Raw genomic sequence first — 72089 nt, 5'->3', positions numbered from 1 at the left:
CGACAATTTGTCTGGACCGGTCGCTGGGGTGACTTTTCCCTTTAGTTCAACGTATACAGTGTGTTAGCTTTTATAGAATAGAGACTTCTTTGAAAATAAGTAATTCTTTGGATGAGTCATTGGTATAAAAACTGTCTTTCCGGTGTTAGTAAGTAGTTTAGATTTTAAATATTTATGAGGACAGTTAACAGGTTTGCGTTTCCGCAAGATGAGAGCGTTGTCGATACAGCACTCGTTTGAAAACTTCCGTATTTTTTTTTATTTTATCGTTCAATGTTGGTTAAAATAAGGTACATTTGTACATAAAATGTTTAATATATGATTATCGTCGTGTTTATTAGTGTTATAGTGTTTCAAAATTCATAGTAAATATTTTATTATATAAACAAATTACGAATTTTTGAGTTTGTGTAATTTTGTAACTTCATAACTTTAAAACAAATTGACAAACTACCGTCCTAGATATTAGTTTTTAGATCGTATCTACGAAGTTTCATTGATTTTGATCGATTAGTAGTCCAAACAAGACCAAACTACGTTTCTCTAAATTGCCGTCTTATGGAACATTTAATGTCTATACATATTAATCAGATCAAATCACTTTATTCATCATCATGGGTACATAATAAAGATGTCAGCTTACATTGTGTTATAAAGACATAAAAAATACCATTGCGCACGTTTTATGTCACACACACACACACACACATTGTCTCATACTTAAAAAAATAGCATAATAATAATAAATCGTGAATAATTTTAATAATTAGTGTATTAATTAGGTCATTAGTTAGGATTCCCACCTGTACAGGAAAAAAACCACGTAAGTCTATAAAAGTCAGGACATTAAAACAAAAGTCATTTAATCATAATAATCAATTTAAATAATGAATGTCATGCAGTTATATCTCAATATTTAATTAATTATCAAATTTCGATCACTGGGTAGAATGATTTTTCAATTAAATAGATAAATAATTTTCGTTTAAATTCTGCGCAATGCCAACTCTGTCTTAACTGTAATGGCAATTTGTTTTTACTGTTCTAAGATGCTTAATGTAGTTTTTACAAAAGAAAAAGTTCAGTGAGTCGTCGTATAAACAACAACAACATGTTTAGCTTTTGAAAATAGTTTCCGCAACTGTCGATCTCTTTTTGGACCACAGATTACCCTTACGCAGCTCTTTTAAGCTCGAAAACCTTGTATTATTATGCTAGTGTTACACCAAAACAAGATTCCATTTTGTTGCAGCTGCGTAACTGTAGTAAAAAAACGAGTAAAGCTTTCACATATTCCATTTTAAATAATTTTCTGAGAAGTTGTTCCTCCCATTTCATTTTTCTGTTAATGTGAAGTCCAAGGAATTTACTTTCCGGCGTTTCACCGATAATATGAGAGTTACAAAATACTTTGTTTGTCAGCACCGTGATTTAACTCAAAAGGTTCAGGAATGCTAAATTTTACAGCAATACCTGGTTTAAAATTGAAGCACCCTGTATACAATTGTCCTGTAGCACATGCATTGCGTAGATAATGTAATTATGAGGCCGTAACATAAACGGGCCTGACTTGTTGCGATTAAGGATTGTCTCGAGTCAGATACTGCCAACCTTTTGAAATTATTTTTCTGAGTATTTGTTTATTAAAGCCTTGTGTACTCTATCTACGTTGCATTCAAGCTTACAGTTAATTCTAGGGAATGCGTATAATTTTAAATTAATTATCATGCGTATTATATTATTATATTATATTATGAATACCATGACGTACCATCAAAGCATACAAAACGGCACTGTACACGTGTTTTATACTTAATCAAAAAATTGTTAATAATAAGTCATAAATAATTATCACCACCACCACCATTAAACTAACTGCGCAATGGTTGGACGAAATTGAAAATACGGCAGGACCGCAAACCGAGGACTACAGACATCATACCAAGAGGCATATGTCCAACAGTGGAATCAGTAATACGCAGAGAACAAGAAGAAGAAGAATTATCACTAATTATATAGGCTTCCCAATTTAACAAAAAAAAACTACTTAAGTATATGAAAGTCAGGACATTAAAAGAAAATAATTCACTTATAACAATTGGTGCAAATAATGAATATTGTTCACAGTCAAGTCTCAATATAAATTAATTAACAAACTTCCATTAATGGGTAGAATGATTTTTTTTTTTTTTGTAAAAAGTTTCATTTCATATTACATTGCGCAGTACAATAAAGTATTTATTGGAATAAAAAGATTCAAACGAATTTTTAACATCGCCTAATGTAGTAGTTGGTACAGTAGAAGTACTCAAAACATGCAATATAGGCTTTAATAATAAACCACTAAGATTTCTAAATAAACTATATGTGAGCTAGAACATACAACGGAAATATTTTGCAGTACTATAAACTAAATGTATTATAGTTGTTGCAAAGAACTCAAGATCCTGCGCATAAAAGAAGCGTTTTCATGTTCTTTTCTCAGAAGCTTTTCTTACTTTTATTATAACAATTTCACGACAGCGCAAAATAAAAAAATACATACTATTTTCTTTTAAAACAAAACAGATATTTTCCTCGTCTCATCAAACGTGTTTACGATCTCTGCAGAATATTGTAGGCAAATGCCTGTATTCATTGGAAAAGTTAATGAAACTCTCCGTAAGTCGATTAATTCCCCCTAATCTCTCTTTATCTAGAATACCTAACAATAGAGGGGCTAACAATTTTATGTATTTGCGTTTTAACTAACAGTCTTCATAATAGGTTTAGACACCGCGTTTCTAGTCTGGTTTCACAATTGGAATTTGTTAATACGTAAACACAAACATGTGTATATTATAGTAACCCATAAATCAAGAATACTAAATCTGCTATACAATAATTAATCATCACGCGTCATATGAAATGTAATGAAAATTATTAGCTGGAATAGAATGTCAGTATAAATTATACCTCTAACACATTGAAAAGATGTACAATGCTTTTTGTATTCTTTCACCTTTAACAGAAGACAGACCAGAATAAGGACTGTTATAGCTATAACTTCCTAAGGTCAACGAACTTCAAATGAGAAAAGTATTAAACACCCGACGAACATTAAATATAGTAAATATACATAAATTTTTCATAGTCAGTTTTGTATGAAAAAAATATCCGGGATTTTTGAAAATATTTTTCTATATACTTTTGGTCATGTGCAATATGTAGGGCTAAATTGAAATGCAATATTTTTATTATAATGTACACTAGGCGTTTACATGATCATAGAAATAATGTTACCTAGATCTGAATCACTTCATATATTATGTACATTGTAATGTACGCGGGGGATAGGAGGATAATCAAAGAACCACGGTAAACGTGCCAAGAGGTATATCGCAATAGATGGATGAGCAACGCCCCGGTGGCGTGGTCATTCCATGGAGCACAGCTAGGATACTAATGTGGGACGCCACATTGTGTTGATATACTAGCCCTGACCAACCTCCAAAATATCAACAAGAACCCGGATCTACCGGTGAGCTGGCAGAAATATTAAAAAGCCTAAAGAAGAACCGCAAGTACTTATTTGCAGTCTTTGGAGTTGAAACTGTAGTAGCAGTAGAGGTCCTTGTGAAAGAGTTCATCCAGAGAAATATTGCCACCTTACTTATTTCTGCCGCCAAGCAGGAATGTGAGCATTACTACATTCAGGTTTCGAAAGGTAAGGGTGCAGGTGAAAAAACAGGCACGTGAGACTTGTCAACTTATGTGTCAGGGTGATGGGCGCAGTGACAGTGCCCCTCAGATCTTTGCGATTTAAAGCTCTGAGTGGCACTGCAAATGCTAGGGACAGGCGTGTCGTTTAACACCAAGCGCACGACTTGTTCGTTCCATCACATGATGTTATGGAAAAGCCCCATGTCCGTAAGGTTTCAGCACCCTTTCTATAAAATTACACTGCTAATAATTTGGACTCCCTTCCGCAAGGACTCGAGATCCATTTCATTTGGCTCTAGTATTCAAGATTTTAATGTGTTTGTCGTTTTTCCTTTAATTTAATGGTATGTTTAAATACAGTAAGACCACTGTAAATTTCCAAAAGGCTATTGCGAATAAATTTCTAAGATTTCTTTGAACAAAACACTGCCATATTGTGTAAAAAATTGGCTCAATTGCATTAATTGCTTCCAATTCTTTTTCGATGCAAATTTCCGAACTACACTCCAACAATTAATGAGCTACACAACAGCGGGTGCATTTAGGATCTGCAGTACACCATAATGGTCCCAGTTTACTCTGCAGTGGGCAATTACTTAAACCAATAGACCAATTAATAACGTAGGCTTGTAGTAAGTGCTCCATAACGAACGTGATACTGAAGATCAAGTTACTCGTATAGTGTTACGAGGAACGGAAGGTTTGGTATTAGTACAATTGGCGGATAAAGGAATTACCCTACTTATTGACTTGGAATTGGCATGAGCTGATCATATTTCATCACACTTGTCGCATCTCGACAAACTCGATCGGATATTTGCAGGAACCTTCGTTGCAGGTATGTGTCGACACGCGCTGAAGCGAAACGGATGATCTTTTTAGCTCTTTTTGGATGTAGTATATAAAACAATTTCTGACCAGCCTAATGCTATTCCGCGTTCGATACGTTTGGAGAAAAGTGGGCGCGGCGCATTGCCGCGATTTTATCTAGTGTGAGTTTGTACGAACTCGAAAATTGCGTCCCACACGGACACTCTCATAACCTCACTCTCATCTGTATAATATTTGGTATCACTTATTAACAACTAAATAGGCCCGAGCGGTACAGTCATTATTAAAAACAATGTTACCGAAATGTTGGTTAACAAAATCTTCTAGAAAAATATCATTCTCATAAATGAGCCACACAATGTAACACACTACTAATTACCAGGTCTCAAGCAAACAATTCTCGGTACTGTGACAACTCGAACGAGAGTATCGAAATATATATCCACAATGTATCAAATTGGACATATAAAATAATAACATTTTTCTTACGTGTTCTGTGTGCCCAGGTAAACTGCCAGAATACCTACGCCAAAATCGATACGAAACATCTTAACACTGGTATTACTATCATGAAAATAAACAGCTATTGTTCTACGACAAATTTGATTTCCGACGAATTATTTTATGGAACAGTTGATGGAGTCATTTTCTGGGAAATCTCGAGGATTGTATGCGAAAATATTGGTGAAATTATTAATACAAAAGGTCGAACACTAAGAAAAAATTTATTCGATCCCGCTGGATTCGCTAGTTTGCTGACAGTTTGCTGGATGACGCTGGTTCCAATCCGCTGGCCGGAACGATGCATTTTTTTCTTAGTGTTCAATCTTTGCATTAATAATATTATAACAAACTATTGGAGTAATTTCACAAAAATAATTGAAAATATCGTGGTGAAACATCGTGACTTTCAAAACACGAAAAAATTAAAATATTTGTGTACTAAATTAATTCTAATTACTTTAAATAGTATTTTTTTTATTTTAGTGGCAATTTCCCTGTCGATAGAAGTACTTAGACGGCATACACGTCACCATATTTACATACACCTCCAAACTTTGACCAACTGTCGTAGTTGTATAATTAATTCAACAACGCTCTGCGTCTTAATTCTTGAACACAGTTTAATGCATCTTGTCATGAACACGCGATATTTTGCAAAAGCCTCGGGATACGCCGTCCAAAACATTCGGAACTGAATTTAATTGATAATTCAAACCTAGCTATACATTAATAGTGTTAACAATATATTGAATATAATCAGTAACTTACCAGCTTCTCAAAAGATTTTGTTTTGAAGTTTCATTTTTTAAAACTCTCAAAAAGCTGGTTGATATATTTGTAGACATGACATATTATGGCTACAAATATATCAAAAGCTGGGTAAATACTTGCCTCCTGTGCACTATAGAATCTTAACTAAAATAATCTGCAGTTAATAAATTGCTGACTTATCACTTGCTCTCCTCCTCCAGTGCATCGAAAATACCAAACTTATCTACTAGAAAGAGCGAATAATCTTTAAGAAGATTTTGGGACCAATTAGGGAAGAAGATGGAGCCTGGCGGATAAGGAAAAATCTAGAGATCGAGGATCTGGTAAAGTACACATCTAAAACTAACATCCCGTGAAGTGACGAAATCAGCCCTACGAGAGGAAGGGTGAAGATTGTGCTGTCAAGAGAGCGTATCTGGGGCAACCGACTGGTAGAAGACCGGTTGGACGTCCTAAATATCGCTGGATCGATCAAGTCCACAAAGACCTGTGTGATCTTCAAATAGCCGATTGGCAACAAGCTTCACAGAAGAAAGAAGAGTGGCGCATCGTAGTGTCGGAGGCCAAGATCCACTTTGGATCGCTGAGCCAACGAAGTAAGTAAGTATCACTTGCTCTAATGGGTAAGAAGCATCGTGATGAAAGATGCTTGTCAGCCAGCGTAGTAAACTAGAGCCCAAACATTCTAAGCTTATTCTAGTCCACAGCTGGACATTGACGTTTTCCAAAGACTTCAAAAAGTTGCCTACATCGCTCGTATTCAACGACTCCTTGCGAAGTGTAGTTCATCAGTCCACCTAGTATCAAGTCGACTCAATACTACCTTATACAATTCGGAACCTCCGTTCAAGAAATTTACAAACGCGTTGTTCTTTAGTTTTACATGTTAACGTGACAATTCATATCATCTTTGTTGTTAAAACTTCATAATGTCGACTATTTTTCAAAACTCACTTCACCTTTAAACGTACTAAAAAAAGACATTGGTTACCCGTTAAAACCCCCATATATCCACTGTGATTACATAGACGTCTGAAACATCTATAGATTTCATAATTTGACGTTTCGTGTGCCAAATAGAATTTTATGGAAGAGTATTTTCAAGCTCTTGTAAAATTTAAAAAAGTGTACAAGGTTTTCATCGTGAGGCGGCGATAAGTGACACTATTAAACGTGATTTGGGACGTAATGATGATTTGTCAAGGCACGAAGTACTAGATAGTTGAATATACCGTACACAAAAGTAGTGTCGCCAAAGTTGCCTCAGGGATACAGCACGTGTCGTTTTGAATGTGACGTCCCTTTCGAACACCCTCTATGTTTTGTCGCACACTCAAATGTATGTTTAAGTGTAAGCTTTTGAATCGAGCTACGCAGATCCACAATTTTGTGTTCATTTTGTTTCCATTACACGACATTTCTACTTTTCTTGTATAATAAGAGAGGTTTTATCAGCAGCATAATATAATATGTAAATATATTTGCAAGGAAAAACAAATTAATAATGAAGTAAATTATTGGATAACAAAAAAATATTTTTGTTTTGGTGAAAATATTACCAAATTATCTAAAGTATAAACCATTTTATGTGAGTACGTACACTGATATGACACAGATTGAAAACGTAAACATAAAACAGACTAGACATAATACGATCGTTGCGGAATGAGATGCGTAGACTCGCACCCCGGCGACTGTCACATTCTAGAGACTAATGAGAATTTTATGCAATCCCGATCTTAGATAAAGCTCGGAGAAGGGTGTCGAGTCCTAGATAACCGCTTTATTTTAATGCAAACCGACAACAAATAAGAAATAAATATTCCCTTTTTATTGTAGAATTGTGACGCTTTGATTTAGGGCGAGAAGATTTAGGGGGGCTGTGGACGAATTGTGGCCGAGATTTGAGATGGCAAAGGATTTATATTACAATTGATGTCACGAATGTATCGGGTTACTATTTGGGGACGCAACAAAATTGTTTGGCTTTAGGTTCGGGAATTGGTTTGGGTATATTTACTCTTCATAGTTAAACCGTGAAAAAAATGTTCACTTTGTTATTAATGTTTCTTAGGGTTTTTATCTCAAGACTGTTTTACAGTTACCACAATTTCAATATTTAGTAGCAGGAAAGCTCCTTGTGGCAAAGATCGTCCAGAGATGGGCTGCCACCTTACCTTTTCTGTCGCCAAACAATAATGTGCGTTCCGGTTTGGAAGGGTAAGGATGCTGTTGAAATCACAGGCATATGGGACTTGTCAACTTATGTCTCAAGGTGACGGGCGCAGTGGCAGTGCTCTTAAGATCTTTGCAATTTAAAGCTCTGAGTGGCACTGGAACTGTTATGGATAGGCATGTCGCTTACCACCAGGCGGACGACTAGTTCGTTCCGTCACTTAGTACACGTATATGTATGGTCACGGTTGATTGATGGGATGGGAATGAGACCTGTAAAAGGCCCGAAACGTTGGTTTGTTTAAAAAAACAAAATTACGCGATTTAAATCCAGAAAATTTGTTAAATTTTATAATTTTCTCATTAGAAGGGAGTGATTACAAATATTTATAGTACAAATAGTAATTCAAATTCAAAATCAGAAAGTGATGCTGGATTAGATGTAGTTAATTACTACAATATAAAATTTTATGTTTTTTTTTCTTTTACCATTACCTACCTATTTTAGCAGTAAGCTTTAATAAGTATCAAAAACTTTATTGTTTTGCTTATAAATAATAATTATCATTTGATATAACTTTACAAACTATATAACAATTGTCAGGTAAGAATTACTTCTACATAACCCAATCACCTAAGTACTTACTTATTTGAATTCTAACTACACGAGCGTGGGCAGAGTTAGCCTAAATAATGAGCATTGACAAAAAATGCTCGTTTCCTATGTCATCATTGCTTGCCTAGCAACGTTTTCATAAATATTCTATGTCGAATTTGTGATTTTACTTATTGAAAATTCAAATGTAATATAATTTCATTCCCAGAGTTCTTTTTACAGTTTTTGCAAAGGGAAAACTTTCACCTCTAGGAAAATATCGAGCACATGTTACAGAATAGATTCAAACTTAAACTACGCTCCCTCGAATCGGGTAGCTATAAAAAACAATCAGTTCCAATCCAGCTAGTTCGGTGGGGAAATAAGAAACAGACGCCCGCTGCACTTAGAAAGGGATCTAGCAAAGTTCACTTTTTATAGGGGACCCAGAAATTATGTTCCATTGATATATGGCGACACTTCTCGTTCTGGAATTTAAACGTCCCGTTTTCGTAACAGTTACTTACAGGGTGGAGGTAGGACGTGAGTGTGACCCTTAATAAATTTAGCATGAAGGAGAGGATTGTCGGAAAATTATTTCTTTCGCCCGTCGTTTGAATTTTCTTTGCGCGTATACCGTTAACAATCAATTGGAATTTTATGGTGTAATATTTTTTCTTTTTTTTATTTAAACCTTGCGTTCTTCGGGAATAGTAATTCTCCTTTTATTTTAGAACCTACTGGTATCAGAAGAATACATTCCTGAAGCCTCTGTTCATCATCGACCCTTTTTGTACATCTCACTGCCGGGCACGGTTCTCCTCTCTGGCGAGGGTTTAGGCCACAGTCCGTCACGTTAATGACTTCACACGTTTTCCGAGAGTCGTGAAACTTCTTCGACGTGCAGGTCCATGGTAAACTTAAATCAAATTTCGCACATACGTTCCGAAAAACTCAGAGGTGCAAGCCCGGATTCGAACCCAAAGCCTCTTTATGTTATGACATGTCAAAAATAAGAACAAAATCTTGGTACGGGTTATCAAATTAAGCTAAAAACAATTGCTTAAAAATTTCAATATTTTGTAATGGTGGCACTCACAAGGATATTTGTATTTGCGTATTTGGCAAACAGTTTGCCTTGACATGTGACAAAGTATTTGCCTTGACATGTGACAAAGTATTTGCCTTGTTTGCTTATTCCACAAATAAAGGAAACATCAAACTCGACGCACATCAAAGGAGCCAAATATACAAATACGCAAGTAAGCCGTTCACACTATGATGAGCATAGTTCATTATTTTAAGGCCTTATCTGTCTCCATGTGTAGATGATCGTATTTGTCAGTATCTGCATGTTTGTCTGTGCGCCAAATATTTTTCCAAGTAAACCAAACACCCAATAGCCAATACAAGTAGCCATGTGTAATACCACCATTACAGTAATAAGGTTCACATTTCACTGACAACAATAAAAGCAAATTTTATCAAGATAAGTTGAATATAGTACTCCTAGTCGGTAGCAGAATAGCAGATATTGTTAGGATGATAAGACGTGCACGATCGATATGAACTTATTTGTTAACCGTAGCCTTATTGTTATAGATGCAAACAGAGTCTACAATTTATGTATAAGTAGAAAACTCGATGTAATTTGTTTTTATTTTTATTTATGGCACAATATCAGATACAAACAATAGAGAAAAAGAAAACAATAAAAAATTAATACGATAGGCATATCTGTGTCCAATTATAACCGCGCACAACATTCAAAAGTAGACATGTTTAAACCTATGTTAAATTAATTATCAAAACAGAAAAAAAAGATGAAGAAAGCATTATTCACCCTATAACCCCGCAAAAAGAAACCCTAAAAACTTCCCTGCCATCACCATCACACCACAATTCAAAACATTGCAATTACTAAATATTTCGATGTAATAACAACACATCATATACAGAGGATTATTTTGAACCGACATCAAAAACGGTAGGAGGTTCTCAATTCTACAGTATTTTTTTTTGTGTGTATGTTACGTAATTACTCCGATATTTTGTAAACCGATTTCAGTGATTCTGTTTTTGTTTGAAAGGGGGTGGTATCTCAGTAGTGGTCCTATTTAAATTTGAAGAAAATATTCCACCCCTAAAGGTGCAAAATTAGGGAATGAATCCGGTTTATTGGGTTTCACTTCGACCGATTAACCGATTTCAATAAAACTTAGCAAATAAATATAAGAAATGAAACTATTTTTCCGAATTGAAATCGCTTATATTTGTTTTTTCAAACAAACCAACGTTTGTTTGAAAAAACAAATACCCTTGGGCCCTTTACAGATCCCATGGTCACGGTTGACTGTTTGTCAGGCATGCATTGGTTTGTTTGAAAAAAAAAACAAATATACCTACGCGATTTAAATCTGAAAAAATAGTTTCGTTTCCTATGTGTAACAATAGCGAAAACCTAAGAACTCGATAAATAAATGCATTTATGTGGTATATTGTTTTTTCAGGGTATACAGAAAGTTGATTACGCACAGACCGAGTCGGCACTTTGAACATTAGCATCTCTAGTAAGCCACTATCAGGGCGTTTTCAGTAGAAAGTATACCGTAGCAAAAACGTGAGTGTTTTTCTAAAAGTGCGTTTTTAATATGTTGAAAGTATCTAAACTGTAATATACTTTTTAAAGAACAATAAAATGTTATTTATTTCAGGATAACAAATTGATTTTTGTAAAAAAACTGCAAATTAGTGGACATCGTTGCAAAATAGTAGTAGTTGCAAAGTAGTAATAGTAGTCAGTTTGATGACGAACTAAAAATAGCTTTTTTAAAGATTTTTCTTATAAAATTACTTCTTTCTTCTATGTTACTTATTTCAATGAACACAATTCACTAGAAAATTCAGACAATAACCGCGAATCAGTATCAAATTTTCTTAAAATGACGCTTCAATTTCAGTTTGGTGGCAAGTGATCCCATGGCGATCCTTATTTTTATTTTAAGTATTAATACAAATATATATATTAAAGGTATTTTGCAGATTTTGAATATTAAACCCACCTCAAATAATACTCAAACTTTTTTGAATAAAAAGGCCAAAATTATTGATATATTTAATAATTTCATTGATACCAAAGTTGGGACAGTCACCAAACTGACACCCCAAGAAACATTAGGTTCCATGATCTACAAATAAATCATACGAATCTTACTTTAACTTAGATTTATTTTTAAGCTTTGTTGATACACAACACAATCCTTAATAAAATTTATACTTATAAATAAATCTGAGTTCAAGAACAAATTATTTTATTAATTTATTTGTTATATGTTAATAGCTCAAATTTTGAATTTAAGTAAGGAGTTAATTATTACAAATTTTTGTCTCTTTTTTGTTTCTGCCTACTAGTCCCCTTATCTTTTCTCCAGCTTTCTCTTCTTAATTCTTCTTCTTCTTGTATGACTTCCGATATTTTCTTCTTTTTTATTTAATTTTTTCTAAGTTTCTCTTTCTTTGATTTTCCAATTCTTGAGGGCGTTCTAATTTTAATTTTTCTCTGCATTTTTTAGTGCGTTCTGTCCCCACTCAGTGGCATGATGATGTCTGTTAAAAAGTATATGTGAAATTAAATAAGTGTTTAAAGTACTAATTGTAAAAACCCAGCCTAACGTGTCAGTTTGGCGACTTTTTGTGGTCAGCCCTGTAGGTGACGGAATAAAATGTCACCAAATTGACGTCACACACACGGGTAGTATTTAAAGAAAAAAGTTTTCTTATTACATTTTTAAGTCTTTGCACAAATAAACAATAAGAGTATAATTATAAATTATGTTCGATCTATTTAAAATAAGTATAATAAACTAAAACTTTCATCATAAGAACACATAATATCACTTACCTGACTCAAAATACTGAACACTTGCCGAAACCAACAAAAGATCCTTCTCACACAAAAACTTTGACAGAACTGGCCGAATTTTTAACGGCGGCCGTTATGTTCGTGGGATAGGATTACTATTTTTAATAAAATTTACTAGTTTGGTAAAAATATAAAACAACTAGTGACGTCACCAAAGTGACACGTCAGACGGGTTAAATTTTATAATATTTATTTAAAATTTGATTTTAAACTACTATTAAAATCTATATAATTAAAATCTTATAATTGAATTAATGTGACGAGAAAAATAGCATGTGTTTCATAGAAAAAAATTGAGTAACACCAAGTTTTTGTACCCATTACTCAATTGGGACACGTCAAAAACGTCCGGCCTAAGCACTAAAAATATTTATAACGTAAACAAAACTATATTTTTACTGGAAATATTAAAGAATTCGTCAATTAAAACATTGTTTTCACCATTTGATTAAAAAAATAATGCAACCGTTCCTTAATTACGTTGCAAAATAATTGTGAAAAAGTGGGACAGGCGCAAGACCCGGGGTACACTAAAAAGTGAAAATGCCCATCAGACAGCCCATTAGCAATATTGAGTAGTGTGCGTAAATCATTCATCCAACTACGTTTTTCCGAAGAAACCATATCAAAGTACCTTAAACGATCATTGTATTCGCGTATCCTTTTATACAGACAAAGCTCACAGGAATCTGTGTCGATTTTATGCACAGGAGACCAAACCGACGTGCATTACTCTAAGTTACTTTGAACGACAACTGCCTCCATGGCCAAACGGTCGCTATATCGAACTGCCACGATTTCCTTCGATTCTTAGCCTGGAAGAAATATTTGTATGGCCTATATTTATTTCTCTTTCGATAGTGTGTCCGTGGCACCCGCGACACAGGGGTTTCAGAGTGCGAGGCTCTTTTTTCTAAAAAATATGAGGGCTTAATGTGAGATGATCTACACTTTCATATTTTTAAATGGTCAACCTGTCAAATGTTGAAGTAGAACAGAGAAAAGAAAGAAGTAGAACAGCATTTTATTGGCTTTAGTGCAGACATGGTCGTAATATGGGTTGAAATAAATGTCAGAAGTATCAAAATATACTCGAGTAAGTCATGAACAGTTTGAACTCGGGAAAGAGCAGAATTTATACATTGTACCTACTTTTTAACTGTATACCAAACTTTGAGTGTGATAAAAACAGATTTTTTGTCATATGCATAGTGGACAATAAAACATGTACGGACTATAAATAAATAACCTCCAAAATCCATCTGAACCCAAGCCTTGCCAGTTTTTTTTTGTTTTCTAATCGATAAAAAGCAAAACCATCCCAAATTGTTCTGCCAGGCAGCTCGCGACGTCGCCGTAGGCTATCTGAAAGTCCACTAATGCAAAACTCCGTCTGTTCATTTGTCGAACGTCCCTACTAATACAAACTCCATTTTGAAACTTAGTTTTGCACTAGGGGCAGGCGTGTATTTGCTGACTTTTTAATGGAGCTCATTATTTTGTGAGCAAGAATTTATTGCTGTAGTTAAAAAAGTTATTTAGTAGACTTCGGTAGTAGTTACGACTCTGTATTAGAGTAAGTATGTTTTTATACTATTCTCCCTATAGTCTGCTAATGTCATTTCAAAATATACATATACACAATTACATATACACAATTAGATATACTTTTTTTTATAATATCAAGGGACGGGACGAATAAGTCATGCACCTGGTCAGGTTGTAAGCTACACGCCTATCCATGACAGTTGCAGTGTCAGAGCTTTATATCGCAAAGATCTGAGGGGCACTGCCACTGCGCCCATCACGCTGAGACATATAAGCCTTCAAACCCAGGACGCAGTTATAGATGTGTGTACACGTTACTCCATAATGTTTTACATAATTATAAAGTATGTAAAACATTTTAAAGTAGTAGAACAGTTATTTAACATTAATCCATATTAATGTTGGAACTACTAATTATTACTAGAAGAATTTACTAGTTTTATCACTTCTTGTTTACTTTTTCAGGCTATTTATACTATTCACAATTCTTCAACAGACATTTCTTGTTAATGTTCTACATTTACGCCATTATCTTTTCTATTTTTGTCTTACAAAATTACAAATTTACTTATGCGCCTACAAGTGTCTCTACCATTTTATGATACTTAAAAAGTTGGAAAACGATTTCTTGACTTCTAATTTTACGAACTACAAATCTAAGTTGGTACTTCTGCACCCTCTGCTGCTTAAACACCGAACGTGTCCTTAGAAATGTATGTAAATTAGTAAATGTAATAAAATTGCATATTTTTATCTAGTAATGGCGATGTAACTTGAGGGGTGGAGACGTGGGGATTGCATAAATGTATGGTTGGTTTTATTTAGGAAAAAGTGGATCCGGCGTATAAAAAGAAGTAGTAAAATTAAAGTCATAGAAATCTTATAATTAATTAAATTTTTATTGAATTGCGATTCAATTATTTTTTTTGAAATTACTCCACTAGTTTGTTATAATTATTAATAAAAAATCCGACCGGATCGAAGGAATTTTTTCTGAGTGTTCGATCTTTGTATTAATAATTATAACAATCTTATAATTACTACACTGTGTTTTAAAAAATCTGGTCATTGCAATCAATACATTCGTAATAATAATCACAGCGAAGAAGTTTATATAGAATATATTGAACATAGGGCCTGTATGGCACAGGTTAAACAATACACGAGAAAGAATTTTACAATTTGACATTTTGTTATCTCATACTTAGATACAAAACAAATTCAACTTAACAAAAGTTCACTGATACTGTCCAAACAGAGATAAGCCAAAATTTAATTTAGAGCAAAACCAATATTGTTGCAATAGGGAAGTAATCATAACATTTATCTTCAGCGTTATAATACCAAAATTAACCAGCTTTATGTACGTGATGCGGGTGCATTCCAGGGCCCTTATTGGACTGTAGAAGCGCCCGACATAATGAAATAATAAGAGCGCGGCTATTCAGTTATTTGCGCCCCCTTTGTCCAAGACAGGGCTCAGAATCATCATCATATCAAGCTTTTCTGACTTAAAATAAAAGATAAGATTATAAGCAACAAGACTATCAATAAAGATTGAAGCTATTCTTTTTTTTATGTAGATGAAATGGTATTTCTCAATTTCTCAGAAGATGCTCTACCGAAAGATCAATATGGAAGTAAAAATTCCGTTATGCAAATAATTACTCTTGCAAGTCAAAACTACTTTCATGAACATAAATGTACCTTGTAAAAAATAGTGAGCCTTAGTACAACCCTGTTGTACTTGGGTTATCTGCAGTCATTATCAAACATTGAGTGGGGGAGATGACGATTTCTGGAATGTAAATAGCAGTTTGAAGTTTAATTTTATCTTTGCGCATTAGTGACGGCTTTTCTCTATTTTATGAAATGGTCGTCAAATGCAATCTTGTAGAATTTTTACAAGAATTTGAGACATTTATCGCCCTTTTCATTACTTGGTGTTATCTGTAAAAAAGTTTCTTTTATTAATGAATTATATTATGCCAGCGTTCTATTATGCTACAATTTAGATTCTAATGTGCAAACAGCGCTTTTTTAATTTATTTACTTTGTGCTAAAGCATTTTTCTTCTCTACATTTCCATCTACATTCAGACCATTATCTCATCAGAGACGACAATACATCACCCTGGCTAGCACTATAATTATAGATGTTATCTCGACCCATACATTTTGCATCATCAGCTATTAAGGAGTTGACAAAGTCCGAGGGGAACTATAAGGGCATTGATTGTAATAATGGCCGATTTCAGATGTGCCAAAGAGTGATCGGATGCTCGTAAATGAGAAGTGGAAGTGGAGGTGTTCACTACTCATTGTTTTCTCCAATATCGTATATTACAGTGCCATACATTGTAAAGTAAGAAAAGAGAAGAAAATATTTCCACTGAACTCTAGTTTGTTGTGTGTATGTATTTAAAGCTGTCATATTTTTATCTTTCTGACGTTTGTATGAAAAATATAGGCGATATAGGATAATATAGTGTACGAACCAATCAGAACGATAGTTTAATATAAGTGAATAATATTTGGTAAACATTCTTTTTGCAACATACTATATTAAGTGTGTGAAGTGAATTTTGATTCCAAAGGGGGAGTTTGTAGCAAACCACCTGTCTCCAGTATATTAGATCGAAACGTGCCGAATGAAATATACGTAATGCGTCAAATAAAACAGGATTTTTCCCCTCTATAACGGCACCAATTTAGTTTGCGACACGTCAACAATATAAAAAGGGGGTCGATCAACGTCTCTCTTTTTGAGGTGTTGCATTTGATTCAATAATAGAGTAGAGAAACGATATTTGCTTTTGAAATACTCTAAGTTTATTTTAGAGAATGCAAGTTCCATAATGCAAGTTCGATAAAATTATTTGGATTTGTTATTTGCGAAACAGATGGAAATATAGATAAAGTATCACTAGAAATTATTAAAATAACATTCAATATATTCTTTAATAAAATTATCTAAAATGAGGAATGAAATTCAATTTTTCGTTTCGATGTAGAAGGTAGGCCTTAGAATTCTATGTTGGATAATAAAAATTACTCATTTCCAATGATCACAATCGACCACGATAATTCATGTCGACGAAACAAACGAAAGAGGGGGTGTAACTATGTGACACATCGACGTCCAAATGACTGCTTTTATAAAGCCGTCAATGCCACAAAAAAGGAAACGCAGTGGTCACGCGCCTATTCATGGTACGGACAGTAATAATAATCTGTCTTCCTGTCGATGCGACTGCTATCGGAAGCATTGAAAGGGAAACTAAAACCATTGCTTTTTTCCGTAAAAAATATAGCATTTTTCGATTTTTGTAATATCCCTATTAAGCTTCACGAGAATAGAATATATTAACGTAGGTAAGGTTTATAGGATAAGACAAAAAACTTAGATTACACGCAACCATTTTTTCCTTTAATGCGAAATGAGCAGTTATTTTTATATCGTATAAAGGTACTAAACGGGCGAAAACTTTGATAATAGACATGTTTGGAATGATTCCATACAAATGTACTCTAGCCAAATATTACAATCATATCCTTGCTTTTAATATTGCTTTTACACACCAACGTTATATCTCACTACTAAATTCTCTTCTCCATGCGTCTCGAATTTCGTACTGCCTTTGTTTCTGGCACCCTATTCGCCTCGAGATCCGAATGTCACATGGTTTTGAGTGCATTAGATTCGCTCAAATACGCTGTCGGTTTCCTGGACGGTGGTCGACACGTGACTTCAAATATAAAAGACTTCACGCCTGATCAACTCAGCGATATAGATGTGAATGGAATTGCCCGTATTGTATAATATTACACTAGGGTGACCCAATATAGATTCACTCATGTAGGTAAAGATAGAACAGAGGACAATGTTGTCTCTTATTAGTTTAGATCGTTTGATATAGACATGCTTTATTATGGTATCAGTGACACACATATCATAAGTTGATGAATATAAATAATTATTCGTTATATAAGTATCACGAAATGGCGTCATAATACGATTTTATTCCTTCTTCTTCGTTGTTAACATAGAACGTAGTATCATTTCTGAGTATTACGAAATTTACGTTTATGTCCATTTGTAATATTAAGTTTATAGAATATTACGATGTTTTACTACCATGATATTCAATTATTTTTGTGAAATTACTCCACTACTTTGCTATAATTATAAATACAAAGGTAATACGAATACGAACATAAAGGGAAATTCCTTCGATCCGGTTGGACTCGAACCAGCGACCTAGCCATACATAACCTCCTTATCGATTTCGATAACAGCGACTCTCTGAGATTATTTCCTAGCGTGTGCCCTAATATGACTCGCCATACCGAATTTTGTCTTAAATGCCCGATCACAAACAAGAAAGTTGACCGGTAGAGTTGAAAGTATATATATATATAAGAGGACTTAGGTCCCTCTTTACTCATTTGGCGTTTTTCGTTTAATGTTTCGATTCGTTTTTGTTCGAATGTTTTTACATTTTTATGGATAGTACACCGCCAAGACAACCTATGTGAAGCGAGCCCCTCCCAACCTGATGGATGAAAAGCGCGAGCGTGTAGATGTCTCTTGAGCACATCCTTATAGCGAAGATGTTGACCACCATGCTTCCGTTTGCCTTCCGCCATCTCCGAGTAGAATACAACTTTTGGCAAACGGTGGTCCTCCATGCGAAGGACGCGCCCGCACCATCTGAGTTGACACTGCATTATTAAAGCCTCGCCATATCGCTGCATACTCCAAACTGAGCCACGGAACGAACCAGCGGACCTTAAGAATTTTTCTTTGAGCTTGTTAAAGATCTTTGTTTTTGGTATTAATTACTTCTTTACCGTAGTGCCATCTGTGAGAAACGTGTGAAAGCTTTTCTTCACTTTTTTATGTTTAATAATATGTCAAGATTTAATTTAGATACTTTAATGGCTTTTTTAAGGTTGTCTTTCCATTGACAAGTGTCGATAATGATTTATTAGAATCTACATATTTAAAACTCCTCCACAAGTAAACGTAATCAACTTTGACGTTTCATGCAAATCTGTTTCGGTCCTTTTTTATCTTGAGCTCTTTTATTGTACGTAATGTGATTAGGTAAGGCTCTGATCGGGCACCCTCTTCTCGAGGGCGCTAAATAAGATGCGACGTTTTCCGCCTCGGGCACCTTTGATAGTACTTTTTAAAGCTGTGTCACGAATTCGGAACCTCCCTTTTATTGGTCGCCATTATGATAATTACATTAAGGGCCGTCCGCTGTCGATACTCCGTCTTTCGAATTCGTTCTGTTGTTACGGTAAGGCGTTTGCCTCTTGAATATTGAATAGCTCATTTGCGAAAATCGCAACTATTGTCTACGTGACACTTTTATTTTGGATAGAATTTCCCCCTTAAGTTTATTTAAATGGAAAAAGCGTTCCTAATTAATTGAAATACTGTGCTGTCTTAATTTCTGATAACTCACAGAGATTCCGAAAATCTAAATATTAAATTCCGTTTTTTTTAAATCAGTAATTCAATAAATCTCCAATTTCCTACACTGCATAAGTTTACTTAGTCAAACAGAATTGCAAAGCCACATCTGCTATGCAAATTAGAAAGTACTGGAATTTGAAAGCTAAGCGTAAAGAAGATGGAATTTTTTAAATAATGAAAGAAAAGACCAGTATAGATAAGTGACGGAATTACACTATCAGATTTAACAAAAAATCATCAATTGTTTAAAATGAAGACAAAATCAAGATCAACGAATACTAATGTAGACATGATTGAAGACTAAAAGCAATCAAATGCCAAATTAAATTCCATTTGCTCGTTCGAAACGGTCGAAACTTTTTCGTTTGTAAAATAAACCGATTGTATTTATTTTAAACGCCAAAAACTCTGTCATGCCAAATGTTTTTATTCATTGATTACTGGAAGCGTCGAGCGTATTTTGTTGGGTCGTGTTGTTGTAATGTTTTTGTTTTGCCATTCTGTTGTTAAAATAAAAATTTCTGACCTAAACATTCTGGTTGGTTATCCACAAAATATACAGTGTGCTGTTAAAAACAAAATTCAAGAGGTAGAGACGGCAAAACAATACCCTGCACCAGTAACCCTTTCGCCCCCAAGGGTTAGTAAAAGACTGGTTGACAGATTTATATACAATATTTGAATAAGTAATATATTATGAAAAGGCTTAGTTTGACATTGCATAACGCAAATGTTAATTATTTGTAAGAATGTTTATATTATATAATGTAACGTGTATTATATATGGACACATCAATAATATTTACACGTTTTTATTAGATATTTTTATGTGGTCTGTGGGTATTACCTATATAGCACACTGCATGTCATAAATGGCTAAATATGTGAAACAGCATTCTGTAAAAAAACAAACTGCTGTGTCATATGCTGAGTTGGCTCCGTTTCAGCTTATAGATATATGTAATCATTAATTTTGTTTTGTTGTTTGAGTCTTCATGAGCTGAGTAAACGTTTATTTCCTTCTTTCTTACAATAACAACCAAAACATTTACATGCTAATTATTTATACAACCAACATTATTTGATACGCTGTATTTGCTTTACACATTAAATGGCTAATGCTGTCGTAATAGTTCTCAGCATCCTGGACTTCACAAGCCAGACAATTTAGCAGCATGAGACTCGTTTCGTGGACTTGTTGTCGACACAGCCAGGGTGCCGCATGTCGGCGTCGTCGGCCTAAGCGGTCATAACCGCTTATTACACTACCCAAATTCAAGGAACCCTAACTGTAACTTAGGAAAGGTGCAATAAGTGTTAGTGTGGGGTCCCTATTTCGTGCGACTTAAATATAATGTAATAAGAGAGGCGCGCAAAGTAGAGCCCACCCTTGACGCAGGGCCCTTGAATTCGGGTAGTGTAATAAGCGGTGTATTTTTGTAATAAATTAATACAGGTAATAAGTAATGTATTGCTTATATGTATATTGTTACGGTTTGCCCAAAAAGTCCTAATGGTCTGGCCACTAGCTAAAAATAAACTTTTTCTTATAAAATGATTATATTGTCTATCGTCGTATGATATTATTGTGTTTTGCTTTTAAAAAATTTAAAGTTAAAAGTTTAAAGGTCTGGGAAAAACGCCCAGAACTGGTAAATCGTAAAGGTGTCGTATTTAATCATGATAATGATAAACTACGCACGTCTACACAAATTCAAAACATTGCAGTTGGGATGGGACGTGTTACCTTATCCACCCCGTTCGACCGTCATAGCTCGTTCAGATTTTCACTTATTTTGATTTGTACAAAATCGATACGACTTTGATAACGAAGACTCTCAAACGACACTTACGCTGTAGAATAATTAAGAAATTCTAAGGATTCTAAAAGTTACGCGAAAGATGACAAATGGTTTTAAGATCAACAAAGTTTAATATATTTTTTTATTTACTATGTGACTGGACAAACAAGTTGTGTACCTGGTGGTAAGCGACACGCCTGTCTATGGCAGTAGAAGTGCCAGTAAATCGCAAAGATCTGAGGGACACTGCCACTGCACCTGTCACCCTGAGACATAAGTTAGCAAGTCCTAGGGGACAATCTCCAAAACCGGAACGCAGTAATATGCACATTACTGCTGGCGGTAGAAATAAGAAGAAAAAGCTTTACCTCTACTAGCAGTACTATTTTGTTTATCGTTTTTCATTTATACATTGATACCACACAAATTTAGCCAATTTGGATTGGCCTCTTACCAAATTTCTTCTTCTGCTTTCACGGTACACAGCGCGAAATATATTTTCGGTTCCTGTATCTCGTACTAGCGTGGGCCATATTTCTCCACTTTACCGTAGCATAAAAACTTTCAATAACGTTAATATGGACGACATCTTCCACGACTCATTATATAAGCTCAAACGTAATGTCACAACTGCTTTAAGGGTAAAGTCTAAGGGCACGGCTCATGCCACGTGGCCGTCTCGCGGCGACCGCGTGCTTCTAACTGTCATGGCAACATACGCTCTTTTTATTTATCTTTTACGTTTTAACGCGAGTCTGGCCCGTCTTTGGTCTACGCGGCGGCCGCGCGGCTTCCGCACGATTGTATTATTCCGAGGAATTGAAATGTTGTTGCCTAGTAAATAGAATTCAGATTCGCCATTAATGTGCGTGAAAGTGTGGTAACTGGACGAGGAGGAAAAAAAATTTTCGCGTCGTGTAACTGGGTGCTTAGGGGTTTTGTTTTGTCTTGTTTAATAATTTCTTAGATTAGCAGTAGTTTTTGTTTTCTTTTTTTTCTATACAGCTTTTTGTTTCCATTTTCTTTTTAAATAAAGGTTGCTTTTTTCGTAAATGCTATATGCGCCTGTAATAGTACAACATACTGTATAAAATTTTTTATGTTAAAACAGTGTAAGTTTTTCTATGTATGTGCAACAGACCACATAAAAGTGGTATGTGCCAAATGGTGTATCTAAATAAATAAATTTAACACAATGAATGAACGACTCTTAACAAGTGTATAAAAATATGTTGAAATGCTTCCTACTTTGAAATTAGTAATTCCATACGTTAAAAGACAATATACCACAACAGCATAATATGTAGAGCGTTTCACATGAACGATTAATGAAAATGTCTGTATAAATTTTGCAAACAAACGCATTTCTTTTTATCATTTCTGCATCGTCATTCGTATATATTATACATCAGTGTATTAGAAATGACTTAACATTTTTACCTGCGTGGCTGTGCAAAGTTGATAACAACAGTCCGCGTTAAACGTGTTAAGCCGAGCCCAAGCTTTCATATCGTCACTGACCTGTATTAATGACTTAACAAAACGTCCAATCACTTTTTTTACAAATTCATCTACCATTTAGTATCGTTTGTTTTCGTGTTATCCAATCATAATTTCCTATGTGCCTGAAATTGCTTCAGCACCCTTCAGTAATGCTCACATTATTGTTTGGCGGCAGAAATAGGTAAGTCCTCTAAGGAGTGTGTTTTGAACAGAATTAGAGACAATAGTCTGCCAAGCCCTATGCGGGAGGTCACCTGACTTCATAAGCTTTTCTAAGGGCTGTAAACTTTCTTCGATGTGCAAGTTTTACCACGGTGTTTTCCTTCGCCGTTAGTGAGAGGTACTGCTACCAAATTTTCACAAATATACGTTACTTAAAAATAAAGTTATAGGGTACAAGCTGCCACAGGAATTCACACCATTGATCTCTTAATTGAGAAGTAAGGGCTCTCTAGCTATGCTACCACCTCTTTCCTTGCCTGTACGTAGTACTTACTTGGATGAACTCTTTCACAAGGAGTTCTATTCCTACTAAAACTACGTACGTAACTACGTATGCAAATACTTAGGTTCAGAATTTTATGTTCTAAATTGTGTCCTATATGATTCACTTTCGTCAACATTTTAAATTACGTCCTTTAGCGCTTTAAGAGACGATTCATCTTTATTCACTGTAATTATCACATACAGTCGAGACCAAAAATATTTGCTACACAAAATAATTTCCTACCTTGAACAAAAAAGTTGTTTCGTAATAAATAAAGTCGAGCCAAATGTTTAAAACGATTGATTTTTTCGTAGTGATTGGTGGAATCACCCTTTTAATGCCTCTCAGACCTTTCAACAAAGAGCTTTGATGTGATATGACAGGCATATTATGTGATAAAGGAGACTCGTGTCTAGATATGGGTTGATCAAGATAGGATTTTGAGACATAATGTAAGAATTTTGATACATATTTTGGCCCAATAGTTTATACTGCTGGTGCTAATGAGGAGTTACCGCGTTCGATTTTCTGTAGGATCAAATTGGGAAATGAACGTTTCTGAATTGATTCTGGTCTGGGTGTTCTGAGCCTCAAAGTGAATTCCGTTCCTCTGTTAGTCCAGTACGACAGCGCGCGACTTGCGCGAGAGCGACACAATTCTCGCATAGAGAATAACATATATCGCATTTCTATATCGCTCTCGCACAAGTCGCGCCCTGTCATGCTAGCCCTTCTGATATATTATATCATCCTAGCCGGTTTCAGCTACAGTAACTGCTATTGTTAAAAGCTACGGTTGTTCGTTCATTCATGTGCCCTTAGATGGCTGCGGTAGCTAATCTTATTGGTAAATGTTTACAAACTCTATTACTAGTACTATGATGCTCATAGTACAGCGAACTCCCTAGTTTGAGACCAGGCGATCGGTGTGATTGTTTGGCAAATTATTTTATTATTATTTGCATATTTCTGTCGGTGACTGTACAAACCACTAGAGCAAACAGCCATATACTTAAATTCAATCTACCCCGCTTTACGAATCGTTAAACCACTGTGTTTGTTGATACATAGGGACCAACACCGCCTGGAAATTGGACAAAAACGTTGAAAGGGCTTTAATGACTAATGTAATATTTATAGACATGCTATTTAATCCGATTTGTGTCTACGTGGCATATTATAGCACTCATGCCATGTGTGTTGTACTTATATGGGATGATTCAGTAATTTACATACTACTTCAATTTCACTAGCTATATATTTTGTTTATATTAGGGTGAGTAGTAGGAGGGAGTGTAGAGGGTGGTAGAGGTTTGCTCGGCTAGGTGGTGCCACCTTATTACGTCCAGGAATCAAACGACGAAATTTGGTGAGGACTAGGAGTCCGTGACAAGTCCTGGTGGGTGCGAAGACAACTCTTACAAAAAGACACTCACTCAGAGCTGTTTTCGTAACTTGTCCCGCGATGAAAGATGGGCGCGAGTTTGAAACGCTTCCTTAGTAATGAGGATAACTGTAGCAATGCAATCGATCAATCATAGCTATAGACAAGTCGAAGAATAGATCAATTTCATACAAAATACTAATGACAGTTCATTACATTAGGGAAAATCTTAACTAAACTGCGTTTTCTATGCCAATGCTCGTATCTAGTAATCGTAATCTAGTGGTAAACATTGGAACTATTTTTACAAACACTAGTAAGAGAAGAGGTGATTAGCTTAGGGAAAATTTTCACACCGCGATTAAGAAATTGCGTTTTCTATGCCTGTTCTAACTAGTCAGTAGTAGTCTGTAAAACAATAACTTTAGCAACATTACGCTAAAGTTATTGTTTTACAGATATGCTTTTTCTTTTTCGTTCTTATCTACATAGATATGTATCTTTACCACGAGTTTACAGTGCTAGAGATCGCTTTAAGCATTTATTATTTTTTATTACAATTTTTTACGGGGTAGTTAGTGTACAGGAAAAAAATATTCAGACTCAATGCGCTCTCAAAAATACCGGAACAACGAGACTTTCGTGACTTTCAAACGTAGGTTTTCATACTTATAGGCTAGACCAGTCAAAGCATTACATTTTAATTACAAAAAAAAACAAAAGATCTGTAATCACCGATATCGATCTGTTGTCGATGTCTGTAATAAACACAGAAAAATGTTATCGACCTGCTAACTTGACCAGCTGATAGAGCAACTCAGTGTTGCCACTAGTGTGAGTGCAGTACACCTTATTTTTGAGGATTTTTTTGGGTAGATCACAACTAGGCCTAAGAGTTTCCCTCTTGAAGCGTTTCCATGCTGAAGCGAGCTGGGTATTTTTTTCCCCAATATAAGTATACATGGAATGTAATTCTATAGGATTGTTCGATTATTAGACTGTTATAGGTTAGGAAAAGTAGTTTTTTTATTATTAAATATAACAAAATCCGCCGTTTTAAATGAATATTGAGAAATAGATTAGGATTCTAGATTTGCTTTAAAATGTGCTATGCGCTGTGGACATACCAATTTAAGGTTAGGGCATGCCTCCATTAGTGCATCGGTCATTATCCTTTATAAAAAAAATATTGAGCAAATGTGGATGGAAGCGTGGAGAGTGGTAGACCTCGGCGTCCTCGAGGTTCAATGTCTCTATAGTCTGTCTTTTTTTGTAAATGGAGTAAAATTACAGTTGCGCAAAAGTGTTGCCCGCTTCCAAGCAGCTAGTGATCGATAAATATTCCATCGACTATCGACTGAATATTAATCATACTCTGCTATAAATAACTGAACATACCTCATTTGAATCATTATAGGCCCATTATTCGTCCAACTGCTGGATACAGGTTATTTGAATTGTCAATTTTTGTAAGTTTATAGACATATATAGACAATACCCTGCATTTAGAACACAAACATAAAGATAAAACATATTTTAAAGTTTTTCATTTCAATTCAATATAGTTAATCCAATCCACCAGTCATTATTAAAATGTGCATGACTAAATTGATTTCGATTCCAGTAGACAAAAGTAAGAATAAAAAAGGCAGTAATGCAATTAAGTAGTAATCACTAGAACGTCGTAACATTCACAAATCGGACATTTTTGGCAAATTTTGCCTACTTTCATAATCCATCGATAAAACTGTTGACAATAACTACATGACTATTTAAAAATTTAATAGTAGCAGAAGAGCTCCTTGTGAAAGAGTTCGTTCAGGGAAGTACTGCCACGTTACCTATTTCTGCCGCCAAGGTTACCAAGGTCGCCAAGGTACCATGTGCCTGTGCACATGGTACTTGTCAACTTATGTCTCAGGGTAACGGGCACAGTCGCAGTGCCCCTCAATCGATTTAAAGCTCTGAGTGGCACTGTAACTATCATGGACAGGTGTGTAGCTTACCATAAGGTGCACGACTTGTTCATCCCGTCACTTGATATTATAAAAAAAAAAGAAAACTAATATATTACACTCCGTCTTCAAAAAAGACAGACTATACCTACCGCGGTGGAAAACAGGTGGGAAACGTCATATATATGTATGTAGTTAATGTAAATATCATTTTTTAATTCAAGAGGTGTGTTGTCTATATACTTTTCTTACCATTGGCCTCCACCATCCCTTTTAAAACGCTATTTTCTTTTTATATCCAATGAACTGTGAAAATGTGGGCGAGTATAGGCCCGGATTGAGTTAGCACCGCATTTTAGAAAATTCCACAATATTTTTCGTGCAAAAAACAAAAGGAAGTGCGACATAAAGAAAAATTGTAATCGGATTTATGGAAAGAACAGTTCAGAACTTATCGTGTTAAAAGCTTTCATTATGAATTTCGTATCGGCACTTTCAGGGTTACCTACTATGTTTATAATAGCTATAAATTATATATTTCCTCAATACCCATACCGTTATTACAACTAACATGACTATCCTAGAAGTCGGGTGCCTGGAGACCCACATCACAAGCTTTACTTAGTTTGAGCTCCAGTCTCCCACAATACATTACTCCAAGCATATGTAATAATATGTATCTCTACTATAATGTTCCTTTCATCGCTCTTGCACGTAAATAGTATGATTGCATGCAGGCTAACTTGACTATAATGCCCACGACCATGGCTGTAATGAGAAGAAAAACGGCCCGAGGTTTTTTTTTGGGGCATTATAGTCAAGTTAACCTGCAATAATACTATTTACGTGCAAATGTGATGAAAAACATTCTGTTTCACTGCTGCTGCACACACTCAACATAGCTCCATACTAGGGAAACCCTGTGTCGTGTGTGCTATAGACACACACATAAACAACCACAAATTACACTCACGAGAGAAATAAAAGTAAGTCATACAAATATTTCTCCCGGCCCGGGAATCGAACCTGGGACTTCTACGTGCCAATCCGGCGTGGTAACCGTTCGGCTACGGAGCCAGTTAAAATGGGAGTAAATTAATTGATTAGATGCGAACCCACTTTTACTTTCATTTTTATTAATGATGATCAATTATTATATTTTTTCTTTACTATATATTCTTTTTCTTTACCTATAGCTATCTGACAACAATTTTGTACTAATTTCGAAATAAATGTTAAAATTATTTTATGGAAAAAACAGATTGAATTTTCTGATACAAATTGTAGATAAAAGGATTCCTAATCTGTAATTAACAATAAACTCGACTGCGCTTTAACGTTTCAAATAACTAGTATAATTTAAAACTTTTGTATAAATTATTAAAATTGTTGCAAAATGACGTACTTCTGTGTTTATATTTGTACTTCATGGCTTTTATTAATTATGATTCTGTACACTCAGTTTACAAAAAAAAAAACACGGAGATAAAATGTTTATACGTCATGCATTGTGTGCAATTAAAAAAAAACACCAAACACAAGTTGACAAATCCTATGTGCCTGTAATTTCATCTGCACCCTTACCCTTCAAAACTGGCACGCCGTAATGCTCACACTGCTGCTTCACGGCAGAAATAGGTAAGGTGGTAGTACTTTGTTGGACGAACTCTTTCACGAGGAACTCAACTGCTCCTAAAATTTTTCCTTCACCGAAAATCTCATGGTGAATTTAAAATAAATTTGGCATATAAATTTCGAGAAACTCAAAGGTAAACCCCCGGACACTATATGATAAGCGACCCAAGGAGCAGACTTTATACGCCTTAAAACTGTTATATCTATAAACAGTCTTAATATGATATTGATTTATATAATAGTTCCCTATAAATGGTTTTAGAAAAACGAAATTGTTCTTGTAGACTTATTTCACTCAAGTCAAAATTTTAACACCTTCTTAATACCAAACAACTTAATTAAGTGTAATCTCTCATAAGATTTACTCTTATAGTCCTTATTTTAAGTTCATCTGTAGAACAACTGATTATTTTTAGTAAAATTGTTCTATACAAATCCAGTAAAGTCTATTAATACTCTAAAAACTAGTATTCTTAAGTTTATTCTAGATATATTTAATTTATAGACATTCTGTAGTGTTTGTACTTATTAACAAACACGTTATAGCGCATCTTCAGTAGATTTTATTTAAAAAAATACTACAATTAGGGTTTTTACTCTATTGGACGTTGTAAGAGTTCATGCAAAATGGATAAAGTAAAGAATATTAAAAGATCTAGTGGAGGTGGTGAACCTTGGATATTAAGTCATTACATCACATCATTCGTACAATCAGCGTTGCCAATGCCAATTGTTCAAAATCTCCATAAATCAGGGTTAAAATCCTCAAATTTGGGGAGAGCAAAGTTCATGTTCCCCACAAATTCCTCGCATCTATAATTTATTATTAATTATGAGAAATACATTGCTTAAAAATATTATAAAGAATTAAGAAACTCAAAATGTAGTAATCTATTTATTACGTTTGCTGTGAATGTAAACAGAATGTAAAAAGTAAACTAATTATAAAATCGGATGACCTTAAATCGTTTATTTATTTTAATAATAATAATAATAACGTACACACTCAACATAACCCCGCACTAGGGAAACCCTGTGTCGCGGGTGCCATGGACACACACGTAGACAACCACAAATTACACCCAAACTCACGAGAGAAACAAATGTAGGGCATACAAATATTTCTCCCGAGCCGGGAATCTAACCTGGGACCTCTGCATGGCAGTCCGGCATGGTAACCGTTCGGCCACGGAGGCAGTTGTATTAATTAGATTCGACATTAATCTGTAATCGGTCTGATCAAAAAATAATTTTACTTTGCCTTACTAAATTAAGTAAATTGATTATTTGTTTTGCATTTGGTGACACTGTTTTAACGTTAGAAATAATCAATGAGTGTCGACCTATATTTAATATTTAAAGTTGACGAGTGGTAAGTTGTGGTGTGGAAGTACCAACTGCTCAGCTTTGTTTATCAATAGCTGATTTCGTTTTGCTTCATACAGGGGACCGGCCTAAGCGGGAAAAAGAATCGCGAACTCAACACGTACGCACTGGTAATTTCACAACCATGATACAATTCAGAACCAAGTGCTCTAATAATAATTCTATTTAAGCTGCTTGTTAATAATACGGGCGCTGTGCGATGTTGAAAAACACGTCGATATAGTCCATCACAGTGTTTCTAACAGTGACGATCAAACTAGCGACGCATCAGCAATTGATAGATTAAACAAAATGATGAAATGTTAGAATCCCCACATTTTCCTCACATAGCGCCAATCCCCACAAAATCCCCAATCTAGTTGAAACTCCCCAAAATTTGGGGAATTCTCCACAAATTGGCAACACTGGATACAATAGTCGTAATTCGCGCTCGGGCCGGTCATGGCCGGCATTTGTTTGTTGACAAATAAATAAACATTGTGAAGTAATTCCCTGTTGTGAAATTATAAAAACAATTGAAATGAGCGCGTAAACTACTTACTGTACTTCAATGTTGTGTATGTATATTGTGCCGTCTATCAATAGAATACAGTGAAATCATTGTGTGAAATGTGGTTGGCGTGAAGAAATAACCTCAAATTTATGACGAAAATTTTATTTCTTCCAACGTAAGTTAGGTATGTCATTAAAATATTCCTTATATTTATATGATAGGGAATTTATCCACCTTTCTAGTCATATATAACACATTCCATATAATTATACAGAATAACGTTTTTTGCGACAAATTGGATTTTTTCAATTGTTTTTTTTGACCCAGTGTTTCAAAACACTAGGGCAAAAAAACAAAAAAGGCAGAGTCTTATTGCATAATACACTCAATATTTATAAAGGTTTTGTAATACTGTCAAAAGAAAAAATCGCTTAGAAACATCGCGTTTTGTAGACAATCATAAAAACTTCATAGGAGTGTAAGTTCTTCTATGAGGTCAAGTAAACTAAAGCAAGTAAAAATAATCTTTTTGTATTCTAAAGTTTTTCTATAGATAAAGCTATAGACTGTGTTTTGAAAAAAGCTTTAAATTCTTATCGCCATTTTTATTTTTAAAGAATGACTATGAAGTAGACGAGAAAAATTTATTTTCCTTTTAAAAAGTAAATCTAAGTTGAAATTAGCTTGAAAAAGCCTAGAACTTCTAGGAAATGGTTTGTTTTGTGAGTTATTTTGTATATTTAAGCTTTCTATAAATATTTAAAACCGAAAATCGATAACTGTATTTTTATTAAGTTTATATTTAATACATAAATATTTGAAATTTAGCGAGCGCATTACTTTTATGGCAGGTTTTACTTCACTTTTCACAATGTATTTAAAGTCGCACGTCAATTTGCGCTTTCTAACCGATTAAACATTGCGCGAAAAAGTCAGAAATATTATATCTAATTTCGCCATGTTGCAATTTTGATAGTTTATATTCTGTAAGCCATTAAACTTGAAATCTATTAGTATTAAGAGAATTGCGTCTTATGTTTGTAACGCTTTAGTATTTTGGTTTTAAAATAGCATTACTAAGAAAACTATCACAATAAATTATCTAAAAACTGTCTACAAGACTAAATAACAACTGTCTTGTAGCATTCTAGAAGGGTTAATTGAGAAAAAAGATAAGTATCACTCTTAACACTACCTACAGATAGTTTCTCAAAGCACTCTTGTGATCTACTAATAAAGTTGTACCCACTTTTACTTTAAATTATCTAGATACCTTCTTCGAGATATCTTGAGGGAATTTGAACTCTTAAAATATTCAATCGAATTAAATTCTATTAGATATCTTTTAGTAAATATTTAGATATGGGTGTGTTGCTTGGGGATAAACCGGCAAAACTAATAAAACACAGAAATTAATTAGTACTGTTTTAAATAATAGGTGGATTTTGTTAACTTTGTTTTCAACAACGGAAACTTTATATCTGCGTAAAAACAAAATCATCCTCTGGAACCAGACAGTAGAAACCATTTGTATAAATTGGCTCTTGCAAAATGTAAATATGTACGAAGATAGCCGACTGCTCACGGAAATTTTGCTGACTCCATCCATTGCAGCAGCATCGAATTAAGAGGTCCAATTATAAACAGACTGAATATTTAAAAACTTTCAGCCTGTTTTGTTAGAGATTGTAGTAATTACTGGAAATGCTTTATGAAATGAAACAATTTTTTTTTAATCTAAATCGTGTTTTTTTTAACAAAGCAACATTAAGTACCGGCCCGTTATAGGTTCCATTGCGGTCATCCGTGACAATTGTTTCAATTCCTATATAACAATCACGAAAACCTAACAACTCGATGTGGAAACGCTATATCAAGTAAAATCGCTAAGAAGCAGCAGAGTTCCTTGTGAAAGAGTTCTTTCAGGGAAGTCCTGCCACCTTACTTATGCCTGCCGCCGCAATAATGTGATTAGTAACTACCACCGAATCCCCGCGTAAGCATAGGACACACAGCAATCTTGGTATTGTGATAAAACTATTGTCTAGTTTATATTGAAATTCAGATTATTAGTACTGTCATTTAATTTATTATACGTGAATAAAGCGTAATATTCACGTATGTAATATGCACAGTTTCAATTTTGAGGAAAATGATATTTTATGATTATCACTAGTATCAGGTTTCTTACCACGGTATGACTTCTTTTTATTTTCCCGATATTTCGGAACGGTTGCACGCTCCATAGTCACGGGTTGACTGGACGGCGGCAGATGACAGCTTTATGAGCAGACATATCTATCTACCCTCTTGCGCTGTCGAACAATAAAATTATGGAAGAGGTATGTTGATGACGTATTTTGCATAATGGAAGGAAAGGAGCAACATATACAAAATTATTTAGCACGTCTTAATAACACCCATAACAAAATGAAGTTCACTTGTGAAATTGAGAAAAATCGCGCGCTTGCATTTTTGGATGTATTGGTCAAAGTCCGACAAGACGGTTCACTCGGTCATTCTGTGTACAGAAAACCAACTCACACGGACAAATATTTACATGCCACTTCACATCATCACCCAAAACACCTACATTCGGTCGTCAGGTCATTAACCAATAGAGCTTATGATCTTTGTGATTCACACCACCTACCACAGGAACAGGAGCACGTTAAGACGGTTTTGCGACAGAATGGATACAAAATAAAAACATTTAAACCAATACACAAAAGGAAGAAGCAAATTGACGTACAGAGACTACCAATTTTTCTACCCTATGTACAAGGGGTGACAGATAAAATAGCCAGGTCGCTAAGGAAGTTTTCCATAAAAACTGTTTTCACCCCCTTAACCAAAATAGGAAAAATGTTACGTTCACCAAATTACCACCTTCCTTTACAAACACCGGGTGTCTATAAAGTAAACTGCAGTTGTGGGAGCTCGTATATCGGTCAGACTAAACGAACAATTGTCGATCGTATGAAGGAACACATCCGAGCAGTAAAAAACAATGATGCACAGAAGTCGGCTATAGCACAACATCTCACACAGACTGACACTAACCACTGGATCGAGTTGCATAGCCCCCAGGTACTCTCGACAAAACGTCACTACATACCACGGTTGGTACGAGAAGCCATCGAGATCACGAAGTACACAAACAAATCGCGATGAAGGTAGTCGTCGACAGCGCAAGAGGGTAGACAGATATGTCTGCTCATAAAGCTGTCATCTGCCGCCGTCCAGTCAACCCGTGACTATGGAGCGTGCAACCGATCCGAAATATCCGGAAAATAAAAAGAAGTCATACCGTGGTAAGAAACCTGATACTAGTGATAATCATTTAGTGAATAACCACGAAAGTCTTAAAATCTATATGATATTTTATGTTAGATTCTGCCTTAGAGGATGGAAAAAAATTAAAAAAAAGAGCTGCCCTAACTACTGAATGAACGTGCATACCTAAATAAAAATAGAACGAATAAATGGCGGATTTCTTTAGTGTGTACCATAATCTATCGATAAGTCATTATGGAACATGCAAACATTTAATTAAAGTAAATCAATATTCCATTTGGGAATATTTTAGGATATTCTGAGAATATCCGGGAATGTCACTTGAAATTTTGAAGTTATTGTTTTGCGTTTACAAATACTCAAATATTACGAAAAATGAATATGCACAGAAAAAAATAATATTTGTAATTTGAGAGTATATAAAAAAGAGAAAACTTTAAAATATAAATCCTATACACTTACAACCTCAAGATTCTTATTTTCATAGAGAAATTTTTAAACAGAATCCAATTAGTACAAGTTTTTTGTATTTATGCATTGGTATAGAATTAATATCAGTGACTGATTTAAGTGAATCTTTAATACTTCCATTTAACTTTGAAAATAAATGAAAGTAGTAATATTATGAATAATAATATTATTATCCTACGTTTATTTTCTTAAAACATGGTATAACAGGAGATGTAACAAGAGACAGTGTTAGCATAAACATGTTTCGCATATATTAAATAGAATGCAAATGTCTGATTATACAATGTCAATTGATTACTATTAGCCGAGCGCCTTTGATTTGTGCAGAAAAGTCGACACTTCTCCGAAGTGACACAAGCAGTCACGACACGAGCGACTGCGAGTAGTGACAAGCCATGCCAAATGAGCTCTATACACGTTAGCGCTCGCCTTTACTCAGTCAGCTAGGCGAGTTACACCGAATGATGGCAAGGCAAGGCAAGGTAAATCGGCTGTCTATACGTTGGTATTGGCCTTCACCCGGCAACGTTAGACCAACATGGTCTTCGAATTGCTGGTTTTATATAATAAGAATATTTAGTAGTTAGAGTTGTCAGTGGAAAAAAATCGGAAACGAGTGGATAATTTTGTTTTCAGGAACTGAGTTTAATTTAAATTAAATATAAAATTATTTACCAATAAACCTAATGATGGAATTGCATTATCACTACAAAGTTATATTAAAATTTAACTCTTCAAAACAAAGCGAATAGACGAAGATGGTCTTTGATTCAATGTATGACTTCCAACCATTCTATTTTCTTTTTTTATTTGTAGGTAAACTTGAAATAGTAAAAATAATAATAATAAAATAATAAAAACGTCGTAGTGAATTATTTTAATAACAGAATATCGAGAATATGTACACTTCCAAGAACAACACTATCTCAAAATAATCGTTAACAACAATCATCAAATATACAAACAAACAGTCAATCTGATGAAACCAAACCAAAATTTGGCAAGATCTATGAATAAAATACTTAAAGATGTATCGAGTTCTTAGGCTTTCGCGATTGTTACACATAGGAAATGAAACTATTTTTCCGGATTTAAATCGCGTATATTTGTTTTTTCAAACAGTTAACCGTGACCATGGGACCTGTAAAAGGCCCGAAACGTCGGTTTGTTTGAAAAAAACAAATATACGCGATTTAAATCCGGAAAAATAGTTTCATTTCCTATACTTAAATATGTCTAAGTACATGAGATATTGGGATTTTGGTGTGATTTATAGACAGAAAAATAACATGTGCCTGTACAATGTTACATTCGGTCGATCTTCGCTTTTTCAAATGCCACATTCCGTAATTCTGCAGCGACAAATTTTTATCAATACTTAATTGTTCTCACTGTCAAAATTTTTGTCCATTTTATTACAATACATGCGAATAGTTCAATAGAACACTTGGAAAAAACATTTGTTTTGACATTTGATGTACTTCCCTTTGGCAATCGTATCATGTTCGCGGCACATTCGCCAGATCTGTACGCACCCTTTAACGATGGAGCCGCTAGAATTTTTACTAAAAACTCTGTCAAATCGATGAAATAAACCGAAGTATGCATTTATTATGGTTTAGGGTCGAAAAATATGCAAAAAGTCGTTTTAATATTTGTGTAAATAGCAACGAAAATCTTCAGTTCAGTGACTTTTGGTAATAACTACAACATACGTAAATTATTTTCTAATAGCATTTGATTTTAATGCGTAAATATCATTATTAAATTAATTGAAAAAAAAAATACATTTTTAGTAGCAATCTCGTTTTCTCAAAGTAGGCAAACCAAACAAAAATTGTTCTAACAGAAGAAGCATCCAATTTAAGAGGCGCTGTGAACTTATTCTTACTCCTTCCTATTTTTCTCAACAAGAGAAACTAATCTAAAGAAAATTTTCGAGTCCCTGTGAAGAAAATAAGCTTATAAGAAAGTGCAGTTTGCTCACGAATACCGCCTAGGAATACCGGCCGGCAACAAACTTTAAATTAAAGTTTTTCGAGAAATATAAGAATTTTCGCGTTACCATTCGGCCCTCGGCTAAATAATTAAGTTTCAGATACTGGAAGTTGTTTTGCCGCTTGTTATAAACGTTAATGTAAATAGGGAAAAGTTAAACCGTAAAAATGTTTCTTATCTCGTTAGGGATATGAAAGAAAATTTTCACGTTATCAACAAAAATATTGGTTCATTCTTTGTTTACAATACGTCCTAAATTTATACGAAGATTTCGTCCAAGGGAAGTACCTACTGCCACCTCACTTTGTGCGGTCAAGCAGTAATTTGAGCATTACAGCGTTTTAGTTGTGAAGGGTAATGGTGAAATTGCAGGCACACGGGACTTTTCAACTTATATGCCTCAGGGTGACGAAGCTAGTCGTAATGCCCACGGCAATTGTTATGGACAGGCGTGTCGCTTACCACCAGGCGCACGACTTATTCACCCTGTCACTTATAATAAATGAAAAAGAAAAATTGAATTTAGCACATAAAAATGAAATGCTTTTCTTTATTACATTGCCAGTTTTATTGGATTCAAATTATGCGATTTCTATATATACTTCTGCCATTAACAATAGTGTTGTAGCCCAAAATATGTGAAATTTAAAATTATACTATTGATAAACGTAAAATTTGAATCTCTACACGTCAATACAACCGTCGTTAGAATGTTATAAGAAACTAAAACTAAAAAAGAAAATAAACATACTTTTTAAAAGCTAGTTCTGGATAAAACAGTCGTTACACAAAAGTGAGAAATTATTTCTTCCCTTTTATTTTTAAATATACTTAGCAAGTAGGAAATTGTTTACATGTCTGTAATAAATTTCAACCTATATATAAATTTTAATACTCTTTTATGAGAAGCGAGTAACTCGATATTCAACGATTCTGAAAAAATATAATTTTTGAGTTAATACACTATTGTATTAACAGTGCGATTAATAATAGTTAATAACATTGATTTCTCAATTGAAGCATCACGAAACATTAAGTTTCATCGAAAATAGTCATATAGAAAGTGCAATAATACAGGAATAGGCCAATCCATTAAAGTTAATGCATGATATTAAATGCGAGGGAGAAGCATTCGGTCTACTATCCAACGGTGCGTAAATCTGTGAGTCTACATTTGCAATATTAGTTTTATAACAGATTTTTTGTATTATTTTCATAGTATTCTGTTATTTTAGTTCTAAAGTAGTAAAAACATCTTTTTTATCTTTTAGTTGAGCGTGCATTCGTCATTTCAACGCCACACGAAATCTAAATAATAAACGTCCGAAAATCGATACGAGAACTACCACTTATTACCTTCAGCTATGATAAATAATTTTGTACAATTAAGCAGAAAAGGTACTTTGATTTTTAAGTTTATAATGTGAGTTTGTAATGAGGTAAGTATTTTTTTTTTATTTCACTTCAGTTTGATTAACTTTCTCTAAAAAAATAATAAGTACTTCGTTAGCGGTTACTTAGTCCAGAGTAAAGTATGTAATAAGTAGGTAATTTTCATTTGATGTTTCCTTTTTCATTTCTTAGAAAAATAACATAATTATGTTACATTTCCTTTGATCTCTTAGATAAAGAAACGAAAAATTGCGCTTTCGCGAACTAGCGCGCATTAATAAACTTTACTGTGTGTTTTCGTATTTTTTCCTCCTGTTTTTAAGGTTTCGGTGTTCGGCCGAATGGCAAAAAACTGGCCGAACAATACGGAATACCGAGCAGTAACCAAATATTCTTTGCAACCGTAACATTTATCTATATATATGCCTAACAGGATTATCTGTACGCGCAGAACCCACCTGGGCCGTGTCACTGCCCTACCTACTCTACCACAAAGCGCTTCTGCTGTGCTCCAGATTATAGGGACGAGCATCACAGGGCATCCACAAATACAAGAGACTTAAGATATTATATACCACGTCAGCTATTTCGGTCTGAATGCTATAAAACATAATTTTTTTAATATTAATTTTTATTGAATATTTCATTGTGTTACTGATTGTCTGTATGATAATTTTTTTTTTGTGAAATTACTCTACTAGTTTGTTATTAATAAAAAGGTCGAATACAAAGAAAAAACAAGAAAAACTTTCATTAGTTTCTCACAGGTGGAGTTACGGCAAAAAAGCCGTTAAAACCAAAGAAAACACTAACTCGAATGAAAAACTCGACTGATCTACAATTGGTAAAGCGGTTGCCCTAGATTGGCATAAAGACGCAGGTCCGAGTTCTATTATCGAATGAATTTTTCTTTGTGGTCGATCTTTGAATTGATAACTATGACATTTAATATAACTTTGTCACTTCTAAAGAAGAAACCCTCATCTACCAGTGCTAAAAAGCAACATGATGATAGATCCGACTTTAAACCAAATAATGTCGTAACTCAAAAATTGTGAAATCGAGGAAACTTGATTTATATTTCAACAAATTACTGAATGGACCAAAAAAATCATATTCTCCTTTATAAGTGGATAATTAATTATTATGTATCAATAAAAATAATATAAGCCATAAGATTCGTTTTTTTTTCAAATAGTATTTTCTCAATTCCATCATTTTTGAGTTACGGCAGTATTTGGATTCATGTGTGAAATATTGAATCCAAACAGCAGCTTATGTTTTTACAAGACACTGTCGTTTAAAAAACTAGTTGTTAGATTAGAAAAAGAAATGCTTTGCACAATATTTCTCAATAAATATTATTATACTTTCCAAGTAAAACTGTACACAGTATCAAAGAAACCAATTATTGGCAGCAAAGTTTACATGCTCGTTACCTGTAGTTCATTAGGAAAGTCAAAGGAAAGTTTAATACGATATGAACTCAGAGCAGAACTGGGGCAAAGTTAGAGGTAAATTAATACAATATTAAGTGAGTATAAGGAACCGCCTTTTAACATGTAATGGTTCTTTTTCAAACCCTGCGGTATAAAGTAGGAGAAGAAAGGTAAGAGAAACAAAATATGAACAAAATTCACCAGAAATTTTTATTTTATTTATTTACATTACCCGTATAATTACGGACACATAGATTTTAGGAACTAAAGTTTTTTTTTCAACACACTAATTTCCTAACGGTTTCTCAAGCTGAAGCGAATCGAATCCAGACTCGCACGTTTTTCGAAATTTACATGTAAATTTAATTTCAAATTTATCATGAGCTTCTTCATTTTTAATTTATTCGTTTTCAAGAACAAGTTTTACAAAAAGCGACTCTTCGTTATCGCTACGCAAAAACTTGGTGGTTTGACCATCTAACGGTGAGCTTAACAAGCTCGATACTTAAATTAACTTATAACTCACTGCAATATTAACTAATTCTAGAATAAGTATATATTTGCATTTAAATAAGTACTATACAAGTAGATATTATACTACAAACCAAGATAGTGTCTCTTTAAAACAGTTTTGCATTTCTTGACATAACCCTCAATGTCACTTATCATTGTGCCTGGTAGATAATTCAGGTATTTTCGGTGAAGTTATACGTATACATCGTGATGAATCCTGCACGTTGAAAAAGGTTCACGGCTTTCGGAAAACGTGGGAAGTCCCACCCCTATGGGGCAAACGTGGCGGGCGTGCGCGTGCACGTGTACGTGTGTCTGTTCTCGTGCGTGTGCGTGTGAGTGGCGTCAAGTTGGAGCGTGGGTCTGTGAATGATTGCATGTGAGTGTATCTTGTGATGTCTCGTGCTTGTATCACTGAGTGTTAGAATGTTCGATACCATAACATCAGAAGGTTGGATAAAGGCCTTCCTGGAAAAGGGACTTTTTTATGGTACCAAATAAAGGGACGAATAAGTCGTGCCGTCCATAACACTTGCAACTCGACTCAGAGATTCAAATCGCAAAAATCATACTGATTGTACTCCTAATCCACTATTATATTCCACTTCCTTACGTTCTGTCGCACCAGTACCGTTTGATAATGAGTTTAAATTAAAAAACCCCGATACAAAACTGTAAATTATATTAATCAACGGGACGAACAAGTCACGCGTCTGGTGGTAAGTGATATGCCTATACAAAACAGCTGTAGTGCCACTCAGAGCTTTAAGTCGCAAAGATCTGAGGGAAACTGCCACTGCGCCAATCATTCTGAGACATAACTTGACAAGTCCCATGTGCCTGTAATTTCACCAGCACCCTTACCCTCCAAAACCGAAACGCAATTATGTCTACTACTTGGCGGCAGAAATTGGTATGGTGGCAGTACTTCCCTGGACGAATTCTCTTTCACAAGCTACTAAACAGTGATGATAAAATTGGCAAGCTGGTTATAATAGGTGAAAGAAAAAGTGGCTAACAATAGTTTTCGGTAAAATGTAAAATTGTGTTTGTAGAGTAATATTATGTCAGCAAGATTATTTGAATATTGCATTCGGTGATTTCTATACTTTTATTTGCGTTAAAGTTTTCAGTAGATAGTTTAGTAAATAACGCAGTCATATTCATATTTTGAATAAGCTCATATTTAAAATACTTTCCGGAGCTTTTATTACTACCTAAATAAAACTACACACGAGTTTTGTAAACTTTATGTTACCTCGAGGGAAATCATTGTAAAATGAAAAACTAAACAGACTCGTATAAACCGTAATGGTTATCATCATTTTATCAGTACTTACCCCCGAGACGACAATAATAGTAATGAAATGAGAAAAATATTAGGAATATTGTCAATAAAACACGTAAAGAATGGAAGTGCTGCGTGTTAACAATGGTTCCTAAGGAATAATATTTGTTTTGACTCTATTACTTAAACTGCGCTAGGAAAAAGGTATAGATTCGTTCATGAAAATTCACCTGTTCATAGCAAAGAACGACATTACTTTTCAAACGTGATTTTAACATCTAAGATCCGAAGAAGAAGGAGATGTATATCAAAATGTATATAATATGTGAAATTATGCAGACCCTGACAAAGCTATACATGATCACAAAAACACCAAATGCATATCGACGCATGACTCTCGACTTAACCTCTCACGCGATACATGCAGCCGTAGACGCATACCATACCTAGAGATGCCGGTGATGATTTTATACCGATTTATCGGATATCGAAGTTATAACAGGTAAAAGAACTAATATTAATTGCTATTTCGGTAACTACTCTAGCAAACCATAAAGTTTTTAATGCGTGGGTCTGTCTTTAAAAAAAAGTAAACAACTTCAAAAATACGTCACGACAATCGTGTGTGTTATTGTTTGGCCTGGTGATGTCGGTGTTTATTTATTGAAAACCTACCGTAAGTAGCGTTTTTTTAAGTTTACCCTGAATATAAATGCTTATAAACTATACTTTAAGGAGTAATTTCATGGTAAACGTTAGAACCACTCAAACGGAATATTATCATATTTATCCAAGTACACCAAAAATTTCATTAGTGCTTTTTAAGTGCAGGATTTGCGGTGTATTACTGCATTTTATTTGAGATGTTTTTGTTGGTAGTACGGAGGGTATTTATTTAGCAATGCAGAACAATAATTTTTATTTATAATAACTTGTATTTAAACTGAATGCTTTTCTAATTTGCGAAACCAAATAGCCGCCATTTCGCGGTAGGAGGAGCGCATCGCGTGAGCGGTTAAACAGCGTTTTTTGTTCCCATCAAAATTACATCAAATAGAAATTATAGCAAATGCTAAGCTTATCGATAGCTCAATTGTTTTTTTCGTATTTTAGTGACAATCAATATTAAAAAAACATTTATTATCGCAACCGTGATAGTACAACACTGTTTCGTCGTTTACTATAAACAAAGTGGCATAAATCGTGTTGCACCTTTTTGCATATTTTTTGTCGCAAGTCTTGGAAATAGTAGTTTTCTCCATCAGTAACAATATTTTTAGAATACAGATAGCGGGTAGTTCTATTGTGAGGGCTTCTATTTCTTTTAAGATACCAAGGACGAAGAAACAATTTATTATATAGAATTCTTAAGATACGAAATCGTGCGCCTGGTGGCAAGCGCCACGCCTGTCGTTTAACAGAACTTTAAATCACAAATATCTGAGGGACACTGCGTCTATCGCCCCGAAACATAAGTTGACAAGTCCCATGTGTCTGTAATTTCACCAGCACCCCTACCCTTAAAAACTGAAATACTCACATTTATGCTTGGCAGAAATAGGCAAGATGGCAGTACTTCCTTGAACGAACTCTTTCACAAAGAGCTCTACAGCTACTTATATTATCATATTTCCATCAGCATTGGCAATTCCACTTCCCCTACCATTCCGGAAGTAGTATAAGCAATTTCAATCAATTCCCAATCGTTCCCATTACAATCACGTAAGCCCTCAAACAATTCGCGTACCTCCCACAATCAGATCGATAACCACATGCTTCCGGACAGAGTGGAACTTTACACATTGCGACACAGTGGTTCCCTTTTATCACATCGTTGGCATATTCGAGCACGTTTTAACACTAAATTCTTTCAGTGGCCCATTTAGCTGGCGACCGTCGCAACTCGCACTCGCCGCTCTACGTTTTACTGCTGAGGCATGCATTATTGAAGTACCACTTGCCAGAGGCGGTGCAGGATAGTTTTGGAATCTTCTGGTGTTCGACATATTTAATACAGAACCCCATTTTCTGATATGCACATCCTTAGCGTCTTTTGTTATTCAAAATCTGAGCGTTTCTAGATATCATTCGAGTTGTTGCAGTCGGGGCGCTATATTTTCTTCTTCCATTGGTGACCAATCATAAACTCAGCCGTTTGAATATATAATAGTACTCTATCTCCAAGTTTTAGTTAGTTCAACATCGGGAAGTTGTTTCAATAGTAAACTTTACTATAGTAAAAAACCTTAAGTAAAACGAAGAAGTTTGTTCTTAATACAAATCTGTTCTTCTGCGCAGAGATAAGACGAAACTTTTATTTTTGTATCACTAGCACCTACACTTTGTTGGGGTTTAGCTAAGAGTTTATGTGAAAAATGTACTTACTTATAGTAAACTTGCCATCTAATATTACAAATCGGACATTAATAGTTTCATGTAGAGTTGTACCTGTTTATATAGTTATTTGTACGGCCTACGGCCCTAATGTTTAGACCCAGAGCAGTATTATCCTATAATCACGTAAATTTCCAGTGTACATTACAATAAAAACATTCCATTCAAATTCAGCTTTACTTATAAGTATATACATGACCTTAGGGTATCTAAAAAAATCGTTTTTCATACCAGACTGAGAGCATACTTCCTTGGGTCTAAAGCATGTAATTATATTTTCTACATTCTTACATTAGGTATTTACCGTTTTTCTCATTGTAGTTTATTAGGTCTTGCGAGGATATATAAATGAAATACGTGTAAGAGCGTTTGTGTACTGCAACCGATCCGTATCCGTTCCAAATCTGCGACCGACTCGCACGAACAAGACGAAACTCGGACGGACTTTGAATATCGCTTGTGCATTGCGACCGATTCGGATATCATCGATTGTACATCTAGAGATTCACAATTCTAGCCATTCTTGTGATAATTATGTTACATGCAACATGTTCAATTACGACGACAAGACGCAGGAGAAAAAAAAAGTTCTGGGTTCTGGGAAATGGGTTCACCTTCCCCTGACGAATTAACTTTTCAGAGAAACACTTTATAATAATATCCATGAATTAAGGCAATATAGCAAGAAATTTTATAATTATTACTGAGTGTGTTTTTTTTTAATTCATTTTAAATGTGTATCCTGCTTCTTTTTTTATAATATCAAGGGACGTATAGCGAGACGATCAAGATGTGCACCTGATGGTACCAGTCCATCTCAGAGCTTTAAATCACAAAGATCTTTGGGGCACTATCACTGCGCTTGTCACCATGAGACATGAGGCCCAAGTTCTATGTGCCTGTAATTTCACCAAAAAATACCTTTACTCTTCAAAACAGGAATGCAGCAATACTCACATTACTGCTTGGCGGCAGAAATAGGTAAGGTGGCAAACAGTACTTGGAGCTCCACTGCTCCTTATCTGTGTTCCTCGATCCTTCCGCGCCGCGGCCACCTCAGAAACAGATTCAGATTGGATATTGTGCGCAAGCTTTATTTCGGTCCGAGAATAAAATGATCCAAATTGACGGTAATCTGTACTTCAAAAGGTGGCATTCGGATTCGGTGCTTAATCCCTCATATAACAGTGCTTTGACTACTTTGGACTGCCACATCTCGGACTCGGAACTAATATAAAACGGACGCGGTGTCAAAGGCCCTAAGTTTTTTTAATTTCTGAAAAGCATAGAAGCATAATAAGAGGTACAATCTTTAGAAAGGCTTACAACGTTCAAAGAAAAACTCGATAATAGAAAGGATTGCTGTATATTGAAACGTACTCACCTAACCAACGTACCTGCCATGGTACCTAAATAAATACAAAACATTCCTAGTAAAGTGTTTGAAATGCCGTGAAATGATTTGAAATTTTCTCTCAGATTTAATCGAAATTGTAAACGTATGGTAGAAGGTAAACATTTATATAAAATAACATTATTTTCTTAGCCACGTTTTAGCATCATAGAATGCGAGAAAACAGCAAAGAATACTAACACCGATTACTTTATTATAACAAGAGAGAAATTACCTAAATGATAAGCGGTCAAGTTCGTAAGTCGTACAAAAGACATAATACGGACGAATGCCGCGGCCTCGCAATTTTTCTCTAACTGTATTTACCTGAGTAATAACTTTGCGAAGTTTTGGTTGGACTCGTGAGGGATAAAGAGAAAGTTTGCAACAGCTATTCGCCAAAAATGAAACTAAATTACATTAATGTTGTTTTGTGAGGCTGTGTACCTTATTCCAAGTTGCTGTCTTATCAGGTAAAAAGGTTTAAGGAAATGTAATGGAAATAGGAATAGTATTAAGTCGGAATTCTGTAACACTGTGTACCCTGGTATTGGTTTCGCTCTCTCAAGTAAATCTTTTGTAAGTAGAGCTCTTATGTATACCTACAAGAAGATTAATACCATCGTGATGGCAATCAATGGTTCCTATTACTATTAACCCCAGGAACAAAATTAGTTGGAGTTATAGATTTGAAGTCTTCGTCAGTGTATCTGTGGCATCGTAGCTCTCAAACGGGTGGACTGGTCTAAAATTGTTCTTTTTTATTTGAAGGCTAATTTAATCAGAATGCGTCTTAGCATTGTTTAATCAACATCTGTTCAGCTGTTTAAAGATCTCTACTCTTTGCCCAGTTAGTGCCGGGATGTGAGTTATTTAATGAATATTTATTTTATTTCCACATATCCGATCAACTTGAAATTTGTGAAAGTCCGATAAAATTACAATAATACGGTAGTTTATTTTTATTTCTTTTATAAAACCCAGAACAGAACAGATTCCACCAGCACCCTTACCTTCTAAACCGGAACGCAGTAATGCTCACATTACAGCTTGGCGGTAGAAATAGGTAAGGTGGCAGTACTGACAGTACTGCTACAGCAGTGGTACTACTACTGTGATCACTAAATTGATCTTAAGAGTTATTAGCTTACTGATGGTGACTTTTAGTAGCACTTTTAGTTTTTTAGTAGCAGTAGAGCTCCTTGTAAAAGAGTTCATTCAGGGGAGCCACCACCATATCTATTTCTGCCGTCAAGTAGCATTACTGTCCATCCAGTTTTGATAGGTGAGGATGCTGTTGGAATTACAGGCACATGGGTCTTGTCAACTTGTGTCTCAGGGTGCCGGGCGCAGTGGCAGTTTCCCTCAGATCTTTGCGATTTAAAGCACTGAGTGGCACTCCGACAGTAATGGATAGGCGTATCGCTTACGACCAGACGCACTACTTGTTTGTCCCGTCAGTTAATACCATAAAAAGCCTTTATTTGTATCGGATTTTTCTTTAAATTTAAGAGTTACTATTACAGTAATAATAATAACGCACACACTCAACATAGTCCCGCTCTATCCCTGTGTCGCGGGTACCATGGACATACAAATATACAACCACAAATGACACCCAAACTCACGAGAGAAGTAAATGTAAGCCACATAAATATTTCCCCCGGGAATCGAACCTGGGACCTCTGCCACTAGCCACTTAAACGATATTAGTACGACAGAACACGAGAAAGTGGAATAGGGGTGTTATTAGTATGTTATTATGCAGTTAGTTTTTTTTTTAATTATATTATAGCACTTATTTTAGTAGAAGAGTACATGTATGAATAGCTTTCTTGAATTTTTATGTCAAAAACAACAGAACTTTATTATGAAGAAAAAAGAAGTTATTTGCATAATATTAGTTTTTGAAGGAAAAAGAGTTGCAAACATTATTTCTGCAAAGTTTAACTAGTTGAAAACTAACACCCCTTCAAACTATCGCCTTAGCAAAAATATTCCGATACTGAAATAACTATGCATAAGTTTACTAGAAAACGTAGCTTTAGTACCTCGTCAACTAACGTGCACTAGTTTAAAATTAAAACTGCTTTCAATTCACAGGAACTGCAGTTATATACAGGATTATTTGTAAAATACGAACAACCTCCCAAGACTATATTACTTTTTTTCGTGACTTCACAATTAGTATCTTTGTTTTTTTGGTTTTCACAAAGAAACGTTTCAGTTTTTGTTGTATCTTCTTACACTTTTTAGAGCTTTATTTGGTAATGGTAAATTCAAATTGCAGTCCTCCCCGACAACCTTTCTCTTTACACCGCACAGAGCTGTCATCATTTAGAGCAATATATGTATTTTTTTGTTTTTATGCAACATGATGAATAACAGTCACTGAACAAAAGTAAAACGTCCGCGTAAAATTTTTACATGTATTACAGTACTAAAACGATTTTCAATACAAAAGGTTTTATCAAAATATTTTGATACCCTAAAACTAAAACCTGGAATACGTTTATTTATTTTGTGTTTAAATTATCCAAACCAAGCATGAAGCAAATTGTATCACGCGTAATACTTGCATACAAACGTTGATGCCCCATTTATCCCTACTTAGAATTAGTTTAAAAAAATATATCATGTAATCCTTTTACCATTTTCATTACAGAATATATTTCATTCTAAGTCCTATCTTTGTAAGTTCAAAGAATAGGATTTTTCATACAGACGTTTTTACCTTCTACACTTTATTTAACTACAACAATTTATTTAACTTATCACAGCCTCCGAAGAACCGTAATTGTTGATATACATAGACAACAAATGCAATACTTCCTGGACTCTTTTATTATTAATTTTAGTGAAGCTACGTGTTCTTTAGCTCCGATATTCATCGAGTCAACAGATTATGTAACGAAGATTATTTAAGTTGATAAATTTTGGTACCTGTCTAATAAATTATAAATAATGATAATACATTTTTATTGTTTATTATAATGAATTGTTGGATTCTTCTCCATATGAACGGGAATCATCACTTGAATCCTCATTAACATTAATTATTAATTCTTGAGTCTATAAATTGTCAAACGCAACATCACGATCCCAATCAGACAATAGCTTCTTTTTTGAACCCGCTCACAATCACGAGTTAAACTTCTTCATAAATAAAATCGATTACTATAAAAAAATCGAATCGGAAATGCATTAGGACATCACTAGTTGGTTAGAATTCGAGCTGTCAAAAGTTACATAAATGGTTGGACTGAGTATAAAGATCTACCAGTGCATTGCTCCGAACTCTACTCTTTTAACCGAATATTAACTTTACAACTGAACAGGAAACCAAAGAACCAATGAACGACGATGAGAAAATTATAATGCCAAATAATACATTGCAATGAAATAGAATAACAAAGCAATCGTCAACTTCCGTAAAACTCGAAAGGCTCCAAAGTTTGGACATTAGGAAACAATATTGTAACAAAAAGGTACGCCCATGCTAACAAATATTAACTTAGTTTGGGGGAAAATATATAAGACAGTGGTTACTGGTTACACAGCGATTTTTAGCAGCTTTACATACGCGCGTTCGTTAAATGCGCGATTGCATCGCTATACTTGGCGATGGCATCTATGCAGTCGCGCGTTTGCATCGATACATATGCACAATTGCATCGATGCAATCGCCTATAAATCCCAAGTGCAGCGATGCAATTGCGCGTATATATATCGATGCAGTCACGCGCTTGTGTCGCTGCTTAAAATCAATAAAAAATAAAATGTGTAAAGATAGACGATTAGCTATTGCATCGCGTTAGTTTCACTGCTAAAAGTCTTTTTTCTAATGTTCAATGTTATTGTGAGTCCTGTCATCATTTAAAACATAGTCGAGCCTTTTTATTACATATAGGAGAAGACGAATTTTTATTTATTTCCTGGTAGTGCCTATTTCTTATTACTGACTGCCATTTTTCCAAGGAGAGCTGCGTCTAAACTCATTTGGATATTCACTGAAATATTTGTAGATTTTGGGATATAAGATAATTTTAGATTCTCGCCGGTAAAGGCCCAAAAGAGGAATTATGAATTTTTAAGTAATAGATGCGGTGTTCCGCTTAAAAGCACAGTCGACCGGGGTTAAGAATTCAGGTTCAAAATTCACCGAATCATAAGTGCCATATTTAACAACACCGCTTTTTGCACTGGACTATTTTTATTATTACTGCATAGCTTAGTGCACATACCTTTTTTAAACTGTTACAATTGATTGATTCTAAAATGAACTTACGTATCAGACATTAAGCAATCCAGTAAATTTGTTATAAAAACATGGTCTTTATTTATTTATTTATAGTTTGGAAATTTACAGCCCAAATGAGATTGATGTACAATTAATAAAATATCAGCAGCAGAAAACCTTTACAAATTTCCTCGACTATTCTAAACGTGTAAACAGTTTATTGTTAATTACCTAGGAACCCTTTCAGTTCCAATTTGTGGCAGCAAATTCAATCCGACCTTGTCATAAAATAATATAACATTTATTTCGAAATTTATACAAGATTGTTGTCAGATAGCTATATAGATACAGGTAAAGAAAAAATATACCAATTCATCATCATAAATAAAAATGAATAAAGTAAATTTGATTTCGCGTCTAATAAATTAATTTACTTCCATTTTAACTGCCTCTGTAGCCGAACGGTTACCACGCCACGCAGAGGTCCCAGGTTCCGATTCCCAGGCCGGGAGAAATATTTGTATGGCCTGCATTTATTTCTCTCGTGAGCTTGGGTATAATTTGTGGTTGTCTATTGTCGCAGTAGGGGTTTTTGTCCTTCTAAGTATTTAATAACACAAAAGACGAAACTGCGCAATAAAACATTTACTAGGGCCAACGGCCAGCTCAGTTACATGCAAAATACGTGGTTCCGCCTCACATAGACAATCCGATCCGTGTTTACTTATTTACTGCCCTGATGCCGTGGCTGGGTGGAAGACGGACGCTCAGCGGCGGGGAAACGCCGGGTTGTTACAGTCGCTTGCCTGCTCGAAGATCGTACTAAGCCAAAAGCGAAGCGGAGACATCGGTTTCAAATCCGTACTTTGGACCCCAAACTGGGGTTACACTTATGCACTAATAAGATATTTTGAATATTTTCGAAGAACGTACAGTGACGAGCACCAAAATACGGTTACGTTTTAAAATATGTAGCAGTGACCGATATTACTAGTGACGTGCGTTCTGTCGAGAGCTGTTGGATCGTCTCCGTGGCGGCAATGAGGCGGCGGCGCGGGCGCAGCCAACATGATGTCAATGCCGAACAAAAGAACAGATTACTGTTGGCTCCTATGTCTTTGCCAGACATATCTTGTAAGCCGTACGCTAAGGGTGATCGTTTTTCAGTAATGCGACATTTAACAAATTTTGGTGCTAACTTTTTACTGAAATATTTGTCTTTGTCACTTAAAATGAATGTACGCTTAAAAACTAAATCGCCTACGTTAAAGTCTGCCTGTTTCCTACGTAAATTATAGCGAGACCTATTCTTCACATGAGCCTGCCATAATGAGGCCTGGACATCGCTGAACACAGCAGCATATATATCACTGTTGTTACTAAACACTGTGTAGAGCTTTATATTTTTACTTATTAATAATAATAACGCTCACAATCAACATAGCCCCGCACTAGGGAAACCCTGTGTCGCGGGTGCCATGGACACACAATTAGACAACCACAAATTACACCCAAACTCACGAGAGAAATAAATGTAGGCCATACAAATATTTCTCCCGGCCCGGGAATCGAACCTGGGACCTCTGCGTGGCAGTCCGGCATGGTAACCGTTCGGCCACGGAGGCAGTTTCTCGCGGTAGAAATAAAATCTCATCGCCTAGAACGGTATCCACGTACTGTGATCCGCACAGAACTAGTTCTCTTCCATACACAAGTGACGGCGGTGTGTATCCTGTGGCCTCATTATTACTAATACTGTTATGTAATCGTACTGTAATTATTACTTAATACGGAATTATCAATAGCAAACTGTACTTTGGGAACACTTTTAGTGTCCCAGGTACGGCGATCGTTCTCAACAAATGTAGACAGTCTAGTGACTATTGTTTTATTGCAGCGTTCCACGGTGTTAATTTGCGGTGTGTGTCTAGGTGTAAAGTATACGTTCGGTATTTTATATTTTTTAAATAAAGCCTCAGTCGTAGAACTAATAAACTGAGATCCATTATCTAGAAAAATAGTCTGCGGAATACCGTGATTTCAGAAAATAGACTCTTCTAAGATTTTGACAACTGAATCCGAAGTAGCGCGGTGTAATGGAAAGATATGGCAAAATTTTGAAAAGCAGCAAGTTACAACGAGCATGTAACTGTTCTATTTGCGAGTTATCGGAAGAGACCCAACAAAATCTATTGATAACATTCTTGAACACGGTCTTGAACACTGCTTATGACGGCCCATTTGTCCCAGCGCAGTGTGATTTTGAGCCTTATATGACAAACAGACTGAACAAGAACCTACGAATTTTACGACATCCTGGTGCATACCAGGCCAGTAATATCTCAATGCCAGACGTCAATATGTTTTAAAAACGCCAAGATGTCCAGTTGTCGGTTGAGAGTGATTTTATTCTATGATTTTATTACGAAAGCTACAAGGGACAACTTCTTTCCACGCGAACTCCGATGTAAGTGGTGATTTTTCTTTTGAAAGTCGAAATAAGGTATTATTTTTAATTAAAAAATTTGGAAAATTGCTTGGTGTATTAAAACAACCGTTACATAACTTTTTAAATAAAACATCGTCTGTGTTAGCAAGCGGGTTAGCTAAGGAAATGGCAGCATTGGGCACAGCACGAGAAAGGGCATCGGGAATGACGTTGTCCACTCCACGACGATGCCTAAATACAAAATTAAACAACGACAGACGTACTCCCCATCGCGCTAAACGCCCAGTTGGTTTATTTAAAGACAAAAGCCACTTTAGTGCAGAGTGATCAGTGTACACCGTGATTGTGTGCCCATTTTTCAAATAACACCGCCAGTGTTCTAGAGAAGTTAATATAGCCAGCGTCTCCCTTTCGGTGATGCTATAGTTTTTCTCGGCACCGGTAAGAGATCTAATCATGTACGTGATCGGATGTTCCTTTCCTTATATAGTCTGCGTAAGCATTGCACCAACTCCGTAATTACTAGCGTCCGTGTGTACTTCGAACGGCTTCGAATAAACTGGACAGGAAAGAACTGGCGCGGAAACTAAAGATTCCTTAAAGAGTTAAAAGCCGCGTTAGCCTCTGGTGACTATTTAAAAGGAGGTGACTTTTTACCATTCGATGTCAATTTGTTTAGGGGACCAGTTACGGTACTGAAATTTGGAACAAATCGTCGGTACCAAGTCGCTGTGCCAAGAAAACGCTTAAGTCCCTTTCTACTTGTGGGTGTTGGAAAATTGAGAATAGCGTCAACTTTCTCATATCTGTGCACTAACCACGAGCATCAACCACGCATTCGAGGTATTTCAGTTGTTTACGAAAGAACTTACACTTTTCAAAATTTACGGTTAAATTGGCATGATTCAACTTATCTAAAACACGCAACAGACGAGAGACGTTTTCCTCAAAAGACGAACTAACCACAATGACGTCATCCAAATATGCAAAAGTATTAAATTCCATATCGCCGAAAAGTAAGTCTACCAGGCGCTGTTGTGTAGCAGGAGCATTTGTCAACCCGAAAGCAGTACTTTTAAAACGCAAGGTAAACCCCGCCCTACCCAGTGTTGGGCAAAATTTAATTGTTCTGGCAATTAAAGATTGACAATTAATTAATTGTCAATTGCGAAACAGCAATTAACGATTGATCAATTGTTAGTTGCGAAAACCGCAATTAACAATTAATCAATTGTTAATTGCGGTTCTCGCATTGCGGTTCTCGCGTTCATATTGGGGTGAGTTAGGGCGTTAGTTATGGGGGCCCGGTTGGGGTCCCCGTGTTATGAGGCCGGTTGGGGGGCCCGGTTGGGTGCCCCGGTTGGGGCCCCGGACGGGGGGCCTGTTGGGATCCGGTTGGGGGCCCCGTTTGGGGGGCCCGGTTGGGGGCCAGTTGGGGGGCCCGGTTGGGGGCCAGTTGGGGGGCCCGGTTGGGGGGCCCGGTTGGGGGCCCCGGATGGGGGACCCGGTTGGGGTGACCTGGGTTTTAAAAATTTGTTAACGATGAGCATCTCTATCAAAATCCGCTGCTTTTCCGGTGACATTCTATAATAACGCTGTCGAATTGGTTGGGCTTCGCCAGTGTTAATACGATGTGAAATGAAGTTTGTTCTGCCCAAACTCTTTTTTTCAGTCGATATTGATTTAAATTGAGCGATTACATTGTTTGCAATAGCCTTCTGAGAATCAAGCAAAGTATCATAAGAGTGAAAAACTTTACTAACTGCACGTGCAAGTAGCTTCTTATAGGGACTCGAATAATGTAGGCCGAGAAACAGAGAGAATTGATGGAACATGCACACCTTGCACTTTCTTTGACAACAATAAACTAAACTGTTTCATTACTAAGCACAGTCTTACCACGTAAAATAAATTATTAAATTACAACCGCGCAATTTGGCAATTTTTAATGCACAGTTTTTTTTATAATATCAAGAGACGGGCCAAACAAGTTGTGAGCCTGATAGTAAGCTACACGCCTGTCCATAACAGTTTCAGTGCCACTCCCGAGCATTAAATCGCAAAGATGTGAGGGGCACCGCCACTGCGCTTGTCACCCTGAGACATAAGATGATAAGTCCTATTTGTATGTAATTCCACCAACATCCTTACCTACCTTACCTTAGTACCTTGGACGAACTCTTTCACAAGGAGCTGCTGCTTTACTGCTACTAAACTTCGGTGTCACAGATTAAGAATAACGTCTTTTTTTTTGTTGGCAGGAGCAAAGTGCGCATGTTTGAGAAGGATGGAGGAGGACAGACACAAAAGGAAAGAAAATTTTGCAAGTGTTACTATTTACCTACCCCCATACTATTTTTGTTATGTGTCAAATGCAAAAAATATGAAACCCGTATTACTAAATAATGTTTTTTATTCACGTCAGTTCTAATTTTGTAAGAAAATTAGAGGAAAACTTATATTTTAGTCATTTGAAAGGAAAAAAAAAATAAAAATAGATATTGAACCGCGCTATACGGTCTCTATACTTTTCACCACGAATAAACTTTCGCATAATAAAGGGACCTATTTGAGACATATATCCACTTTAGCCAAATATAAATGAAAGCGTGTACAACCAATAAAATAATAACACAAAACAGTAAATATGTTCCACAGTACTACAATAACAGATAGACGAAACTTTTTCAATCAGAAAAAGGCAGGGAATTTAAATATAAATTGGAGTTGGAAGCGTGGCCCAACAAAAAGCGGTCAGTTTGTAATGAAAATCGACGTACTACAGATTAGGGTTGCGATCGAATATTTTGAACGAGGTGCTAACATAAAGTATGTAAACTGTCTTTTAAAAGCACACAATGTTGAACTAAATCCAAGAACTGCGCAGCTAATGCAGTTTATTTGGTGTTGTTTTAATTTAACATGAGTTGTAAGTTAATAGCTTTATTACTAAAGGTGTTCGGTGTTTTCAAACCATTCTTTTGTAAATAAGCTAAGACGGTCACCGCCTCGTTTCTTTTGTTATAAATGTTTACATGAACACGATTGGTAGAAGTCTTGCTCCCAAGTACGGTAAAGAATCGCAAAAGGTAGTACTGGAACTGTGTGCCTTTTGCAGTCAAAACCCTGGGTCCCTAGAGTTCACAAGTGAAACTCCTCGCTAACGAGCTTTCAATTCGCCTTGCTGAAGCCTCCCGTGATTAGCGGGCTGGCAGCTACTTACGTTAAAGTAGAAGTTTAGTGATCCAAACAGGAAACGTTGTCAGCATATAACGTTCAGTGTCTCCATAAAATTCCAACCTTTAGACTTTCTATCTATTTGTTTTCCATACTAAGTAAATTTACTCTATTTTTTTCGTAATGCTAGCCAAAGTTAACCTTTTAGTACAAATAGTACAACTTAACTTATATTTGTGTCTGCGCTAGCATCATAAGTGCTAACTTATGTCTTTAATTTTCTATTTCGCTGTCTTTTGTGAATTAAAACCTCATTACTGAATGAAGAGAGGACATTGGGACAAGTTTGAGACAAAACTGAGTCAGTCCTAATATAGTAGTAAAATACAAGACCGATTTCAGGAAAAGCTTATAGAATAGATTGTTACAGATTTAAGGTATTTGGATTCTAAAATAAAGTTACGAGCCGTGGACCTGGTACCAAACTTATAAACCAAGTTCCAAATCCCGAAATAGGAAGACGAAATAAGGTCCAAGATGTAAGAGATCAGTTGATGAAGCTCGGCCACATATTGCGAGGCGTGGTGATGACAGATGGAGTGAGGTGACATATACCGAATAGGTAGTTGTCAAGACAACATAGCACGATATAACAGCAGAGCGTAGCACAGTAGGCCTCAGCATGGCGTAACATCACAGAGTAAAACACAGCAAATCTCACGTTTGTTGCGCACATTTGTGCATGCAAAATACAAACAGAAGACAGGACGTAACTGGCACCCTTATAAGTAGCAGTTAACATGACAATTAATATGACAAAGTTAAAAATAACAATAAATAAATACAATAAATGTTTCTAAAACTTACAAATTCACAAACAATTATATAATTATATAAATTGCACGGGAGAAAGAAAAAGAGAGGCAGGAGTAAAGAGAGAATAGAATAAAATATCGATGATTGCACGAGTGTGACGCGACAGCTCGTGTGAGTGTTTGTGCGCTCGCGCGTATGTGTGTGTGTCTGTGTGGGTGGGTGTGTGTGGGTGTGTGTTTTTACGATTGCTCGCATATGCATGAGTATATATTGAATATAAATATTATACTCCTATATTTTTTTTAGTTTGAAATGGCTATCAAGTTTTATGGTAAAATTTCAAGGAATTCGATAGTACAAATAATTCTGATGAGCTGTGATCAAGAACCTATTTTCTCTATAAGTATTTCGCTTTTGTATGTGAATAAAAGCAACTGTATTCATGGTAAAAATAGCGCAAAATATTCTTAAATCCGTAATCAGGGGTGCGAATTATTTCCCAAGAGTGGCAGGCAGTACATATGTGCTGGTTCCGTTTTCAGACGTGCCCTATTTGTTGAGCAGATGAGCTCGACTAACACATGAGTTGAGCTCGGGAAAAAATCCACCACCCTTGATTAAAGCCTGCAATTTCTATATAGCTTTATACGTGGTCAGTATATTAAAAATAAAGACAGTGTAGTCATTTGTTTTAAAAAGCAAATTAAAATAGTCATAGTCTTACTCATATAATTCATTGCCTTTTGTGGCACAGAAAAAGTTATTACCCTATAAGGGCACTGCAACTGCTTACTTTACATATTCATTATCTATTATTCCAACGTTCCCTGGAGTACATTTCTGGCTTTTCTTCTTCTTCTCTGTCTTTTCATTGTATTGTGGAAAAAATTACAGAGCCGAAATGAGTGCCCTTAAAGTAATAACTATAAATATCTTCAAATTTAAAAAAAAATACAACACAGTGTACTCCAAAAAGTCAATAAAGCTGTCATTCGTGAGCCAACAACTCATCTTTTATCGTGAGACCATCTTTTATGATAACTAAGGGTCGTCTTCTAGAACTCTACTCAATGCTTAAGTCAGGAAAAAAAAGAAAAAAAAAAGGATTGCACTGGAAACACAAGCACTGGAAATACGACCCTAATGGCAGGGACTTGAGTATGATTTCGAGTGCTTTAAACCATACTTAAATCCTGACTTGAGCATTGAGTAGAGTTCTAGAATATGGCCCTAAGTGACGGAATGCAAATTAAATAGGGTGGCCGCAGTGGAGATGAAGTAAAGACAGAAAATATGATGAATAAACTATATTAAATTTCGACGAAGGTATTTCTTAAAGATAAACTAAATAATTTTGAGAACGTCCGAAGTTAGGTACGTTATGTCTAAAAGTACCTATACAAAAAAGATCTTAACTAAAGGAATTTAGTCTACGTCCGATGTTAGGAACGTTGGGCCGAAAAGTGTCTCATAATTATTAGAGTTTTGCATCGGTCAAGTTGCAATGCCCGGGGCGCGCGTTCCGGGGTGCGCGAATGCAAGTGCATTGACCTGACGTTTTAGGTATGTGTGTTATGTGCAAATCTGGATACATAACATGCACAAATCGTGCCCTTGGTGGTAAGCGACACGCCTGTCCATTACAGTTGCAGTGCCACTTAGAGCTTCAATTCGCAAAGATCTTAGGGGCACTACCTCTGTGCCCGCCACCCTGAGGTTGCGTTAGTCGTACCCCCTAAAAAAAACCTCTGTGTAAAGGAGGGAGGTTCTTTCGTCCGTTGGATGAGGTTACCAAAACAAGCCAAGTGAAACTCCAAATTGTTCAGATGATTTTTATTTTCTCTTTGTATGTCGCCAATACAATTTCACCCTATATGCGGAAGGTCCGGGCAGTTGTTCCCAAGAAGGGACTCACTCCTGGAAACCGTTCCGCGAGATGAGGTTTTTCACAGTATATGAGCGTACGAAATATCAGAAGATACGGGTAGCAGTTCCCAAGAATGAGACTCAACTCCTGGTTGCCTTATTGAGCTCTCTGTATTCTCAGACTTCTCTTCACATTAACACAATTGTGTTCGAGTAGTCACCATTCGAGGGAAAATCTTAACACCGCGATTCAGAAATAACGCCAAATGGGTCAATGCCATCTAGCGGATTCTTAGAGAGCTAAAAGTGAACAATGTGGCTTAAGGCCGTCTATTACATAAAGTAGGTTTGTTACAGCTGTAATATTTAAGGTTATTTAAATTAAACAAAACCTTTAGCGTCTACGGGATCTTTATTTATTTACTATCAATGTGTTTTAAAGAAAATACGAAAAACGTTTATTGAATCAGCTGACAAAGTTTTCAATCAAGCGTCTTTTTGAAAGGAGAGAACAATCCCAAAATGTGTAAGCGAATACAGAAAGCAAAAATTTTAAACTCTTTAGAAATAGAATTATGTATTGTAATGAAATAACATTATAATTTCTTCTGAAATAAAATTATAAATTGTAAAGAAATAAAATTATAAGGTAATATTTCTGAAATAAAATTATAAATTTTAATGAAATAAAATTAAAATTGTCCTGAAACGAACTTACAAATTCTTATAAAATAAAATTAACATACTTCGGTAATTAAATAAGGCATATTATATAATAAAGACACTACAAAATTAGTTTTGTTGAACACAAATATCACAAATATATTATTTAGCTGAAAAAACTAAGAAATAATTTTCATAAATTCCTAAGTCTTACCGGTACGATTAAGGAATGTTCCACGGGTACGACTTAAGCAACGACACTTTCAAAATTACTGTTATAACATAAAAAGATCTACCGTTTACCGTAAAAAAATAAGTTTACAGAATCAATGAGAAATTTTAAAGAAAACAGTGCAAGAACTTATTGTTTCATACTTTTCCCAACACTTTTTGCTTTGAATAATAAAGAATCTTTGAATTAATTATGCGGTTTATACTTATCAATCCAAATGTATAATACTTCCTTACAATGTACTGAACAAATTCTACTATAGCCTTTATATTACTTCTAGTGCCTAATTATTTAGATTTCTACTGGTAAGGTCACAGTACTTCCCTGGCCGAATTCATTCACAAATTAATAACGGGCCCAAAGACGATTTCCCTGGGATATAATTTAATAAGTCCTATGCGCCTGTAATTTCACAAGCACCTGTAAACATATCAAAATTTAACTACACCATCCCTGTTGAATTTACGGTAGTTTACTATCATTGAAAGTTAGAGTGTGAGGTCATTTGGTTCGGAATTGCGACGCGCACTCTAGGTACGTGCGCTCCGGTGCACAATCACCAATATTTCCTTTTGTCCTTCTATTCTTGACACACCAAATATACCCTCTTATGTCAAAAAAATATTTGAGTAAAACTGTCATCTTCAATCTGCATGCAGTGTGTGATATGCTATATTGATCATTTCCACGAAGAGATACTGATAACCTGGAGCATTGTGGATATTCCAAAGATTCGCACGAAGCGTTACGCTTCCATATTTATATGGCGAACGGCTATGGAACGGAATTCCCTGCCTGCAGACTTGTTCCATGAACGTTATAACTTGGACCTTTTCAAGGCGAGAGTGAATAGGCATTATCTAGGTGTGCATGCTCCATCGTTAACCTCATCGTCACTTTCCATCAGGTGAAATGGAGGTCAAATGCATACTTACATTAGAATAAAAAAAAAGCATTTGATAGTAACAGAGAAAGCGGAAGAGGCAGGAGTCCTGCGGTGGTCGGAACAGATCTCCGAACAACTGGAGCTATCTGTGCTGACAGTTAGCTCCAGTTGTTCGGAACCGCACTCCACCAGAAAACTGAGTGTAATCAGTGGAAACTTATAATTGGCAATATGAAGTGGAGTTACGATCCTCAGCCTCACTACTGAGGATCGTAACTCCAAAAGCGAAACGACGAAGACAGCACAATTGACGAGCCTCATAAAAAGCGAAATTACAAATGTTTTCTATGAGATAAATAAATATGAAGAAACAGCACTCAAGTGCGAAGTGATAACAGCGGAAGCGCAGCGTTATTTCCTGAAAACTTTCATACTTCATGTCACAAAGCGAGTTATCTTTCAAAGAAAAACTCGTTACATCTTAAATGTACCGCCTTCTTTTTGGATGAATTCCAACTAGGTTTTTAATGCATTTTATATTGAGCTCATTTATTTTAGAAAATTTACTCAGTGCCGTGTTTATAGTTGAGCGTTTTAGGATGTTTTCTCCAGGTAAAGTATAAAGTGACGTTGTTAGTATAGTGCGCAATTCTGCGTATGACTTTAATAAGTATGAAGCAATCGAGAGTAGTTGTTCGCCGCCGCCGCTGCCTGCGCCCGTACCCGTGCTGACTGGCATTGGCGCGCAGTTTCCGTCGAGTCATAGTTCATTTCACATAGCAAGGGTAAGGTGACGTTTGAGATTTGAAGTTTCTAGAGGTGTAGTCGTATAAAAGTGCAAGAAAAAAAACGATTGAAATATTTTACCGGGATAATTTGTAACGAAGAGTGAATCAATTTAGAGACAATAATTTATGAACAAATAATAAACAAAATGAAAAGGATTCAATTATTATGTCATGAAGTTATAAAATTACACAACAACTAAAAAAATAAACAACAACCAAACGAAAAGGACCCAACAAAGCATAAAATCAATAGCAACGAAACGAAATTTAAACAATTGCTCCCCAAAAACATCACGCAGAGCCTAAAACAGATGAAAACCGCATACAATGTGTATGCACTCATATTGACGTGAAATAGTATCCGAGCGATGGCTATAGCGATACTATAGTAAATCTGTATGGATAAATATTCCGTTATTTTTATCTTTATCATTTCATTTTCTATCAGGTAGGAGCATATAATGGACATTGAACCAATCGTGAACATTTTTTAACTATACAGCCAAAAATAAGGAAACGCTAATAATTTATTTTCACTTTTAATTTTTTTTACAACTTTCGATCGAAATGGAATACGTCAGTTTAATTTTGACAGCTGGCGGCTATCTATATTCGGCATTATCGCGATGCGAAATAAGACGGTGGCAACAAATTGAAAAAAAAAAACGGAATTCTTATAAGGACCGCGTCTGAGGGTCGTATTCCAGAACTCTACTCAATGCTCAAGTCAGGACTTGAGTATTGCAGTGAACACTGAAAGTCATACTCAAGTCCTTGCCATTAGAGTCGTATTTCCAGTGCTTGTGTTTCCAGTGCAATCCTGACTTGAGCATTGAGTAGAGTTCTAGAACACGATCCTAAGGTACATTTTTTATAATTATATTTGAATGTGGTATTTAAAAGTGTGGACTTCTGTGGTTATTTTGTATTTTGGTGTTATTTTAAGTATCTAAACAAAATATAACCGTAAATGAATAACATAACGTCTATTGGAAAATTTGAAGTGTTTATTACTGGATCTCAAATAGCTGTTTCCCTTCATGGACATTTTTTGCCATAATCAGATTATATCATTAAACAGCTTTACTTGTGTTTACCGTATGTATAAAGCCGGACTTTTAATTTAGTTTATAGCTTGTTAAATTCGAATAATAACGCATAGAATGATAGTTTCATATGAAACGAACTGTCACAACTGATGCAAAAACCAAATTCATGTAGGCGTAAGCAACTTGTATTTACGCTCGTCGGCACGCATACAAATATACCAATATTGATGCCATGGAATAACATTTCACTCAAAAGTGGGGAAATTGTATCTTGTTTAACTCATAATTAAGTTAATAAATAGTACCCAATTTTATTTAATTCATATATGAACAAAAACCTAAAAGTAAGTTTAAGTCCGACTATCGAATTTGACATTAGTTCATGAAAATTGGGACATACTAATAGCCTGACATTATCTGTGGATAAACACATGAAAAGTACATGATAACAGTAAAGAACCTGAACCTGAAAGTTATTTATACACGACTTTGGAGAACTGACGATGACTTTTTTAGTCAGTGTTAGTTCCCTAAAATAAATTTAGTTAAGAACTTTTGAGTCTGGACCAAACAATTTTTTTAAATGAGTCCTGTATGATGGACAAGAATAATGATTTTCACATGAATCTAATGAAGGTAAATACTAAATATATTCCGCAAAAATACCTAACGTAAATGCCCTACAATGTAGACGCCGCGGTGTACATTTGTAGAAATTCTGCAACCGTCGCGATATTGCCATTCTCAAAAAATACATAATATAGATTATTTTGAAACAGAATAATAAAATGGGCAGAAAAAAATATGTTGCTTTGGAACATTTTCGTATCTTGTTGCAACGAAAACAATTTTCTGTTTTAGTGAATATTTACATAAAAATACAAAGTTTGTCTGACGTATTTTTACACTCATTTACCGCACATTTCGTCAATTTTAGCTAAAATTCTTGAGCTGTTCTCTGTCTGTGCAAGTTGACCTTGAGCAGTGACGGCCCGCCCGCTCGTGTAAGCCTATTTGGGTCCCTACAATTTACCTCACTTAGCGTGTGGTGTACGGTATGTTGGGATGCGTTATTATTCTAAGCTTGTTACATTATTTTCAGTCTACACAGTAATGGAAACGGTGTCTCTTACTGGTCCTATATTACTGGATTTGAGTTTTTTTTAGACATGGCACTAAAGCGAATAATACAAATTTAAAAAATTATACAAATTGCGTATTTTCTATCACTCTAAATCCTACGTTTTCATGATCGGTACATATTGCAATTGAAACAATTTTTTCAGATCTAAAATCGCTGACATTTGTTTTTTTCAATCACATTCAGCCATCAGTCAGCTCATAGACTAACATATCTTCAACTTTTATTCCAACTCTTTTACAATGACTGCAAGTCAGACTGTGAAATTCGCTGTCTGAAATCTATTCGACTATCCCCTTCTCTTGATTCCTTCAAACAACGCAACGTGTCAAAGATCATTTCCATATTTCCTAAGTATTCTCCGCTATTCCTACATTTAATTCCTGTATTCATATTTTGTTTTACTTTCTTATCTTTTTTCTATAAAATTGTATAAGTATTTAATATTTATATATTGGTATGTATTAATATAATCGACATGTATAAATTAGTATTCTATCTACATGTAAATGTTTTTATTAATACTTGTTATTTAGCATATTTATGAAGATATTTTCTACTCCAGGCGTAAAGCCCTTTTGCATATCTCAAATTTCTATCCTGAGATTGTCTGAAAGAAACTGCTACATAGCGTTACATATTGTTACATATTATTAACTAACTATTTTGAAATTTAATTACTGTTCTGTATTGCTACTGTAATTTTGTGTTCAATAAAGAATATTCTACTCATTCATTTATTCATTTACTCATGTAGCCTAGACCATTTGACCTGTAAATATTCAGAAACGTTGGTTTCTTCGAAAAATACTAAGGTACTGTTCATGAACGGGTTACGTTACTAAGATTTTTTGTCATGTGGTTGAAAGTTTTATTTATTTAAATATATTTTATACTCTCTTTGAAGATAAAATATAAATAGAGTACCTAACAATTTATTCCGTTATTGAAAGTGAGTTTTCAGTGTACAAGACTACAAGAAAGAAATTACAGGGATTGTCATCACAGGGCCGACATTGACACCCAAGTGTTACAAGCCTTATTAAAATATAATTAAGAAAAAATCTTTTTTTTTCTCTCTGAATCGAACAAGAAGGAAAAGAAGAGGGTATAATGTAAAATACAAACACAAAAACGTAAAAACTACACTAAAGAAATTTAATAATTCCTTTTGAATAAGAAGGAAGCGATCGAAAAGTGCATTTTGAAATGGATGAATTAAATTCCGTATTCAGTTTCCTTAGCAACTTACCTATGAGTCTTCTTAAAGTTGCAACAAGACACTTTAATTTCCCCGGGGTAGTCGGAGTGAGGAGCTCATAATTCATGCGAAGTTAACATTTTGTCAGTTCACATTTGTTGCCTAACACGGACGCATGTTCCTTTGAACTTTAATTCCGTCTTTAAGGCGCACTTTCATGTTTCCTTAATTAGTTACCGTCAGTATGCGGAGGGTTTAAATTTTGATCAGCCCGAGATGTCCTCAGCTGATTCCGCAAAAGAGATTTTAATGATTAAATCGAGGCCGTAAAGACATGTCATGTCTTTATATATTATTATGTGTACATGTGGTATAGGGATCAAAGAGGCATTAAAATATCTACTTCCTTTAGATAGTTAAAGGTATAAACAACTGACACATGTTATGTGGATACGTATTACTAATAACATTGCACCGTTTTGGTGGAGTAAAGTCACGTCTACAAAATGACAACGTTCATGCCTAAATAGGATAATATAAAAGGAGGGAGATATAAAATTTCACGTGTTCAAGTAGTTAGTATTATTTTTATAAATTTCATGTGACGGGACGAACGAGTCGTGCGCCTGACGGTAAGCTACATGCCTGTCCATCACAGTTGCAGTGCCACTCAGAGCGCTGCCACTGCGCTCGTCACCCTGAGACACAAGTTGACAAGTCTCATGTGCCTGTATATTACCAGCACCCTTATCTTTCAAAACCGGATAAAATTGTGGCTTTATTATATCAAGGATACGATATATTCTACCAACGGTATTTCTCATATGGCTTAACAAAGAATTGCCCCAAACTATTCCCAGTGCCCAATATCATATATCAAAAAGGCTATCAGACAAAAAACAGTGGAAGCTTGGAATGACTGATACAGAAATTTAGACACAGCACAAGTAGCAAAAATGTTTTTCCCTGACGTGGACACTGCTTATAAAACTGTGAAAAAATAGGCCTAACCCCAACCCTACTACAGGTGCTGACAGGACACGGGGCATTTTCACATTACCTGCACAAATTTAAATGCAAGTCCAGTCCTAGTTGCATTGTGTGACCCAGATGTTGACGAGAGCATCCTACATCTGCTCGAAGACTGCCCAGTATACGGTGCCGAGCGCATGGACCTGGAAATTGAAACAGGATTCAAAGTCACAAAACTGAGATTAATAGATTTTTATCGGACAAAAATGCAGTTAAACCTTTTATAAAATTTTGCAACAAAATACTAAGGGACGCAATGAATAGAAACAAAAGTGAGTTACGTTAATAATAGCATGTATAGAGACATATGTGCGTATAAAGTAAATGCAAATCTAAATATGTTGGCATATTTAGTTATTTGCATAATGTATAAATATAATTAAATAGATAAGCACACCCTGTACTAAAAAATAAGGAAAAAAACTATGAAAAAATATAAAGGAAAACAAAAAAAAACAAAAAAGAAGTTTGTACATCATTACCGTAATAATGACCACCAATATGTATTTTCTCCCATGGGTACTGACTGACTATATAAATGTATACGACGGACCCCTATTACTAAGCTAAGAAATACTCATGTATGACCGTGCAAAGCTTACTAAAGACTCTGATTACGTTACAGATCCACTGGCAATACATACATTTAAGGAAAAAAAACAAAGAATTGAATTTATTCAGTCATCTCAGAATTACCTAAAGTAATTGCTATCTAACCATAAGGCCTCATGTTTCCTGTCTCTTGTATGTCCGTGTATATTATTTATGTAATCACAATGTTTGTAATTGTTACGTTTTATTGAATGTCACGATGTTTGACGACCATGATATTCAATTATTTTTGTGAAATTACTCCACTACTTTGTTATAACATAAAGGTCGAACACTTAGAAAAAACTCCTTCGTTCCGACTGGATTCAAACCAACGTCTTCCAGCAAACCGTGTCAGATGTTATGCCAACTAAGCTACGGAACGAACTAGCGGACCTTACGATTTTTTCTATGATGTGTTTGTTTCATATCTTTGTTTTTAGTTTTTAACGACTTTTTTGCTGTAGCGCTATCTGTGAGAAATCGTTGGTTCGAATCCAGCCGGATCGAAGGAAATTTTTTAAGTGTTCGGTATTTGTATTAATAATTGTAGTGTCGATGTTGTTCCGAAGAAGAATTTTCAATAATAAGTATTTTGAGGAAAACTATTAGTTTTTCAAAAAATAAACAGTGTAACAGTGTAACTTTATGTAACAGACGGCCTTAAGCCAGATTGTTCACTTTTAGTTCTCTAAGAATCCGCTAGATGGCATTGACCCAATTGGCGTTATTTCTGAATCGCGGTGTTAAAATTTTCCCTCAAATGGTGACTACTCGAACACAATTTTGTTAATGTGAATCCGCCCAATCATGACGTACGCCAGCGTCGCATTCGCTCAGGGAAATCCCGCGCTAATACACCGCCTGCAGGCTCTCCAAAATAGATTCATGCGCAACGCGACGGTTGCCCCGTGGTACCTGCGCAACACTAACCTCCATATAGATTTACGGCTCCCCACAATAGCCCAATTCATGAAACAGGCATCGAGGAAATACTTCGACTCTGCTCCTCACCACCCCAACCCCCTCGTGGTGGCTGCATCTTCTTACGACCCCCTCAGGGAATAACCCCACCGCGTAAATAGGACCCGTCGGCCAAGGGAAGTCCTCAACTACCCTGACGCCTGAACCAGATCGCAAGTCAGTCCCGTCCCTCACGCACCAACCGTCCTCGCCGACGAGGTCGTCGAGCCCCTCATTTCAGCACGTACAGTGGTAGATTGTCTCCTACAGCACGCCCTTCTGGCGGAAGTCTCCAGTAGCGCCCTGAGCCAAGGTCCGTGCTCACTTGGGCGCCCTCAGGCCCGCTACTTAGCTTTAAGTTTATTTTAGGGGTTATGAGCCTTCAGCTCGCCCTTTTTCTCCGGTGGCGCAGTAAAGGCCATCAGCGGCCAACTGCAAAATATCCTTCATTAAAAAAAAAAAGGTTAATGTGAATTTCTCTCCTACAGCACGCCCTTCTTTCTCTCCTACAGTACGCCCTTCTGGCGGAAGTCTCCAGTAGCGCCCTGAGCCGAGGTCCGTGCCCACTTGGGCGCCCTCAGGCTCGCTACTTAGCTTTAAGTTTATTTTAGGGGTTATGAGCCTTCAGCTCGCCCTTTTCTCCGATGGCGCAGTAAAGGCCATCAGCGGCCAACTGCAAAATATCCTTCATAAAAAAAAAAGTTAATGTGAAGAGAAATCTGATAATACAGAGAGTTCAGTAAGGTAACCAGGAGTTGAGTCCCTTCTTGGGAACTGCTACCCGCATCTTCTGATATTTTGTAGGCTCATATAGGGTGAAAGGTTATTGCCCATCATATAGGGTGAATAAACCTCATCTCGCGGAACGGTTTCCAGGAGTGAGTTCCTTTTTGGGAACAACTGCCCGGACCTTCCGCATATAGGGTGAAATTGTATTGGCGACATACAAGGTGAAAATAAAAATCTTCTGAACATTTGGAGTTTCACTTGGCTTGTTTTGATAACCTCATCCAAGGGAAGAAAGAAACTCCCTCCACAGTAAATTTTAATAATATATCATGAAAAAAATAGACGCTTATCATGTTTTATACAATTATATAGCATAAACCCTTCATAACATTATGAAATAAATTACTACAACAGGCGCTTGTCGTCTTATCCATCAAAACAATAAAAATATAATAACATATGAAGAGGACTTATCCTTTGCCTACCCAAATAATTGTGAATAATTATAAAAAATCATAGTCATTGATTTGTGAAAAAGACAGGTTGCATGGAACCTAACAGTTACTTATTAAGGATAGGTTTCTCTAGGCCGGGTTAAACATCAAATAAAAAATTGCCTCTGTGGTCGAACGGTTACTATGCTGGACTGCTACGCAAAGGTCCCGGCTTCGATTTCTGGACCGGGAGAAATGTTAGTATGGCCTACTTTATTTCTCTCGTGAATTTGGGTGTAATTTGTGGTTATCTACGTGTGTGTCCGTGTCACGCGCGAAACAAGGTGTCCTTAGTTCGGGGCTATTATAAATAATATACGTCAAATAATAATAATCAGAAAATTAAACTATATATGCACTTACATATTTTATATAGACTGTACATTATATAGCCCAATGCGCAAACATCTATATAATGAATCACTTAATAATTTAAACGCTATGCGATGTAGCAGGTATTCTTGTTTCCGAATAACGTAATAATAATGGAATGGTCCAATATAACCCTAGACATGCCAGTTGCACTACATTGCCCAGCGCTAAATGAGCTAGCAGAGGTATTAACGTTTATAACCGAAAACTTTTTACTAAAATTGATCAATTTCTGCTGTCCCGATTTTTTCATCCCGTACAATGAAATAATCCTTACATGAAACTGAGTCGATTAGTAATAAAAAAAATTGATACATACTTGACCAAATAATTGACTGTCATTATAATTTATTGAATTATAAGATAGTTTTATTACTTTACTCATAGCAGTTTTGTTATCTGTAAACTTATTGTTACTACTTAAAGTAGGTCAACTAAAGCCTCTGTATGATTGTTATATTAAATGTATGGGAGCGCTTAATGTTAAATTTTGGATATTTCTAGGTTTATTTTCAAAACATTTTTTTTTATGTCGGTTTACTGATTAAGTAATATACTTTCTCTATCAGTTTAAAGCTTTTTGACAACTCTTATATTTATGGAATAATCGCCTGGGCACACTTAAGGATCACCCTGTATAACATGATTTTTAAGTACTATGCTGTAAAACTTTTTACGAAGCTGGAAAATTAGGTAATAAAAGCTTTTAAGTTTTTGTTGAACTATCTGACACTTTCTAGATCTGTATTTGGTAGTAAGAAATGCCAACCCCGCCATCGCACAGAGTTATTACCGTTTAGAACGAATCGATCTATTTAAATATTTTTATTATCGTTTGAAAGTGAAACATGAATCAAAAGCCATGGAACAAATGTTGTGGTTTACGTCGTTAGTAATATTATATAGTTCTGTGAGGTTGTTGGTATTTTACGAATAACCCTGTATATGCCAAGCCGATTTCATGCCGCCGCCACCTTTTGAAAAGCCATCGGATGCCGTAGTCGATTTTACGCGCGCACTCACTCATAACCCCGCACTAGGGAAACTTTGTATCGCAGGTGCCATGGACACACACATAGACAACCACAAATTACACCCAAACTCACGAGAGAAATAAATGTAACCCATACAAATATTTCTCTTGTCATCCGCCCGGAGGCAGTCGATTTGATCGTCGTACATGTCTGTTCTATACAATCTTGTACGCGAAAACATGGATCCCATATAGTAATTGAGTGATAGAGGAATTTTTAATTTCTAAACAATTTGTTGATTATTGCTAATCAAAGTTCGTGTCCAATGTAGCCATGCCAGCTGCACTCCATTTTCCACAATGAATTAACCAGCAGAGGTATCTACAAATGTTTACTTAGGGTAATTAGTGTACTCAGAATGCCTACAAACGGCTTGTTATTTGTGTTTTCTCCTGAAGTTTAATGAATCAATGATTTGGTTTGACCCCTATGTGTAGTGGTCGATTGGTAAATCAGTTCGTTATTTATTGATGTTGCTAATCAGACAAATGGCTAATCCATTAGGCACACAGTCCACTAAAGCCCCCGAATGATGTGCTGGGCACTGAAATAGATTTGGAAATTGAAGTGTCAAAGTGGTATCGACTGGTTTATAGCGGCCTTTGTGAAAAACTTAGAGAATTCGATGTTTAGGCTTACCTGGAATCCAATTTGGGTAACGACTTTGGAAATATCAAAAAAATTATAACGATTTTACTCGACTTGGAACTTGCGCCATATTGATTTATTTAATGAAGTAGGTATCCTTAATAATGTAATATATACACGGAACAAATGAAACCCGGAAGAACGAGGCAATGTGTGGATCGAGTGAATGAATGTGTGAATGAAATGGGAACTAATGAAATACTTATTCTTTAATGCACATAAAATTGCGGTGGCAATAGAAAGCAGTAACTTTAGTATAAAACTACAAAGACGCATTAGAAGTGTTATTGTACGTAAGTAACTTATTTAATTTAATAATATCATAGGAAAATTAGTCAATGTAACATTTCTTTTAGAGCTTATTAAAAACTTAATTTTTATTATTAATCGTTGAATTTGGTATAAGAACCAGTAGAACTCCTTTTCGACTAGTTAAATTTAAATAGACACAGCCCATCTAGATATTATCATTTCTTTTTGTTTTTACATCTTTGCATTTGTGAATAAAACCTACCTTGTTGGAAAGCACAGCATTCAGTTTGAATACAACGTACACATGCTTTTGATGGATTGAAATAATATTGATTTTGGCATTGCATTTTGCTACTGCACGCTAGTTACAACTGTGCAAATAAATGAAACACATAAAAGTTTCATTTCTGGGTTTTCGATGAGTTTTGTAAAATCTATTTAATATGAAACTTTCATAACGACGCAATTTACAGTCTACAATAGCATGAAAACTTACTACATACAGAATTAAAAGAGAAAATAATCCGAAACTGGCGTCGAAACAAATAAATAAAGAGATAATTAGTTAAATTGCTTTTGATCCAAATTACCTTCGTAGTGAATGTCAATAGCAACAAATTAGCAAGGACGGGCTTACTAGGAGAGTGATTAACTTATAAATGGTTGAGAGCGGTTGCGGGAAACTACAAATTACATTTTGCAAAAATAATTCGTAGTTAGTTGATTTAAGAGTCACTGTCGTCGGATGCGGCGGAAAGTTAATTAATTATAACTAACAACAATAATCGCGTATATTTTAACATTTCGGGCCCTTTACAGGTTCCATGGTCACGGCTGACTGAGATGGCAAATCATTTCACCAGTTATGTCTAATATTTATGCAAACCACCCTATTTTTCATTAATAATTACAAAAGTTATTAATTAAATATCTTATTTTGAAATTTGAAAAGAAACATTCCAATTTACGCCACATACACGTATGTTTTAGAAATTATTTTATTTCAATAACATTAACTTTTGCTCAATACAATTTTATTTTCAATTAATAATGGTAATGAGAATAAATTAAAACATAATTAAGGAGCGCTGAAGTCTTATGTCTGTTTGGGATTTTTCATCAGAGTTTGAATTGTAATGCGCAAACTTGTACAAGTCTTTAGTCTTCTCTCGCCAGGAGGTTGTAGAAAATATGAGTATATCTGAATAAAAATACGTTGAGTATTTTATGAGTAATCCGAGATGCTCAACGACATCAGTTAGTTGAATGTAATGGAACTAACAACCCTTTGGCAATTAATAACCACAAAGCAGTAAGTACATTTTCTTAAATTGATCTATTTTTGAAAAGTGGACTCCTAATTTCTAATGTCTCCCTTTTTCCATGAAACCAAGTGACGGGTGAACAAGTCATACGCTTGGTGGTAAACGACTCGCTTGTCCAGAGTAGTTGCACTTCCACTCAGAGCTTTAAATCGCAAAGATGTAATGGGCAATGTCATTACGCCCGTCACTCTGAGACATATAATATATTGAATGTAATTAGCAAATTGATTTGTTATCATATCAATGGATAACATCATAGTTACTTACACTGGGTTTAACGGACAGAGTATACCAATATCAAGTGAACCAATTCTCTTTTAACTCTCTGTGTATTAACACAGTAATCTGGGGCCGTTAGGGTGTGTATAAAGGTGCTTGGCGAAAAAGCTGCACACGAGCATTACGTTGTTCTGTGCTATCTATTCGCGTGCCGCTCGCGCACCACATACATTAACATGTATTCAATTACACGCGTACAGTACGCGTGCAGCGCATTCGTGGCGCATTCGCCATATCTGTATGCACCCTTAAACTACATCGTTATAAAAAGGATAATTTCTTAGAACGATTACACATTGTGAGTTTTAGCAGCGATGCAAAAGCAATGCAGTAGCAATGCAGTCGCTAAAGTCTACTAGACTTTAAGCAGCGATGCAAACGCGACGCAAATGCGATAAAAACGCAATGCAAACGTTATACAAACGCGATGCAAATGCGATGTACGTTTTGAATTAATTAACTAATTTATTTATTTAACGTATTTATTAATTTCACTTTTAAATTTACAATTAATGAAACAAAACAATGTGCATAAACCTATACAGATTTTTAGTACATAATAATTGAACATAAGTGATTGTATCGATGCAGGCGCTCGTTTGTATCGATGCAGTCGCTCGTTTATTTATTTCACATTTTGGCGATGCAATCAAACGTGAGTTTGCATCGCTGCTAACAGTCGCCGTGTGTAACTCTTAGGCTTAACTGACACTGGCGCAGAGTCGAAGAGTCGCGTCGCGTCCTGTTTTTTAACTATACCGCCTGGCGACGCGTATCGACGCGTGTCGACGCTTTGTGGTATTCGAGCAGCTTCGCGATTCCATCGCCCGATTCCATATTTGCAAAACACAAATTTTTACCTTAATAATGGGAAAATAGAGATGAATATGCTATAGGCGAAAAACATGACACGTCGCGACGCTTTGACTCTGCGCCATTGTGAATTGAGCCTTGTATATAACGAAATGAAATTTGACAATGTTAATTGTCAATCTTTTGGTTTAAAAAAATCAATCCCTTTTTCCACCTAAAACCACTCCCCGCCTCTGTTACTTTACAAATTGTGAATACTCAGTTAAGTTGAAATTTCTGTGCAATTATTTATTGAAAATGCCGACAAAGGGCTAAATTTCCAATCGCACTAATTAATAAATCATAACTCGTCTGGCAAACGGCTATATTTGGTTTTGGTTGTGTTCCTTTGACTGAAATTAATCATTAAGTTAACCCCCATTAAGTACATTTTTAACCCCAGACGTAGAAAAAGGGAAATTATAAGTATGTAACCTTTGTCTGTGTGTCTATATGAGTCTGTTTGCCAAATTGATGGTTTGATCTGAAAGCAGTTTTTGTTTTGAAAATTATACAAAATGTTAAATAATCAAATTAAATGCAGTTCAGTTCTAAACCTCATATCATTTAATGTTCCCCGCAAACTGCCTAGATTTCCCATTAAGCCTCTTTACAAACCTCTTCGCAGGACTGTTTTGGGCGCGA

The sequence above is a fragment of the Hyposmocoma kahamanoa genome, unplaced genomic scaffold (assembly GCF_003589595.1).
Source record: "Hyposmocoma kahamanoa isolate Upper Pololo Valley unplaced genomic scaffold, ASM358959v1 62, whole genome shotgun sequence".
Classification (NCBI taxonomy): Eukaryota; Metazoa; Arthropoda; class Insecta; order Lepidoptera; family Cosmopterigidae; genus Hyposmocoma; species Hyposmocoma kahamanoa.
This window is presented reverse-complemented; position numbering follows the sequence as displayed.